General features: G+C 41.7%; 3 protein-coding genes across 5 annotated transcripts; 1 reads left to right on the top strand and 2 right to left on the bottom strand.

Annotated features, from left to right (window-relative positions):
- The first annotated feature begins 14,446 nt into the window (after nt 1-14,446).
- Nucleotides 14,447-60,271, top strand: LOC110528472 (syntaxin-18). Its single transcript, XM_021610563.3, has 11 exons — nt 14,447-15,063; nt 45,066-45,133; nt 50,785-50,900; nt 51,011-51,088; nt 51,198-51,264; nt 51,854-51,963; nt 52,229-52,326; nt 54,298-54,356; nt 54,454-54,523; nt 54,619-54,699; nt 54,982-60,271. The coding sequence occupies exons 1-11, from the start codon at nt 14,911-14,913 to the stop codon at nt 55,075-55,077; spliced, it is 996 nt and encodes a 331-aa protein (XP_021466238.1). The 5' UTR covers nt 14,447-14,910; the 3' UTR covers nt 55,078-60,271.
- Nucleotides 59,188-63,557, bottom strand: LOC110528471 (neuronal vesicle trafficking-associated protein 1). 2 transcript variants are annotated; one of them, XM_036984052.2, is made up of 6 exons: nt 63,319-63,521; nt 62,811-62,970; nt 62,372-62,488; nt 61,078-61,188; nt 60,558-60,770; nt 59,188-60,414 (listed from the first exon to the last, which is right to left on the bottom strand). In XM_036984052.2, exons 2-5 carry the CDS (start codon nt 62,937-62,939, stop codon nt 60,579-60,581), a joined length of 549 nt encoding a protein of 182 aa, XP_036839947.2. In that variant the 5' UTR covers nt 62,940-62,970; nt 63,319-63,521; the 3' UTR covers nt 59,188-60,414; nt 60,558-60,578. The 2 variants fall into 2 exon arrangements, with proteins under 2 accessions (XP_036839947.2, XP_021466237.2); XM_021610562.3 differs by having other exon boundaries at nt 59,188-60,770; nt 63,319-63,557.
- Nucleotides 63,558-64,355: 798 nt separating this feature from the next.
- On the bottom strand, nt 64,356-70,318 carry zbtb49 (zinc finger and BTB domain containing 49). 2 transcript variants are annotated; one of them, XM_021610560.3, is made up of 8 exons: nt 69,973-70,318; nt 69,297-69,500; nt 67,902-69,043; nt 67,723-67,769; nt 67,545-67,618; nt 67,071-67,153; nt 65,761-65,922; nt 64,356-65,494 (listed from the first exon to the last, which is right to left on the bottom strand). In XM_021610560.3, exons 2-8 carry the CDS (start codon nt 69,446-69,448, stop codon nt 64,740-64,742), a joined length of 2,415 nt encoding a protein of 804 aa, XP_021466235.3. In that variant the 5' UTR covers nt 69,449-69,500; nt 69,973-70,318; the 3' UTR covers nt 64,356-64,739. The 2 variants fall into 2 exon arrangements, with proteins under 2 accessions (XP_021466235.3, XP_090097964.1); XM_090241838.1 differs by lacking the exon at nt 69,973-70,318 and adding an exon at nt 66,149-66,241 and having other exon boundaries at nt 69,297-69,496.
- Nucleotides 70,319-72,089: the final 1,771 nt, after the last annotated feature.

The raw sequence follows: 72,089 nt of genomic DNA, 5'->3' as shown, positions 1-72,089 counted from the left end.
TCATATCATACATGCATTCAGTAAGTATTTTGGGTTCCCTGTTGCGATCTACTTGAATACCATTAAAATCACATTTGTTCTCTCATCTCACTGTAAATAGATTTGGAATCCAAGTGGGAAAAGTACATTGGCTAACATTGGCAGAGGAGGCTGGTGGAAGGAGCTGTATGAGAACGGGCTCATTGTAATGGCTGGAATGGAATAAATTGAACGGTATCAAACACATCAAACATATGGAAACCACATGTTTGACTATATTCCATTCCAGCCATTACAATGAGCCTGTTCTCCTACAGCTTCTCCCACCAACCTCCTCTGATTTCATGCCTATATGGTAGTTAATGAAGTCATTAGAAACAAACATTTCCAGTGGCCCTTTATTACATAATACACAAAAATTATGTCACAATAAGTTATACAAACATTTCCAGTGGGCCTTTATTACCTAGCACACAAAATATTGTCACAATAAGTTAAACAAACATTTCCAGTGGGCCTTTATTATCTAGCACAAAAAATATTGTCACAATAAATTATACAATCATTTAAACTGTTTGTTGCTTGATTGTTCAGTAAATTGTAAGCAGTTAGGCCCTCCAAGCCAAGTCACATTGTACATATTAGGAACATGGTGTGTCCGTTTGTTTGAATCTCAGAAGCGAGTCATCAACCAAAATGTAAGTGTTATGATTTGAAATTCATGAATGTTTGGACTATTACCCTTCACGGGCTAAATCGAGGGGCTCTCAAGTTGGAGCTTTTTGTTGACTTTGCTAACATGCTTTGAGTCACTTTCAGCATCTACTGTTCAAACAATTCAAATTATCTAGGCCTAGGATGCACACGAAGAATTGGACACCAATGAGTATATCTTATCTAAATCTTGAGGCAGACGTGGCTTTGTCTCACTAGCACTCTACTTTGTGATTACTAATGTGTCGTTATTGACATTGAAACAAGGCGCTACCAGACAGGGGAAGCAAATGCTGCCATTCACCCTCTAAAGTCGTTAAGGAGGTAGATTCAAAATGTGTGTAGGGACACAGTACTGTCTATTAAAAATGTCAAGCTGTTATCAAATGTGATCCGATTCAGGAAACTAGGCATATGTCACAAGTCATGACTTCACAGGAGAGCTATCTGAATGTAAATAACATTAACTGGCTGGCTCGCTAACTAACGTAATGTCATGCATTGGGATTCATTGTTTACCTAGCTAGCTATCTAGCTACATTTCTTACCAAAAGACTATCGTCTTAGTGTGCCAGAGCGCATAATAACTGATGCATTTTTGAATGCTCAACATCCTGCTAAATATGTCCGGTGTCGGTAAACATCGGCAACAAAGTGTAATTTAATTGTTACCAGCAGCACAGTTACAGTCACCAATGCTCTGGATAACATGAAAAAAACCTAACCAGCTCTGCTAGGGCAAGTAAAATGGTCAGAGTGGGGTGTTCTCTCATTACGTGTCTGGAAGCAGCTTGCCAATGTTAGCCAGTTAGCTTGGGTGCTTGACTGTAGTTGTGAGGTCTGAGCTTTCGGAACAACCCTACTTATTGGCCAGATCGTCCAGTGTGCGCTCTGAACACGAAACCACAGATAGATCGATAGGGCGCGTAATGTTCAGTGAGCTGTTCACTCTCTCTCTCTTAGATGTCTGGAAGTAGCTAGCAAGTTAATACAGAACGCTCGGATCAACCCTTAAAGAGATGGGTGGGGCTAAGGCTTAAGAGGGTGTGAACTATGCTGAATGGTTGTACACAAAGAAGGGTTCTCCAATAGTAGTACCAAAACATTGAAAGATGGTTTTCTCAAAAGTGAGGTTACAAGTTGATCAACTTTCAAATTCAAATTTTGTCTCGTAAGACCGAATCCAGGTGGTGAGTCACAAATGACCAGGAGCTCCTGCTCTTGTACTGCACTCTAATTTGAGAACAAGGCTAACTAAATTATATCAGCATATTGATTGCAGTACTCGCGGGGATAATACACTCAATCACTGCTACTCTAACTTCTGTGATGCATACAAAGCCCTCCCCCGTCCTCCCTTCGGCAAATCCGACCACGACACCATCTTGCTCCTATAGTCTTATAGGCAGAAACTCAAACAGGATGTACCAGTGACTAGAACCATTCAACGCTGGTCTGACCATTCGGATTCCACGCTTCAAGAGTGTTTTGATCAAGCGGTTTTCCGGTCAGCCTCAGAGAACAACATTGATATATACGCTGACTCGGTGAGTGAGTTTATAAGGAAGTGCATTGGAGATGTTGCACCCCCTACTCTAACCAGAAACCATGGATGGATGGCGGCATTCACACAAAACTGAAAGTGCTTTCCAACGCATTTAACCATGGAAAGAGGCCTGGGAATATGGCTGAATATAAACAGTGTAGTTATTCCCTCCACAAGGCAATCAAACAGGCAAAATGCCTGTACAGGGTCAAAGTGGAGGCACAATTCAACGGCTCAGAAATGAGACGTGTGTGGCAGGGTCTACATGAAATCAAGGACTACAAAAAGAAAACCAAGCACGTCTCGAACACTGACGTCACGCTTCCAGACAAACTAAACACCTTCTTTGCCGATTTGAGGATAATACAGTGTTGCGTTGCGGCCCGCTAACAAGGACTGCGCCCCACCTCTACTTCTCCGTAGCCGACATGAGTAAAACATTTTAACGTGTTAACCCTAGCAAGGCTGCTGGCCCAGACGGCATCCCTAGCTGTGTCCTCAGACCATGTGCAGACCAGCTGGCTGGTGTGTTTACGGATATATTAAATCTCTCCCTATACCAGTCTGCTGTCCCCACATGCTTCAAGATGGCCACCATTGTTCCTGTACCCAAGAAGGCAAAGATAACTGAACTAAATTACTACCGCCCCATAGCACTCACTTCTGTCATCATGAAGTGCTTTGAGAGACTAGTCAAGGATCATATCACCTCCACCTTACCGGCCACCATAAACACACTTTAGTTTGCATACCGCCCCAACAGGTCCACAGACGATGCAATCGCCATCACACTGCACACTGCCCTATCCCATCTGGACAAAAGGAATACCTATGTAAGAATGCTGTTCATTGACTACAGCTCAGCAAGTGGAGAAGGTGGAAAGTTTTAAGTTTCTCGGTGTACACATTTCAGACAAACTGAAATGGTCCACCAACACAGACAGTGTGGTGAAGAAGGCACAACAGCACCTCTTCAACCTCAGGAGGCAGAATAAATTTGGCTTGTCACACAAAACTCTGACAAACTTTTACAGATGCACAATCGAGAGCATCCTGTCAGACTGTATCACAGCCTGGTACGGCAACTGCACCGCCCTCAACCGCAAGTCTTTCCAGAGGGTGGTGCAGTCTGCACAACACATCACCAGGGGCAAACATGACACCTACAGCACCCAATGTCACAGGAAGGCCAAAAAGATAATCAAGGACAACAACCACCCGAGCCACTGCCTGTTCACACCGCTACCATCCAGAAGGTGAGGTCAGTACAGGTGCATCAAACCTGGGACCGAGAGACTGACAAACAGCTTCTATCTCAAGGCCATCAGACTGCTAAAAGCAATCATTAACTCAGTGAGGCTGCTGCCTACATTGAGACCCAATCACTGGCCACTTTAAGAAATGGATCACTAATCACTTTAAACAATGCCACTTTAAATAATGCCTCTTCAATCATTTTTACATATTACATAACTCATATCATATGTATATACTATGTATATACTATTTTTTTATACCATCTTTTGCACCTTGCCTTTATATGTACATATTCTCATTCACCCCTCTAGATTTCTGTGTATTAGGTAGTTGTTGAGGAATTGTTAGATTACTTGTTAGATATTACTGCACTGTCGGAACTAGAAGCACAAGCATTTCGCTACACTTGCATTAACATCTGCTAACCATGTGTATGTGACCAATAAAATTGGATTTCATTTCATTTCATTTCATAACTCTGGAATACTGAAACTGCCAAACTGGTTGCTAGTACAAACATTTAAAGTTGACAACGAAACAGTGTTTGGTAAAGCTATCAGGACTATAACATTTTTAAACAAATCAAAATGTTCAGAGTTCGAGCTTTTACTCAACGGTCCCACCTAATGGGTCCGCTGACGGCTTCTTTGGCATTAGGCGATTCCTGATTGGTACATGGGTTTACCTGGGCAGCCAATTGCATCATGCCGTTGGAGGTGAACTTAAAAAAACATGAACTATAGGTGCATTATGGCATCGTTTTTACTGTTCTTTGTGGTTGTCAGCTATAATGAGCGGACAGGAACGGGAAGAGTTGAGTGAAAGAGGTAATGACAGGGCCCGAGGCGGCTCTAACACGACTAAAACTGTGTGACAACGCTACAGGAATGTTGCTGCAATTAATGAACCTCCCGGCCTTCTTGCTGTCTGGTGCCAAGGCACATGTGGAACCTCTAAAAGGCTGTGTTTCTGAGGGAGCAGATTATCCCCTGGAACCAGACAGTCACACCAGGATATCAGGATGCAGCTCTCTGTTTTACTGAAGTTAAAGGGCCTTTCAGGACTCCGTATCCTCTCAAAGCACAGTATTCTCACATGCATGCACACACACGCGCACACATTCAATCAAGCACGTGAACGCACGCACACACACAAAAACACTCAGAAACACACTGTCAAAAATATTGTGCAACTTCCACTTAAAAAAATTGAAGCAACTATTTTCATCAGCTTTTTTGGTATTTCCAACTACAGTGCCTTGCGAAAATATTCGGCCCCCTTGAACTTTGCGAGCTTTTGCCACATTTCAGGCTTCAAACATAAAGATATAAACTGTATTTTTTTGTGAAGAATCAACAACAAGTGGGACACAATCATGAAGTGGAACGACATTTATTGGATATTTCAAACTTTTTTAACAAATCAAAAACTGAAAAATTGGGTGTGCAAAATGATTCAGCCCCTTTACTTTCAGTGCAGCAAACTCTCTCTTTTAGACATACAGTGCATTCGGAAAGTATTCAGACCAGTTGACTTTTTCCCAAAAAAATTACGTTACAGCCTTACTCTAAAAATATATTTTTCTACTCACAATACCCCATAATGACAAAGCAAAAACAGATTTTTAGAAATGTTTGCAAATTTGTCATAAATAAAAAACTGAAATATGACATTTATTCAGACCCTTTACTCAGTACTTTGTTGAACCACCTTTGGCAGCGATTACAGCCTCGCGTCTTCTTGGGTATGACGCTACAAGCTTGGCACACCTGTATTTGAGGAGTTTCTCACATTCCTCTCTGCAGATCCTCTCAAGCTCTGTCAGGTTGGATAGGGAGCGTTGCTGCACAGCTATTTTCAGGTCTCTCCATGGATATTTGATCGGGTTCAAGTTTGGCTCTGTCTGGGCCACTCAAGGACATTCAGAGACTTATCCTGAAGCCACACCTATGTTGTCTTGGTTGTGTGCTTAGGGTCATTGTCCTGTTGGAAGTTGAACCTTCGCCCCAGTCGGAGCTCCTGAGTGCTCTGGAGCAGGTTTTCATCAAGGATCTCAAGGATGATCAATGAAAACAGGATGCACCTGAGATCAATTTCAAGTCTCATAGCAAAGGTTCTGAATACCTATGTAAATAAGGTATTTATGTTTTTTTTTTTTTTATACATTTTCTAAAATTGTCTAAAAGCCTGTTTGTCTAAAAGCCTGTTTTTGCTTTGTCGTTATGGGGTATTGTGTGCAGATTGCTGAGGATTGTTTTCAATATTTAATACATTTTAGCGTAAGACTGTGACGTAACAAAATGTGGGAAAAGTCATGGGGCCTGAAAACGTTCCGAAGGCAAGTATTGTTCTACACAGCATCAAATCTTTTTTTTTTCTTTTGGCAGTTTATGGACTTCATATGACATGGTACTGAAAGTCAAACCCACTAAAATCCTGTAGATGACCATGAGATTTTTGAATTTATACTAAAATGCTAGAAGGTGCAATTGATAGAATAATTGTATATTTTCACCAAATCTGCAGTTAATAGCCTTTATGTTGAATGTAATAGCATGATGTCTTTTTGTCTTGCTCATCAGCCTACTTTACATTGCTATATACATGGTAAAGCAGAGATTGTATGTTGTTATGATGAGAATGGATTTGCCTGCAAATAAGTCAAATACTTAACAGTGGTACAGGAGGCTATAGAAACCTGACATAAAACATACAGTAACTGTCACATCTATCATGCCAATTTCAAGCAGCTTTGAACTAGGCCTAAATGTTTGTCTATATATTCCAACATGGTTATTTCTCCTCTGGGCAATCTTTACACAAACTGAATTTTTCAAGGCAGCTTAAGTTAACAGCAACTACCATAACTCTTCAAGAATGCATGATTTTCCTCTATTTGGAATACCATATTTGGATACCCCTCAAATGAACATATGGACATCAAACCACCAGTCACAGTCTTGTGTCCATATAGCCTCAGTTCATGAAAGGAGCCTCTCTTTTGACAGGCAATGCTTGCGGAGGTGGAAAAACGGCTGACATGGAAGCAGCTGAGTGCTGAAGCTGCAGAAGACACAGTCACAGCGCTATGTAAATGTCTGGCGCAACACTAACAAAGGAAATGAGCAAACCGCTCAGCAAATAACAGTGTTTTATTCAACATTTTGGGCCCCTCCCTCCACTTACATCTGGGTGCCAACCCAAGTGAAAAATATTATGTACAAATTACTACATTTGTCTAGACAGGACATTATTTTAGTTTTACTTACCTTGGCAATGTTGTAGTGTAATTTTTATAAATATGTATATTGGTTAATGTCAAACATTTACAGCATCCAAATGTGCACTTAAGCATAAATTACACAGCCTACTTCAACCCCAGCAATTAAATTACTTTTTGAACAATGCAGAACTATTCACATGCTGAAGAAGGCTCAGGATCCCACATTCTACAGCGCACTTAGGTAAGACTCCTAAAGAAGCACTCCTACTAAATATTTGTATAACTAAACCAAGATAGACCACAGTCTGTCGTTTCCAATGGGAGCAAACTAATCATAGTGGGCAGAACAAGCAAGGAGGTGGGCAGAGCCAAACACGAGCTTGTGATGTATTTGCATATTTCCCCTAGGGGAACCCTGATTTCACATGTGTACACATCAGGTACAGGCTGGGCCTCTGTTGCCCAGTAGTAAATGTCCCAGTCGTTGCTAGGCTCATTGATCAGTCTGTCATACTGTCTTAACTGGTGCTCGGTCATTGTATTAAGATAGGTGCGGGTGTGCAATAACCAGGGTTGGGGAGTAATGGATTACATGTAATCTGTTACATGTAAAGGATTACAAAAACGGTCAATGTAATCAGTTACATTACCAGAAAAATATTGTAATCAGATTACCGATACTTTTGAAAAACTGGATGATTACTTCGAGGATTTCTATTAAATTCAGAAAGGAAGGACACTTCTCTGTTTTCTCAATGACATTCAAATCAGCATTGAAAAAAGGCGCAAATTTACATTTGTTCCACCTGAGAGAGTCTGACCACAAGTCAGGTACCACTACGATGACACGCCAAATGTCTTTGATGGATTGCGGGAAAAGAGCAGGAATAGGCTTTTGTAGGGTACAGTACAGTCTTCCAATGGTGCAACTGCTGTCGGCATCCAAAGATTATCCAACTTGAGTATAGGCTTGGAGGTAAGGATGACAGTAGTGGTGTAGTCTACAGTGATATCACTTATTATTGACATCTACAAAGCGCATTGATGTGAATCACACTCCTGCTCTGTGCTCTCTCATTTAGCTATTTGCGCCTTACGGATTGTGGTTGTTGGCTGTTCACAAATCTAAATGTGTATTTGAACCCAATAATGGTTGAATTCAAGAAGTTTAAACTGACTATCAATCATTGTTTTTGAAACCAGTGGACAGCCAGTGAAAAATGCGCTCTTGCAACAGCTGCATATTGCGGATCGAAGCCTATGGAATAAAAGTGGGGCTTTTATTTCTCAATCTAATTCATGCTGATAACAAAAATATATCCATAGGCCTAATGGACACATGCTCAATCTTGCACAATTTTGATAGACTGTAGTTGCTACATCAATTTTTGGACTTGTAAATGATATATATATATGTATATCCATTGATACTTGAAGAATATAATTTATAAATGCCTCATGAGCTCACAATCCATGAGAACCCAAAATATAAGCTTGTTTTTCTCCAATGTTTGTAAACATTGTAAATGTAAACAAACACTGTTTAGCCTCATAACATGGTTAAAACAATACTTTTTAATATAATGGATGGTCAGTCCTTGCATCCATAGCTCTGTCTATTAATCTGAGAGTGGTTACATTTCTCCAGGCCCATCCCTCAGATATTTACCAAAACAGAGGCGGGGCAATAATTTTGTTATTGTTTCATTTGCCCTTTTAACAGCTGCATATTATCAAGATATGAAAGTATGACCAACAAAAGGTAAACAGTAGGCCTATAGCGAATGCAGCATATGGCATTCATTTTTCACATCTAAATAGCACTTTTCAGTAGTGCTCAAAGCATGCCATTCCATGAGCGCAGAATTTATTTTGCAACTTGAAACAATGAGCCAAATCAGTCCTCCATGACAACAAAATGAAAATCATAAACAACAGAGTAGGGCATTTTTGTCTTCTTCTAGTGGATTTGGCTAGTTCAGCAACACCTATTGCAGACAGGTGTATAAAATTGAGCACACAGCCATGCAAATTAACATAAACAAACATTTGCAGTAGAATGGCCTTATTCAAAAGCTCAGTGAATTTCAGTGTGGCATCGTCATAGGATGGAACCTTTCCAACACTTCAGTTTGTCAAATTTCTGCCCTGCCAGAGCTGCCCCTGTCAACTGTAAGTGCTGTTATTGTGAAATGGAAAATTCTAGGAGAAACAACGGCTCAGCCGCAAAATCGTAGGCCACCCAAGCTCACAGAACAGGACAGCAGAGTGCTGAAGTGCGTAGCAAGTAAAAATTGTCTGTCCTCAGTGGCAACACTCACTGCTGAGTTCCAAACTACCTCTGGAAGCAACATCAGCACAATTGTTTGTCTGGAGCTTAATGAAATGGGCTTCCGTGGCTGAACAGCCGCAAACAAGCCTAAGATCACCATGCACAATGCAATGCCAAGCGTCAGCTGGAATGGTGTAAAGCTCGCTGCCATGAGACTCTGAAGCATTGGAAACGCGTTCTCTGGAGTGATGGATCAGGCTTCTCCATCTGTCAGTCTGACAGACTAGTCTGGGTTTGCCGGATGCCAGGAGAACGCTACCTGCCTCAATGCATAGTGCAAGGTGAAAGGTTTGGTGGAGGAGGATTAATGGTCTGGGGCTGTTTTTAATGGTTTGGGCTAGGCCTTTTCCAGTGAATGGAAATCTTATCACTACAGCATAGAATGACATTCAAGACGATTCTGTACTTCCAACATTGTGGCAAAGCCCTGACCTCAACGCCAGTTGTGCCTTCTTCACCACTCTGTCTGTGTGGGTGGATCATTTCAGTTTGTCCGTTATGTGTATGCCGAGGAACTTAAAACTTTACATCTTCTCCACTGTCCTGTCGATGTGGATGGGAGGGTGCTCCCTCTGCTGTTTCCTGATGTTCACGATCATCTCCTTTGTTTTGTTGACGCTGAGTGAGAGGTTATTTTCCTGAAACCACACTCCAAGGGCCCTCACATCCTCCTTGTTGGTAATCAGGCCTACCACTGTAGTGTCGTCTGCAAACTTGATGATTGAGTTGGAAGCGTGCAGGGCCACACAGTCATTGGGTATCAGGAAGTATAGTAGAGGGCTGAGAACGAACCCTTGTGGGGCCCCAGTGTTGAGGATCAGTGGGGTGGAGATGTTGTTTCCTACCTTCACCACCTGGGGGCGGCCTGTCAGAAAGTCCAGGACCGAGTTGCATCGTCAGTGGACCTATTGGTGCGGTAAGCAAATTGGAGTGGGTCTAGGGTATCAGATAGGGTGAAGGTGATATGCTCTTTGACCAGTCTCTCAAAGCACTTCATGATGACAGAAGTGAGTGCAATGGGGCAATAGTCATTTAGTTCAGCTTTCTTGGGAACAGGAACAATGGTGGCCATCTTGAAGCATGTGGGGACAACAGACTGGGATAGGGATTGGTTGAATATGTCCGTAAACACACCAGCCAGCTGGTCTGCGCATGTTCTGAGGACGCGGCTAGGGATGCCATCTGGGCCGGCTGCCTTGTGAGGGTTAACACGTTGAAATGCTTTACTCATGTTGGCCACGGAGAAGGAGAGTCCACAGGCTTTGGTAGCGGGCCGTGTCAGTGGCACTAATTTTCCTCAAAGCGAGCAAAGAAGTTGTTTACTTTGTCTGGCAGCAAGACGTTGATGTCCGCGATGGAGCTGGTTTTCTTTTTGTAATCCATGATTGACTGTAGACCCTGCCACATACGTCTCGTGTTTGAGCTGTTGAATTGTGACTCTGCTTTGTCACTATACTAACACTTTGCTTGTTTGATTGCCTTGGGGAGGGAATAGCTGCACTGTTTGTATTCGGTCATGTTTCCGGTCGCCTTGCCATGATTAAAAACGATGGAACGCGATTTCAGTTTTGCGAATCAATCCATGGTTTCTGGTTAGGGAAGGTTTTAATAGTCACAGAGGGTACAACATCTACGATGCACTCACCGAGTATACATCAATGTTGTTGTCTGAGGCTATTCAGAACATATCCCAGTCCACGTGATCGAAGCGATCTTGAGGCGTGGAATCAGACCAGCGTTGTATTGACCTGAGCACGGTCGTTTTCTGTTTTTGTTTCTGTCTATTGGCTTGGAGCAACAAAATGGAGTCATGGTCAGCAGACTTGCTGAAGGCAGGGCAGGGTTAGGGCTTTGTATGCATCGCAGAAGTTTGAGTAGCAATGATCCAGAATGCTACCAGCTCGTGTTGCTCATTCAATATGCTGATAGAATTTATGAAGTATTGTTCTTAGATTAGCTTTGTTAAAATCCCCAGCTACAATAAATGCAGCCTCGGGATGTATGGTTTCCAATTTACATAGAGTCCAGTGTAGTTCTTTCAGGGCTGACGAGGGATCTGCTTGGGGGGGAGATATATACGGCTGTGACTATAATCAAAGAGAATTATATTGGAAAGATAATGCGGTCGGCATTTGATTGTAAGGAATTCTAGGTCGGGTGAACAAAAGGACTTGAGTTCATGTATGTTGTTGTGATTACACCATGAGTCGTTAATCATAAGGCATACACCACCACCCTTCTTCTTACCAGAGAGATGTTTGTTTCTGTGGCGCGATGCGTGAAGAAACCAGATGGCTGTACCGACTTTGACAACATATCCCGAGTGAGCCATGTTTCCGTGAAACAGAGAATGTTACAATCTCTTATATCTCTCTGGAAGGAAACTCGTGCCCTAATTTCGTCCACCTTGTTATCTAGAAATTGGACATTGACGAGTCAGCGGGGGATGGTGTGCTCGGCCTTCTGAGTCTGACCTGTAGGCCGCTCCGTCTCCTTAGTGTACTTTCTCAGTATTTATCTTAACCTCATGTACTATCTTTCAATAAAAATGCCTTTACATAGCTAAATGAACCATAAACCAGTACAGCCACCTCAATACTGAGCCAGCTAATGGTAGCCGTTTAGCCAATAGCAACCCTAACCTTGACAAGCTAGCATTAGCGTATACAGCTTTTTAAAACTCTGTAATATATAACACTTGGGTAGGGAGATGTCCGTGCCTAGACCATATAAAGGGAATAGAAAAACCCCAATAGATCAATAAATTGAAATCAAAATATTATTTTGCGCCATTTGTTCTTGTTATTCTATGGACTCGCTATGCTTAGCCACAAACCCAGTCATCTCTTATGTCAAGATTGCTAGCTAACAGTATCCACTAGATCCATTTACACATTTAAACTTTACAATTTCAACATAAAAGGTAAGTATCACTCAGATAACCATTTCAACTCTAACATTTTCTATAGATAATGAGCTAAAACACAACTGTTTAAGAGAAGAAAGAAAAAAGAGACAGGAGCAGAAACGGTAGAGTTGTCACAAGTGTCATCGAGGGGAGATGCAAACCACTGTGCTCCCCCGCCCCCTGCAGGTGGCAACAGGCATCAACAATTCCCAATAGAAATCCTTGGATGACTAAACCCAAAATAATAATGGATTGCAACCATTGTTGACTACAAGAATATCATGTTTTATAAATACAATGTGATTCCATAAAATTAAATGGAAAGTATCATCTATAGTGGATAGATACGACAAAGTAGATGTAAGGTTGCCTAATACTGAATGCAATTAGAAGATAATGAATCATGTGAGATTTATGTATTTTTAAAAAATATATGCCATGTAAAAATAAAAATAAACAATTCTGGAACACAAATAAACAAATGTTTTGAGTACATTTTTCATAATGAAAATGCATATCCATATGATAATTGTATGTATGGGGGAGGGTGTGAGATTTATATATGTTATTAAAATATATGATCATGTGTTTGAAAATATATGTCACTTTTATATATTGGTTTTAAATACATGATCATATATTTAAATTTATAAACTGGGTTGTTGGTGCCCTGAATGCTGATTGGCTGAATGCCATGGTATATTTCAGCAATAAGGCACGATGAGGGTAGGGTTGCTATTAGCTAAACGGCTACCATTAGCTAGCTCAGTATTGAGGTGGCTGTACTGGTTTATTTTTTATAATATATGGCCAATATACCACGGCTAATGGCTGATCTTACGTACAACAGCCGTGATATACCACGGCTGTCAGTCAATCAGCATTCAAGCCTCAACCCACCCAGTTAATAACAGACCATATACCACGGGTATGACAAAACATGTATTTTTACTGCTCTAATTACGTTGGTAATCAGTTTATAATTGCATTAAGGGGAGTTTGTGGTATACAGCCAATGTACCATAAGAACAGCCCTTAGCCATGGTATATTGCCGATATATCACACATTGCTTAAATACTATATATGCCACTTTTTTTTATTTATATATAGGGCCATATATTATAACAGCTCAGTTTATAACAGACCGCATGCCACGTGTATGACAAAGCATGTATTTTTACTGCTCTAATTACGTTGGTAACCAGTTTATAATAGCAATAAGGCACCTCGGGGGTTTGTGGTATATAGCCAATATAGCATAAAAACAGCCCTTAGCCGTGGTATATTGGCTATACATCACACCCCCTCTGGCCTTATTGCTTAAATATATGTCACTTTTTTTTAAATATATAAGGCCATATATTACTTTTCCATATGGGATAATACTGTGAAATTGTTTAAATTACGATAATTAACTTTTAGTTTAAGATCTGTTTGAAAAGACTGCCTAAAATGTCAGTCTGTTTAGGTGGGGATGGAGTTTTGGCCTGCTTTGTGACATCACCAGGTGGTAAATGAGTTAATAGACCGATAAGAAAGAGTTTTAAACCTCTCTGCCAATTGATTGATTGATTTTATTTGTCAGTTAAAGAAAATACATATATATACATACAGTACAAAGAATATAACAGCTAGTTTTCGTATTTCCTCTCCCTACTCAGACCACTCCCAGACAGTCCTAGCTAAGTTTTTGCATGAGAAATTGCTCTTGCTAAGAAGCTTCTTTTTTTTATTTACTATTTTGATTGAAAATAATTATAGTAAGGTACTTAATTGTTACTCAGAAACGATTTAATATTGAGATAAAAACGGATGCATTGGGCCTTTAATAAAAAAAAATCTGTCCAACATATTAAGGCCACCACAGGTGGCTGCTGGAACCTTAATTGGGGAGGACGGGCTCATAGTGTCTCGAATGGAATCAATGGAATGGTATCGAACACATCAAACTCTCTCCATTCCAGCCATTATTATGAATTATCGTCCCCTCGGCAGCCTCCTGTGCAGGAAGGCCACACTTGTATTGGCCTAATAGTCAGCAACTACCTGCACATCGCAAATATGATATTGAAACGGACCATTGATCCTATATATGGATGCTTTGTTTCTCGTGTTCTTTTTCTCATGTTTATTTATTGTGTGTTTTTGTTCCACCTTATGTTATTTTTTAGTGATACATTGATATTGTTTACTGCATTGTTTGGTTTGGAGCTTGCAAGAAAAGCATTTCACTGTATTTATTCATGTCACATTAAAACTTGATACATTAACTATTCCTTGAAAGGATACATCTCTGCCTCCCACTGAACACATTTATAATATCTGAACCTACTGGAGTAAAACTAGCTAAGTCCATTCATTCTATTATTTTCTTATTTTGATCCCTAAATAGTATTTCACTGGAATACTGCTAACTTTAGTACCATGATCTCATACTTGTCTCAAACACGCCCATGTGTCGCAAAAATATGACGTCAATATTGCTTACATGTCTGAGGGAGTTCTATTACGCGGGTTCAACCGGGCAATGTTCCTTACCATCATCGGGTGAAAGCGGTGAGGTAATCTTAGCAGTTCGGTAATGTTGTTGACAAGGCAGCATGGTGCATCGTCCAGAAACATATAACATCTCTTTTCCATAAAACACATGTTTGAATTGTCAAACTATTTTTCTTTGGGAAGATAAAACGTTTTTTTCAAAAGCAGTCACTTTTGCATGTGAAAACACAGAATCCTGCTCATTACATAATTTTGTTTTGAGCCGATTTCGCTATCGGACAGAGCAGGGCACCCCAACGGTACCTGGCTCAAGCCCGGGAGGCAGGCCGTTTCCTTATCGAATGGGATCAACTTTCAGCCAGTGAAAATCAAACCAACACGGGCGCCCGCTTGAAATTAATCGAACCTCCTCTCTGTGTTGACAGTGGACCTCCTCGGTGTTACTAACATAATGGCTGTTGATATAACTTTACTGTTCAAAGCCAGTGTAAAAACGGTCAAAACCCGAAATAAAGCTATGGGAGTAGTGTTTGATTTGCCTAAAGATGAAATATTCAAGAAGAGCAGACCGAATAACGGATTTTCTCTCAAGGCGAAAGAAGTGGTGAGTGTCCATTCACTGGCAACACTGCACTGGCTAATGTTAGACTTGCTAACCAGTTCATTTAGCTAGCTAAGATATTTGTTGTTGTAATTTATTTCCATAACATTTGTAGCTATAGACGGGGGAAATAAAATGTAGGTAAATCAATAGAGTTCGGTTGCCGTTACAGGTAACGTTAGCTAACTTGTCGACTAACTAACGTTAGCTAAAGGTTTCTTAACTAGCTTAGTCATGAACATTTCCTAGCTAACCAACGTAGATGGCTATCTAATTTAGGCCTAAAGTTAGGTCTATGATGTGCTCTTAGTCATGAACGTTTCCTAGCTAACCAACGTAGATGGCTATCTAATTTAGGCCTAAAGTTAGGTCTATGATGTGCTCGCTGCTTATATTATTTGACCTCTAACTTGCTAAGTTACCAAACAAATACAACGTTGCTCAAACGTTCAGTACTTTGCATGTAACTAATTAGCTACCTGGCAACATTTGACAGGTTAGTGGTGTCTTCCAGAAAGATAAACAAGACGAGCTGTGGTTTAACGTGACCACGCCCCCGAGTAGGGTACAGCATTAGTGCACTCCTGCTACTCCCATGTAATTAGCCTTACTTTGGCGGTATCCTGAGTAAACTACTGACACATTATTTTTTTATTTTCAACAAACGTTTTCAGAAGCCTCATTTGTCTTTATTAACATACTTGGCTGTCACAACAACTAATAATTAGCATGACACTTATTCTGCCACTCTCTGGGGAGGTTCCCATTGCTTGGAAGGCAGCCATTGTGTGTCCTTTATTTAAAGGGGGAGGTCAGGCTGATCCTAACTGTTATAGGCCAATTTCTATTTTGCCCTGATTATCAAAAGTGTTGGAAAAACTTGTCAATAATCAACTGACTGACCTCCTTGATGTCTATAGTATTCTCTCAGGTATGCAATCTGGTTTCCGCTCAGGTTATGGATGTGTCACTGCAACCTTAATAGTCCAAAATGATGTCACCATTGTCCTTGATTCTAAGCAATGTTGTGATGCTATTTTTCACTTTGTCAAAGCTATTGATGCGGTAGATCCTTCCATACTTGTGGACCTTCAAAACAAAGGTCATGTGGTTTGGTAAGAAGAATGCCCCTCTCCCCACCGGTGTGATTACTACAGCTGAGGGTTTAGAGCTTGAGGTAGGCACCTCATACAAGTAGTTAGGAGCATGGCTAGATGGTCCGCTGTCCTTCTCTCAGCACATATCAAAGCTGCAGGAAAAGGTTAAATCTAGACTTGGTTTCCTCTATCGTAGTCACTCTTTCACCCAAGCTGCCAAACTAACCCTGATTCAGATGACCATCCTACCCATGCTTGATTACGGAGATGTCATTTATAGATCGGCAGCTAAGGATGCTCTCGAGCGGCTAGATGTCCTTCACCATTTGACCTTCAGAGACCACATCACTGCTCAGTATACTCCTCTGTAAATCTCTGTATACACCTCGGAAGACCCACTGGTTGTTGATTATTTATAAAACCGTCTTAGGCCTCACTCCCCCCTATCTGAGATATCTACTGCAGCCCTCATCCTCCACATACAACACAATTGTTTTGCCAGTCACATTCTGTTAAAAATGCTGTGCGGTAGCAGAGAGAACAGTCTGACTTGGGTGACTGGAGTCTGTCAATTTTTAGGACCTACCTCTGACACCGCCTGGTATAGAGGTCCTGGATGGCAGGAAACTTTGCCCCAGTGATGTATTGGGCCGTACACACTACCAACTGTAGTGCCTTTCGATCGGAGGCCGAGGAGTTGCAATACAAAGCATTGATGAAACCAGTCAGGATGGTGCAGCTGTAGGATGAGGACCCATGCCAAAACTTTTGTCTCCTGAGGTGGAATAGGCTTTGTCATGCCCTCTTCACAACTGTCTTGGTGTGTTTGGACCATGATTGTTTGTTGGTGATGTGGACACCAAGGAACCTGAAGCTCTCAACCTGCTCCACTACAGCCCCATCGAATAGAAGGGGGTTATACTCGGTCTTCCTTTTCCTGTAGTCCACAGTCCTCTCCTTTGTCTTGATCATGTTGAGGGAAAGGTTCTTATCCTGGCACCACACGGCCAGGTCTCTGACCTTGTCCCTATAGGCTGTCTCATCGTTGTCCGTGATCAGGCCTACCACTGTTGTGTCATCGGCAAACTTAATCATGGTGTTGGAGTTGTGCCTGCCCATGCATTCATGAGTGAACAGGGAGTACATAAGGGGACTGAGCGCGCAGCCCTGGGGCGGTACCCGTGTTGAGGATCCGGATGGCGGATGTGTTGTTACCTACCCTTACCACCTGGGGGTGGCCCGTCAGGAAGTCCAGTTTACAGTTGCAGAGGGAGGTGTTTATTCCCAGGGTCCTTAGCTTAGTGATGAGCTTTGGGGGCACTATGGTGTTGAATGCTGAGCTGTAGTCAATGAATAGCATTCTCACATAGGTGTTCCTTTTTCCAGGTGGGAAAGGGCAATGTGGAGTGCAATAGAGATTGCATCATCTGTGGATTTGTTGGGGCGGTATGCAAATTGGAGTGGGTCTAGGGTTTCTGGGTATAATGGTGTTGATGTGAGCCATGATCAGCCTTTCAAAGCACTCCATGGCTACAGACGTGAGTGTTACGGGTCGGTAGTCATTTAGGCAGGTTACCTTTGTGTTCTTGGGCACAGGGACTATGGTGGTTTGCTTGAAACATGTAGGTATTACAGACTCGGCCAGGGACAAGTTGAAGTTGTCAGTGAAGACAGTTGGTCAGCACATGCTCGGAGTACACATCCTGGTAATCTGTCTGGCCCTGTGACCTTGTGAATGTTGACCTGTTTAAAGGTCTTACATCGGCTACGGATAGCGTGAGGACAGTCATCTGGAACAGCTGATGCTCTCATGCTTGTTTCAGTGTTGCTTGCCTCGAGGTGAACATAGAAGTATTAGAAGTATTTTAGCTCGTCTGGTAGGCTTGTGTCACTAGGCAGCTTGCTGCTGTGCTTCCCTTTGTAGTCTGTAATAGTTTGCCAGCCCTGCCACATCCGACAAGCGTCGGAGCTGGTGTAGTACGATTCATTTTTAGTCCTGTATTGATGCTTTGCCTGTGATGGTTTGTCGGAGGGCACAGCGAGATTTCTTATAAGCTTCCGGGTTAGAGTCCCACTCCTTGAAAGCTGCAGCTCTACGCTTTAGCTCAGTGTGGATGTTGCCAGTAATCCAGTGGCTTCTGGTTGGGATATGTACATACAGTCACTGTGGGGATGACGTCATCTATGTACTTATTGATGAAGCCAGTGACTGATGTGGTGTTCTCCTCAATGCGATCGAAAGAATCCCTGAACATATTCCAGTCTGTGCTAGCAAAACAGTTCTGTAGCTTAGCATCTGCGTCATCTGACCACTTCCTTATTGACCGTGTCACTGGTGCTTCCTGCTTTAGTTTTTGCTTGTAAGCAGGAATCAGGAGGATAGAATTATGGTCAGATTTGCCAAATGGAGGACGAGGGAGTACTTTGTACGCGTCTCTGTGTGTGGAGTAAAGGTGGTCTAGAGTTTTTTTTTTTTTCTTTTCTTTTTCTCACTGGTTGCACATTTAACATGCTGGCATTCAAGTCCCCAGCCACTAGGAGCGCCGCCTCTGGATGAGTGTTGGTTGCTTATGGCCGTATACAGAGTGCGGTCTAAGTGCCAGCATCAGTTTGTGGTGGAAAATAGACAGCTACAGAGGATATGCATGAAAACTCTCTTGGTAGATAGTGTGGTCTACAGCTTATCATGAGATATTCTACCTCAAGCAAGCAAAACCTAGGCACCCCGACCTATGTCCCCGATGTCTGTCTCTTTCTCCTGCGAATGATGGGGATGAGGGCCTTGTCGGGTGTCTGAAATAAATCCTTTGCGTCTGACTTGTTGAATAAATATTATTCTTCCAGTACGAGGTGAGTAATTGCTTTCCTGATATCTAGAAGCTCTTTTCGGTCATAAGAGACGGTAGCTGAAACATTATGTACGAAAAAACACGCACAATAGTACAATTGGTTAGGGGACCATAAAACGGCAGCCATCTCCTCCGGCGCCATTGTCTCCCCCGGGTCGCTCCTCTTTCAGTTCGCTGCAGCTAGCAGCGAACTGAAAAGACTGGACCGGTTTATCTCCATCTCTTTATTCAAAGACTCAATCGTGGACACTCTTCCTGACAGTTGTGGCTGCTTTGTGTGATGTATTGTTGTCTCTAACTTCTTGCACTTAGTTGTGCTGCTACCATGTTGTCATGTTGTCTTGCTACCATGCTGTGTTTTCATGTGTTGCTGCCATGCTATGTTATTGTCTTAGGTCTCTGTTTATGTAGTGTTATGATGTGTGTTTTGTCCTATATTTTTATTGTATTTTTAATCCCAGCCCCTGTCCCCGCAGGAAGCCTTTTGCATTCTGGTAGGCCGTCATTGTAAATATGAATTTGTTCTTAGCTGACTTGCTAGTTAACATTATATTTTTTTACGTTATTTATCTGACATGCTAACACTGACAGTAAATATAGTAAATCTGTCGTATTATACATACGTCACTGTTTGTTTACCCCTAGCTTTTTTGCCGGGAAGCTGACTTTAGCTGGCTGACTAGCGAAATAAATTTGTATTGATCTATTTCGCTAATCTTTTTTTCTTCTTTTTTTTTTCTTTTCTCCGCTAGTCTTAGATTTGTCACGTAACTACTTCCAGTCTTTGCCTGCCCTTGAACGGTCTAGGTATTTAGAAAAGTTGATTCTTCCAACAGTGTAGCCATATCTAACAAGTAATATCTAACAATTACACAAAAAAATACTTAATACACACAAATCTAATTAAGGAATGGAATAAGAATATATAAATATATGGGTGAGCAATGTCAGAGCGGCATAGGCTAAGATGCAATAGATAGTATAGAATACAGTATATGACATGAGTAATGCAAGATATGTAAACATTATTAAAGTGACTAGTGTTGCATTTATTAAAGTGCCCAATGGTTACAGGTCTGTATTTAGGCAGCAGCCTCTCTGTGCTAGTGATTGCTGTTTAACAGTCTGATGGCCTTGAAATAGAATCTGTTTTTCAGTCTCTCTGTCCCAGCTTTGATGCACCTGCACTGATCTCGCCTTCTGGATGGTAGCGGGGTGAACAGGCAGTGGCTTGGGTGGTTGTTGTCCTTGATTATCTTTTTGGCCTTCCTGTGACATCAGGTGCTGTAGGTGTCCTGGAGGGAAGGTAGTTTGCTCCCGGTGATGCGTTGTGTAGACCGCACCACCCTCTGGAGAGCCCTGCGGTTGTGGGCGGTTCAGTTGCCGTACCAGGCGGTGATACTCTCAATTGTGCATCTGTAAAGGTTTGTGAGGGTTTTAGGTGACAAGACAAATTTCTTCAGCCTCCAGCGGTTGAAGAGGCGCTGTTGGGCCTTCTTCACCACACTGTCTGTGTGGGTGGACCATTTCAATTTGTCAGTGATATGTACGCCGAGGAACTTAACTTTCCACCTTCTCCACTTCTGTCCTGTCGATTTGGATGGGGGGGTGCTCCCTCTGCTGTTTCCTGAAGTCCACGATCATCTCCTTTGTTTTGTTGAGTGAGAGGTTATTTGCCTGACACCACCTGGGGCCGACCTGTCAGTTAGTCCAGGAACCAATTGAATGGGATGGGTTGATGCCCAGGGCCTCAAGCTTGATGATGAGCTTGGAGGGTACTATGGTGGTGAATGCTGAGCTATAGTCAATGAACAGCATTCTTACATAGGTATTCCTCTTGTCTAGATGGGATAGGGCAGTTTGATGGCGATTGCATTGTCTGTGGACCTATTGGGGTGGTAAGCAAATTGAAGTGGGTCTAGGGTGACCGGTAAGGTGGAGGTGATATGATCCTTGACTAGTCTCTCAAAGCACTTCACGATGCCTGGTCATAACGTTGGTAAGTTGTGGTCGCACTTATATCCAATAGTTCTTCCCGGCTGTATGTAATAGCAGTTGAGATTTTCTGGGCTAATAATGTAAGAAATAATACATACAAAAACGAAATACTGCATAGTTTCCTAAGGACTCGAAGTGAGGCGACCATCTCTGTCGGCGCCATCTTAGAACTTCACTGGACTTTATGGAAATGGAAACCATATATCCTGAGACTGCATTTATTCTAGCTGGGGATTTTAACAAAGCAAATTTGAGGAAAAGGCTACCTACATTCTATCAGCAAATCGACTGTAGCACACTGGAAAAACACTGGACTATTGTTACTCTAACTTCCGTGACGCATACAAGGACCTCCCCTGCGCCCCCTTCGGCAAATCTGACCATGACTTAATTTTGCTCCTCCCTAGCTATAGGCAACAACTCAAGCAGGATGTACCCATGCTCAGGACTATTCATCTCTGATCTGACCAATCAGAATCCACGCTATAAGATTATTTGATCACGTGGACTGGGATATGATATATCGATGTGTATAGGAAATGTTGTACCCACTGTGACTATTAAAACCTAACCTAACCAGAAACCGTGGATAGATGGCAGCATTCGCAAAAACTGAAAGCGTGTACCACCGCATTTAACCATGGCAAGGCGACTGGGAACATGGCAGAATACAAACAGAGTAGTCATTTCTCTCTGCAAGGCAATCAAACAACCAAAATGTCAGTATAGAGACAAAGTGGAGTCGCAATTTAACAGCTCAGACACGAGATGTATGTTGCAGGGTCTACAGTCAATCACGGACTACAAAAAGAAAACCAGCAACACGGACATCGACGTCTTCCTTCCAGACAAACTAAACACCTTCTTTGCCCGCTTTGAGGATAATACAGTGCCACCGAAACGGCCTGCTAACAAGGACTGTGGGCTCTCCTTCTCTGTGATAGACGTGAATAGGGCATTTAAATGTGTTAACCCTCGCAAGGCTGCCGGCCCAGACGGCATCCCTAGCCGCGCTGTTAGAGCATGCACACACCAGCTGGCTGGTGTGTTCACGGACATATTCAATCTCTCCAATATCCCAGTCTGCTGTCCCCACATGCTTCAAGAAGGCCAGCATTGTTCCTGTACCCAATAATGCAATTGTAATTGACTATCGCCCCGTAGCACTCACTACTGTCATCATGAAGTGCTTTGAGAGACTAGTCAAGGATCATATTACCTCCACCTTACCTGTAACCCTAGACCCACTTCAATTTGCTTACCGCCCCAATAGGTCCACAGACGATGCAATCACCATCACTCTGCCCTATCCCATCTGGACAAGTAGAATGCCAATGTAAGAATGCCGTTCAAATATATTTTTCAAATGTATTTATAAAGCCCTTTTTACATCAGCTGATGTCACAAAGTGCTGTACAGAAACCCAGCCTAAAACCCCAAACAGCAAGTAATGCAGGTGTAGAAGCACGGTGGCTAGGAAAAACTCCCTTGAAACGCCGGAACCTAGGAAAAAACCTAGAGAGGAACTAGGCTATGAGGGGTGGCCAATCCTCTTCTGGCTGTGCCGGGTGGAGATTATAACCAAACATGGCCAAGATGTTCCAATGTTCGTAGATGAACAGCAGGGTCAGATAATAATAATCACAGTGGTTGTAAAGGGTGCAACAGGTCAGCACCTCAGGAGTAAATGTCGAACCTGAGGGGGGCGCCAACCCCCCCGGACAACAAGATCACGTCAGTGACGCAACCAACTCAAGTGACGCACCCCTCCTAGGGGCGGCATGGAAGAGCACCAGTAAGCCAGTGATTCAGCCCCTGTAATAGGGTTTGAGGCAGAGAATCGCAGTGGAGAGGAACCGGCCAGGCAGAGACAGCAAGGGCGTTTCTTCTCTCCAGTGCATTCCGTTCACCTTCACATTCCTGGGCCAGACTACACTCAATCCTAGGACCTACTGACGAGATGAGTCTTCAATAAAGACTTAGAAGTCGAAACCGGGTCTGCGTCTCTCACATGGATTGGCAGACCATTCCATAAAAATTGAGCTCTATAGGAGAAATCCCTGCCTCCAGCTGTTTGCTTAGAAATTCTAGGGACAGTAAGGAGGCCTGCGTCTTGGGACCGTAGCGTAGGTGTGTACGGCAGGACCAAATCGAAAAGATGGGTAGGAGCAAACCCATGTAATGCTTTGTAGGTTAGCTGTAAAACCTTAATCAGCTCTAGCCTTAACAGGAAACCAGTGTAGAGAGGCTAGCACTGGAGTAATATTATAACATTTTGGGGTTCTAGTTAAGATTCTAGCAGCTGTGTTTAGCACTAACTGATGTTTATTTAGTGCTTTATCTGGGTAGCTGGAAAGTAGAGCATTTCAGTTGTCTAACCTAGAAGTGACAAAAGCATTGGTAAATTTTTCTGCATCATTTTTGGAGAGAAAGTTTCTGATTCTTGCAATGTTACGTAGATTGAAAAAAGCTGTCCTTGAAACAGTCTTGATATGTTTGTCAAAAGAGAGATCAGGGTCCAGAGTAACGCCAAGATCCTTCAGTTTTTTTATTTGAGACGACTGTCTCAAGATTAATTGTCAGATTCAACAGAAGATCACTTTTGTTTCTTGGGACCTAGAGCTAGCATCTCTATATTGTCTGAGTTTAAAAGTAGAACATTTGCCGCCATACACTTCCTTATGTCTGAAACAGGCTTCCAGGGAGGGCAATTTTGGGGCTTCACCATGTTTCATCGAAATGTACAGCTGTGTGTCGTACACGTAGCAGTGAAAGTTAACATTATGTTTCCAAATGACATCAGCAAGAGGTAAAATACATGTTGAAAACAAAAGTTGTCCTAAAGCGGAGCCTTGAGGAATACCGAAATTTACAGTTGATTTGTCAAAGGACAAACCATCTACAAAGACAAACGGATATCGTTCCGATAGATGAGATCTAAACCAGGCCAGAACTTGTCCAATTTGGGTTTCCAATCTCTCCAAAAGAATGTGGTGATCGATGGTATCAAAAGCAGCTCTAAGATCTAGGAGCACTAGGACAGATGCAGATCCTCGATCTGACGCCATTAAAAGGTACTTTACCACCTTCACAAGTGCAGTCTCAGTGCTATGATGGGGTCTAAAACCAGACTGAAGCGTTTTGTATACATTGTTTGTCTTCAGGAAGGCAGTGAGTTGCTGCGCAACAGCTTTTTCTAAAGTGTTTGAGAGGAATGGGAGATATTTAAAAAAAAAAAAAATCTGGGTCAAGGTTTGGCTTTTTCAAGAGAGGCTTTATTACTGCCACCTTTAGTTAGTTTCGTACACATTTGGGTGGATAGGGAGACGTTTATTACGTTCAACATAGGAGGGCCAAGCACAGGAAGCAGGTCTTTCAGTAATTCAGTTGGAATTGGGTCCAGTAGGCAGCTTGAAGGTTTAGAGGCCATTACTATTTTCATCAATGTGTCGAGATATAGATATAGAAACTTTAGTTTCTCCCTAGGTACTGGCATTGTTGTGCAGAGTCAGGACAACTGAGCTTTGGGAAATACGCAGATTTAAAGAGGAGTCCGTAATTTGCTTTCTAATGATCATGATCTTTTTGTCAAAGAAGTTAATGAATTTATCACTGCTGAAGTGAAAGCCATCCTCTCTTGGGGAATGCTGCTTTTTAGTTAGCTTTGCTCGATTACATTGGAAAAATAGGATGATTGAGCAGCAGTCAGGGCTCTTACTACCGTGCAGTATTGGTCTTTCCAAGCTAGTCGGAAGACTTCCAGTTTGGTGTAGCGCCATTTCCGTTCCAGTTTTCTGGAAGCTTGCTTTATTCCTCAGGTATTTTCTGTGTACCAGGGAGCTAGTTTCTTATGACAAATGTTTTTTATATTTAGGGGTGCATCTAGGGTATTACACAAGGTTAAATTGAGTTCCTCAGACAGGTGGTTAACTGATTTTTGTTCTCTGACGTACTTGGGTAGGTGGAGGGGGTCTGGAAGGGCATCTAGGAATCTTTGGGTTGTCTGAGAATTTATAGCACGGATTTTGATGATCCTTGTTTAGGGTCTGAGCAGATTATTTGTTGCGATTGCAAATGTAATAGTCCGATAGTCCAGCATTATGAGGAAAAACATTAAGATCCACAACATCCATTCCACGGGACAAAACTAGGTCCAGAGTATGACTGTGGCAGTGAGTAGGGGACATGTTGGACAAAACCCACAGAGTCAACGATGGCTTCGAGAGGTTTTTGGAGTGGGTCTGTGGACCCAGGAGGTAGCTATAAAAAGTGATTGAGTAGGCTGCATAGATTTTATGACTAGAAGCTTAGAATATGAAAATGCTGTCTTTAAAAAGATATATATATTTAAATTTGCTATTGTAAATGATAACACCTCTGCCTTTGCGGGATGCGCGGGGGCTATGGTCACTAGTGTAACCAGGAGGAGAGGCCTCATTTAACTCAGTGAATTCATCAGCCTTAAGCAATGTTTCAGTCATGCCAATCACATGAATATTATGATCAGTGATTAGTTAATTGACTACAACTGCCTTGGAATTGGGGGATCTAACATTAAGTAGCCCTATTTTGAGATGTCACAATCTCTTTCAATTATAACAGAAATGGAGGAGGTCTTTATTCCAGTGAGATTGCTAAGGCAAACACTGCCATGTTTAGTTTTGCCCAACCTAAATGGAGGCAAAGACACTGTCTCAGTGGGGATAGCTGAGCTGACTACACTGACTGTGCTAGTGGCAGACTCCACTAAGCTGACAGGCTGGCTATCTCATTGTGGAGCTAGGGTAGTTAGAGCCCGTCTATGTTCGTAGATGAGATGAGCACCCCTCCATCTAATTTGTAATTAAAGCCAGTTTGTTATTTAGAATTATTATGTTAGTTTAAAGAGGGAGAGAAACCAAAAACCTACAGTCATCTCATGGATCTCCCAGTCGAGGCCGGCACAGGTTTTGAACCAGCATCTGTAGCAACACATCTTGCACTGCGATGCAGTATCTTAGACCGCTGCGCCACTAAGACACTGTACAACGTGACCGGTTGGGAGTAGGCTACAGTACTACTGAGACACAGTTGCGCCTTGTGACCCAAAAGCATAATCAGTGCTCTAACTCCCCCCTGCGCTGGTCTGGAGCAATGAAGTAGTGACGCAGGGTACCATACTAAACCACAAATCACCTCTGTTCCGCACCATAATCGCAAAACCTTGAGTAACCACTGTATGCCTCTACACACCCATTCTCTCTCGCCCTCCTATACATATTCATATTCACCCTCTTTTACTCTCCCATTCATATGCAGACACATACCCTCTTGCCCACACACACCCATCCATAGAACAGTTATTGACTTACATGCTATATTTAAGCAATAAGGCACGAGGGGATGTGGTATATGGTATATATATTGGCCATATACCACAAACCCCCGAGGTGTCTTACTGCTATTATAAACTGGTTATCAACGTAATTAGAGCAGTAAAAAATCCATGTTTTGTCATACCCGTGGTATATGGTCTGATATACCACGACTGTCAGCCAATCAGCATTCAGGGCTCTAACCACCCAGTTTATAATTCCTCTTTTTAATATTGTATTTTCAGTGTCCCTGTATCTCATTGGCATTGGCTAATTATAACATTACTTCCTAGAGAAGAACAGTTACTTGGAGACAATAGTCTAAATTCTATTAGGGGGAGGGAATATTGTCTCAACTTAGCTTGCTTGTAAGTTGATCTATCAATTTTAAAAGCTTAATTTTTGTTTTGTTTTTTTGTTTAAAATTTTACCCCCTTCTCCCCAATTTCGTGGTATCCAATTGTTAGTAGCTACTATCTTGTCTCATCGCTACAACTCCCATACGGGCTCGGGAGAGACGAAGGTTGAAAGTCATGCGTCCTCCGATACACAACCCAACCCACACAGCACTCATCCAACCTGGAAATTGAAAAAATTGGTAGCTGTAAGAGGTTAACACAGCGCACATCCAACCCGGAAGCCAGCCGCACCAATGTGTCGGAGGAAGCACTGTGTACCTGGCAACCTTGGTTAGCATGCACTGCGCCCGGCCTGCCACAGGAGTCGCTGGTGCGCGATGAGACAAGGATATCCCTACCTGCCAAACCCTCCCTAACCCGGACGACGCTATGCCAATTGTGTGTCGCCCCACGGACCTCCCGGTCGCGGCCGGTTACGACAGAGCCTGGGCGCGAACCCAGAGTCTCTGGTGGCACAGCTGGCGCTGCAGTACGGCGCCCTTTAACCACTGCGCCACCCGGGTGGCCCTTAAAAGCTTAATTTAAACTATGTTGTCTGGCTTCTACATATAAACACAGTTTTGACGGTACAAAACGGAGTTACCATCTCCCATGCGTCATATCGGTACGTGCGTGTGCCTTCCCCTGGATTTCTTTCAGCTTTTTTTCAGGCCTAGATCGCAAACACATCATTGGTGTTGAAATAGAGAGAATAAGTGTGCCGCATGCAGCATGACCACTGTGACATGGAGAGGTCAGTTCCCCGACATGAGTGTCATGGATACAAGTCCCATCAAAGGCCCCTTGAAGAACTCCTCTGGATTTCCCAGGGGCTTCAGCTCTTGATCCGTTCCTGATGTTCCCACTCATCATCGGCAGGAGAAACGAGCCCAGTCACACAGCTCCACACAACTATACTTTGTTATGCTTTGCTCACCCCTGTTGCAATGATATTGGAAATGGTGGTGTAATAAAAGCAGGGATGCTGATTTGAGGGAACTCAAACTGAGTATGCCTGTCCATATTCTCCCCACCCCGGGCCCACACCCTCCTGCTGTCTCCCCTACTGCTACTGATATCATCTGAAATGATCTCGGTGAACCAACGTTTGGAGAAATTAAAATTGTGACTTTGGAATGTCCTGACTACATACAGTTATGTTGTGGTTTTCATCCACCCCCACCCTCTCATCGTCCTCTCTGTACAACTTCAGATACAGGGTACATTTTTTGTATGTGCGAGCCCTCTCTTCGCATGTTTGATTCCATAAACATGCTGCAATAACATTTTTCTTTCTGCTTTCTAACAATTTCTTGAGGAAAGCCGATCCTCCCAAGAGCCAGTGATTAAAGGTGGAAGATCAAAAAAGAGAAAATATTAAATTAGGTCCCCAGTAATAATGTTGATGGCCGGTTCCTAATGCTGAACAGATGTGGCCGCCCTCCCAACACATGTACTGCCTTCTCAGTTTTCAGTGACACTTCACTAAACAGATAGCAAAAAAAGTTCAAAAGTAAACAAATATAAAGTAATGTGTATAGATTGCTTTTTTCATTAAAAACTTTACCCTTTGTGGAAAGTGAACTTCTTTTTGAAGAAGGCGAAGCGAAAGGCTCTATGGACTAGGAAGAGGGTTAGTGTGTGCAGGGTGCGGTGGTTGGGGGGGGGGGAAATCTTTTACCTTGTTGTGGGCACTGTGATCTCAGTTTCACCGCTCTCCTCCTGGTCTTCACAGCAGGCTGGCCTTCTCCTGTTTAAATGGAGGTCACCCCAAAATTGTTAAATTGTGTGTAGAAAAATAGCCTTTGGCTACTCACCGTGCCTTCAGCAGTGCTGTTCCAAAACAGTTTTCTTTGAATCTCCAAAAAGTGTGGCGAACAGCCAGTGCTTAGAAGTATGCATTATTGCTAAACTTGAGCGAGGCAGGGGGTGACCTCATATGGTGAATTTGAAATGGAAATGATAATCTGTTAAATTCTCAAAACATTGAGTTACATTTGGAAAACTCTGGTCTATTTTAGCTTAGTGTTTTGTGTTTGCAGTGAGCTGTGAACGTCTCTCCTATTGGAGAACCTCGGGCTCTTGAACAGAATAACTTTGGATTCTGTCAGAAAGTTTAAGTGCTTCTACAGCACCGTAAATGTGATGCTCTGGTGGAATTTAGCTGCTCTGAAATTAGAATACCATAGCCTAGGCTATATTTATTGGCCCTTTTACATGAGAATCCTACTTTGAGCAGTAAATACATCTCTTCACCCCATTTCTTCCAGTTGACACAGACCAAGTTTTCACAAGTCACCCCACAATAATTGCCATGAACCTGCATCGGCTGTCATGATGATCAATGAACCTGCATCGGCTGTCATGATGATCAATGAACCTGCATCGGCTGTCATGATGATCAATGAACCTGCATCGGCTGTCATGATGATCAATGAACCTGCATCGGCTGTCATTATGATCAATGAACCTGCATCGGCTGTCATTATGATCAATGAACCTGCATCGGCTGTCATTATGATCAATGAACCTGCATCGGCTGTCATGATGATCAATGAACCTGCATCGGCTGTCATTATGATCGATGAACCTGCATCGGCTGTCATGATGATCGATGAACCTGCATCGGCTGTCATGATGATCAATGAACCTGCATCGGCTGTCATTATGATCAATGAATCTGCATCAGCTGTCAATTGTTTTGTAGTCTCACTAGTCTTCTTCTGTCTGTCCCCCAAACTATCTCTCTTTCGTTTTCTCTTTCTTTCTCTATCTCTTTCACAAACACATGCAGTGATTAGAACGTTGGGCCAGTAACCGAAAGGTTGCTAGATCGAATCCCAAAGCTGACAAGTTAAAAATCTGTTGTTCTGCCCCTGAACAAGGCAGTTAACCCACTGTTCCTAGGCCGTCATTGTAAATAAGAATTGGTTCTTAACTGACTTGCCTAGTTAAATAAAGGTTAAATGGGATTTTTTATTTTTTAACTGCGAATCATTCTCTCACCACAAGGTTGTGATTTGAGGGGATTTACCTGAGCTGAATGTCCTGCTAAACAATGTCTTTACCATTTGGGTTCATCTCCACTCTCTTTTCGCATTGAAGCCAGGCAAATTCCCAAAGATGTTTCAAAAAAGGGATTTCCCCTGTTTGCAAAAATGAAAATAACAAAGTGTAAAATATGGAGACAAATGCACAAACACTGTCTGTAGACTAGTGTCAAACTTAAGGGCAGCAAGACAGAATCCAGATACTCTGCAAACTAAACAGTTTAATTCTAACAAAAGTACTGTACTGCTTCAGAGAGACAGGCTTTAAAGGCAAAATTCTGATTGATATGAAGACTCTTTCCTTGACAAATAGGCATAGGCCACATAAGACTGTTATCTAAAGGATAATTGATTACTCAAACATGATCATTTCCGCTATCATTTTGCATATCTGTATTAAAATCGGCAGACACATTTCCTTAATAATCACAAACTGTCAAACATCCACTCATGCTCAGGGAAAACAGAACAAACCTCGAGGAAAAGTGACATTTCTTAAAACAACTGTAAAAGGTTTCAAGACTTAAATGCCTGTCTCTTTCACAAAGACATAATAACCATTAAATCCTGTGAACAATTGTATTTTTTAAATAGGATAGCCTTAAATACAGATGGTGACCAGTTAACATTGTTTGGGCAGCCTACTGTACATTGGTACACGCTAAGTCTGTTCTACTGTTTACCAAAAATGTGCATAATATACACAGGCATAAGAAGAGAAGAATGTGTTCCTTCATCTAAGTGTTTTGTTAATGAATCCCTTAAGTGCAACGACACCAAACATAAGGGTTGCTCAAATACCCAACAAACACCACATTCCAGTCATGTTTTCCATCTAACTTCAAAATAAAAGGCTGACTAAAAATAATTGGAGGGGTAGAGGATGATCTGGCGGGAAGTCTGTGGTCTCAATTTCTTTCTTTCTCAGTAAATCTTCAACATGAAATTACTGTTTGCATATATGGGAGTCAGGACAGACAGACAGAGAGGTAGCTGCCTTGAATAGGATAAAACTGAGGCTTTTTTCATCAAGTGAACACATTACTTGTTTTTGCCCCCAAGTTATGTAGGTTTGTTCAAAGAAAAAGTCCCAGCTAAACAAGATGCTGTTTTAGAAATAAATAAATTATATATATATAAAATACAATTGGGGAGTATATCAACTTTAATATTGCAGATATATTGTAGCTTCCATCAATATAGTTGTCTGCATCATTTTCAATCCCCTGTGTGTGTGTGTGTGTGTGTGTTTATATATGTGTGTGTGTGTGTTTATATATGTGTGTGTGTGTGTGTGTTTATATATATATGTGTGTGTGTGTGTGTGTGTGTGTGTGTGTGTTTATATATATATATGTGTGTGTGTGTTTATATATATATGTGTGTGTGTGTTTATATATATGTGTGTGTGTTTATATATATATATGTGTGTGTGTGTGTGTGTGTGTGTTTGTGTATATACATACATGCATACAATATAAATATACACACTATACAGTACAAGTCAAAAGTTTGGACACCTACTCATTCAAGGGTTTTTATTTTTACTATTTTCTACATTGTAGAATAATAATAAAGACAAACTATGAAATAACACATGGAATTATGTAAACTCAGCAAAGAAAGAAATGTCCTCTCACTGTCATCTGCGTTTATTTTCAGCAAACTTAACGTGTAAATATTTGTATGAACATAAGATTCAACAACTGAGACATGAAGACATAAACTGAACAAGTTCCACAGACATGTGACTAACAGAAATGGAATAATGTGTTCCTGAACAAAGGGGGGTAAAAATCTAAAGTAACAGTCACTATCTGGTGTGGCCACCATCTGCATTAAGTACTGCAGTGCCTCTCCTCATGGACTGCACCAGATTTGACAGTTGTTGCTGTGATATGTTATCCCACTCTTCCACCAAGGCACCTGCAAGTTCCCAGACATTTCTGGGGGGAATGGCCCTAGCCCTCACCCTCCGATCCAGCAGGTTCCAGACATACTCAATGGGATTGAGATTCGGGCTCTTCGCTGGCCGTGGCAGAACACTGACATTCCTGTCTTGCAGGAAATCACGCACAGAACGAGCAGTATGGCTAGTGGCATGGTCTGCAGGATGAGCGTGCAAGAAGGGTACCACATGATGGAAGAGGATGTCTTCCCTGTAAGGCACAGAGTTGAGATTGCCTGCAATGACAACAAGATAAGTTTGATGATGCTGTGACACACCGTCCCAACCATGACTGACCCTCCACCTCCAAATCGATCCCGCTCCAGAGTACAGGCCTCGGTGTAACGCTCATTCCTTCAAAGATAAACACGAATCCGACCGTAATCCCTTGTGAGACAAAACCTTGTGAAGACTTACAGGAAACGTTTGACCTCTGTCTTTGCCATCAAAGGGTATATAACAAAGTATTGAGATAAACTTTTGTTATTGACCAAATACTTATTTTCCACCATAATTTGCAAATAAATTCATTAAAAATCCTACAATGTGATTTTAAGAATTTTTTTCCCTCATTTTGTCTGTCATAGTTGAAGTGTACCTATGATGAAAATGACAGGCCTCTCTCATCTTTTTAAGTGGGAGAACTTGCACAATTGGTGGCTGACTAAATAATTTTTTGCCCCACTGTATATCCATGCTTGGACTGGCAGAATTATAACTACCCAGAAAAAATGACATAATGTTGAATACCATATATTTGATGTGTCACGGGTACAACTCAAAATTTCTTGAAGTTTTTTTTTACAAAAACTTCCAGACTTAAACTGAAAATAATTCAAAAATCTATGAAAATATTTCACTTCATCATTTGAGATTTGTTTTTGTCTGAGTCAACAAAACAAACGTATTGTATTTTAATATAAAATACTGGTGTTACACTGTATGACAATATTTTGTTACCCTGAATGACTCATATCAATATGGCCCATAAATATTGATTAAATGTGATTCCTTCAGCAATAACAATAATTTTGGCACTGCTCAACTTGGTGCAGCCAGTTAAACTGGTGCCTCGCAAGAGCATCCAGTTTCTCGTTGAAGTTTTTAGCCAGATCGAGCCACGTGCCCATCTTTTATTTCTCACAAAATTGGTAAATTAATTTTCTCCATTGTTTGATTTATTCCTTTGCCACTGTTGCCATGAAAATCGGTGCATTCTCTTCAGGTAGGGCCAGCTCTACTTCATCATAGCAACACTTTGCACAAACACGGTACATGCATTGCTTGTTCTTGAGATCACAATGGAATACAGTAACATGGAAACGCTTGAGGTTTTCATCAACCCGCTTTGGCCCAACCAGTCAACTAGAAGTTTCACATTCTCGTGATTGAGACACGCTCAGGTGTTGCGCTCATGTGCCTTTGTCTCTGTAATGTAAAATGGCCACAGTCGTAAAAACTGTCCTGTATGACAGCGAGTGTCCCATCCACCTCTGAATTGTACTCTGCGTAGAGTTCTTTTAGAGATTTAATGAGTATGCGCCTCTGAACCTCCTTGTTTTGCGTGACAGTGTCTTTCTTCCCTGAGAGAAGGTGACTATTTTCATCTCTACTGAGAAATATAATGACCTATGTTTTCCTCACTAAAGACATTTTCTTTTTCCCCCGTGGCCTGATTTTTCACTTAGATTGCATTTGAATTTATTTGACCTTTGCATGCCTTTCGGAATTTGTCACTTTTTTGTTGTGATTGTTTTAGTTGCATTTCCAGTTGGAGAATTTTCTTCTTTAGTTCTCCTTTTTCCTTTTGCAGCCACTTGCAATGCTTTGATACCTTTTAAAAAAACTTTTTCTGGAATGGAGGAAGCAAGTGGTTGCTCCAGTGTTTGAGATTGAGTCTCAAGGGATTGCTCCTTGGAGTCAAGGATTCAGATGGTTGCTCCAGCTCTGGAGGCGCAGGTTCATGTTGTACTTGTAGAAGTTGTTCAGGGGGCTGCTCAAGAGTTTCCTTCAGTGGATACTGGAGTTAAATTCATCACCACATTTATTTGTTAGATTTTTTTTTCACAGCTCCTCTGATTTAATCTCCATTTTTTTCCCCCTATTTTTTTTCAGCATCAGATTGTGTCATTGTATGGATTGGTGGATGATCAGGAGTGACATCATTCTTCCTTCTCTGATGGCAAATTATGACACTGGCACAGAATAGGATTCGCATCCATTAAATGTTTAGTAGTCTATTAATAGTAGGCTATACAATGATAACAGTTAATCAACGTTTAACATTTAACTCCCTCTCCCTTTCTCTCTCAAACATGTTTTGTTTCTATTTCATTGCTAATGTTAATTATGATCACTTTACTATAATTTGAGCCTGCTTTACATTGCAATTAGTTGCATTATTACATGGTTATTACATGATTGTTAATGTTGTAATTTATGCATTGTTAAACTAACTGGTACATTTCTATTCAATGCAGGTACACAAATGCAATTTCAAGATACCTACATAAATTGCCCATCAAACTACTTCAATTCAAACTTATACAGTTTCGATTTTTTTATAAAGTGCCCCAATTGTGAAGCAGCTATTAACTAATATAATTCATAATCCATTTTAATCCAATATTTGTGTGTTTGATATTATATGAACTAATATAATATATCAATTATACCTTAACTGCAGTGCAATAAAACATTAACTACAGTGTAATAGTGCAACTTAATGTTAAGCGTTATCCACCCAGCTTTATATCCTATTATTTTGCTGACAGTAGCATAAAACCATGAAAACAATACCTTGCTTTATTTCTGGCTAGTCTTTCCTCCCTAGCAACTGGATCTGTGTTGATCTTTTGCCTGTGCCGTGCAGCCACTTCTTATTAGACAACGACATCTACAGTATAAAGATAATGTGCCTTGTAATACCTTAAAATGCCATAAGATAGTTTTAAAATGATGATATTGAGTATTCATACAACAAGTAAATTTGAATTGCATGATTAAATGTTGTAAACTAGTGAGAACATGGGATAACAAATCTACTGTCATTCAGCATAACGGGTGACATTGTGGTATAACATTAAACTTTTTTTTGTGCTGAAGGCACAATCAGCTGAAGGCTGATTATCATGCGATATGCTTTAAAATTGATTTGTACCTTTGTTATACTGAATGACCTTGATGAAGTGAAAATGTCCGGACAAAAGTTATTCAAGTTTAAATATTTTTTCGATACAGTATGTTGCCCATTATTCTATATATTGTTGCAAACACTAACACAGTTATGCCATGGGTGTTCATTTATATTTTTAGGATGAATTTCTACATTTTAAAAACAATTATTTGTTATTAGAATTTTTACCCGGACAGTTACACTGAAGGACATTTTGACACTTTTAGAGCTTAATAACCGTAATTTAATAGTTTGATTCACAGATATTTCTGGGTCAAAAGGGGTGTAAGAGTTGAGTGATTTAATATTATATTTATTTTTCTATGTTAAATGAATGGTCTTTGGACACCAAATTTACACATCTCGTCTTTGACCCTTATATAAATTATAAGCAATATAGACAGCATACATGGTTAATATTTGCCATTTACCTCTGCTAGATCACATTTATCAATAAAAGCGCTATTCATTTTTTTTAAATTAAATTATTTTGTAAACAATCTAAGACGTGGGTGGTATAAATCTTGTATCTTGAACAAATATAAATTAAACACGTTTTTCATCGCTATAGATGTTTTTTGCTTTGAACTGAACAAATTGGAAGGACACATTTTACATACAGTACTTTATGGAAATAATAAATGAGCCCCATTGTAAACAAATGGGGGCTGGTCTACACACCACATGAGGGACAGAGTTTTACTCTGTGTGTGTTGCAAATGTATTTCTTGCACTTGATGCATGTGTACTGTGTCTTCCTGTCCTTCTTGGTTCCACCCACATGGCAGCACTTCTTCTTGTTGCTACCGGTTGCAATCTAGAATGATGAAAACTAGTGATCCACCGATATTACATTTTTGGCCGATACCGATATCTGATATTTTCCATGCCAAAAAACTGTACTAGACTCCTTTTAAGCAGTCTAGTACAGTTAAATAGTTAACAGACACACACATAGACGCAGCGGTCAAAGGCACTGCATCTCAGTGCAAGAGGCGTCACTAAAGTCCCTGGTTCGAATCCTCAGGCTGTATCACATCCGGCCGTGATTGGGAGTCTCATAGCACGGTGCACAATTGGCCCAGCGTCGTCCGGGTTTGCCCTGTCATTGTAAATAAGAATATGTTCATAACTGACTTGCCTAGTTAAATAAAGGTTACACACAACACACTGACCAAAAAAGTTATTTTGTTGCCATTTCCGTATGTCCATTTACGTATGGCATTTACGTATTTACTTGCTGTGCTTTTGGTCTTTGCGTGTCAAAAAAGATAAACGTCAAATAAGCGTGTTGACCTATCAGGACCTGAATATGACTGCACATAATAATTTAACACGTTCATACATTTTTTACGTACACACAATAGGCTGACTGGGGAGGTGATTTCACACAGTCACAGTCCTGCGCTAAGAGCTACAATGCTAATATTTGCATAAACTCTACACAGTCGTGTTTTGTGGGTGTCACCGAGTAGACTGATACCCCATTTCATTGCTTCACATTCCAACATTGTTTAACATTTATCTAGTCTAAATATGGCATGATTCAACCAATTGTAACCTTCTGCATCACTTTTAAAGAGGTACTTTTATTTTGAAGGTAACCCACAAATTCCACTATTGTGCCTAATCCTTATTGTGGCTAGCTTCACAACACATAACCCGGTCCGGTCGAGCCTCACTAGCCAGATAAAGCTAGCAGGCTGCTTAAAACGTTAGCTTTGGGCAACAAGGTTAAGTTGCTGGCTAGCTATTTATTTTCATGAACTGAAGTTCAATTTCAATAGGCGAACAACAAGTGGCTACCTAGCTAATACTTACTCACAAGATTCCTAAATCATTGCTAAGAATAATGAACATGACTGCAGTTTCTACTGGTCATTGTTTTCCGGCTGGTTGTATTGGTGCTAGCTAGGTACCAAGCTAAAGCTAGCTACCCCAGACATTGCGGGCGACAGTGCTACTGATAGTAGTGGTGGCGCTTGGCTTGCACGTGCAAATTCAGAACACACAATATTCTATAATAGAACTGTGTTATTTGACGTGTCAAATTAAAATATTTAACGGGTCAAATAGTGTTATTTGATGTGTATCTTTTTTGACACGCAAAGACCCAAACAGAGGTCCATAGTATGTCGTGAAGCTAATAGCAGTGACGCTATTACTGTGTAACTCCAGTAGGGCAACGTCTGAAAAATAGTCGGCGAAAGCCAACATCACCCATGACAGAGAACGGTTGATTGTCAAGGGCAATGAATTCCATTATCTTAGCTTTAATGGATTTCGCCTTTTGAGTTGTCTCGCTGAAATGTTCTTACTCTTTCAAATGACTACGTGACCTGTTGACTGCTCGATCCATACAGCAGACATTGTGGGCTAGGTTAGGAATGCTGTGTTGCGCAAAATTTTACGTGGCGCCATTACGTCATGTACCTACGTTTATATATGCACGTCAGCTTTGACATCGGTATTGCACATCGGCGTTAAGCTAGACATCGGGCCGATACTGATAACGGCATTTTTAGCTAATATCGTCCGATTCCGATATGTTCATCAATATATCGTGCATCCCTAATGAAAACACTTAGTTCAGGAATTTTACTAACATCTCACTCACTCACATATAGTTACAGCAGGCCAAGGTAGAAGAGTCATACAAACACATGCAACAACATCACTCACACTTACTTCCGGAATTGGAGTTGTTGGTACTGTGGGTCTGGCGAATGCGGAACCAGCATCCTCCTCCTGAATTCTCTTCACGATGGCTGCAGAAGCTGGGGTTCTTGGGATATGTTGCCTCTTCTGGATTTGAGGTCTTACCAATGCCTTGCCCAGCTCTTCGACAAAGAGCGGTCTCCTCTGGAGCTTCCCTCTGTTCCAATCTGGGTTCAACACCATCCAGATGTCAAACGTTGTATCCCGAGCTTGTGAAGAATATCACAAGTGGCCAGCTAAGCATTCTTCTTTTGCAGCTGTAGCCAGTCACCAGCTTGTCTAAATATCCACCCCTCCTTTTGTGGCATTGCAATCCATTATGATTTCTGGTTTTTGATGTTCCCGGCCACAGATTTTCACATCCCTATGCAGCATACTCATGAGTACCCCATTTTTGCCTTTTTTTGGCACGTTGGACAAGGGACGTGTCGGCCGTGAACACAAACGTAGAGGAATTGATAGTCCTGTTCTGTGTATTCAACAGCTGAGGTGGGAGCTCTGGCTTGTTTTTTTGTACTGTTCCTACCATCGTCAGCTTCCTCTTGAGGAGCTCCTGTCCCAGCTTATGCCCCAGCTTATGCAATGTATAAAAGTTATCGTATGTGATGATGTAGCCACGGAGTCCCTGTATCACATCCAGGGCAACCCACATTCCTTTGTTCTTCTCAGGGGCTCCTCCATCTGGTTTCCCCCTATACACTTGCAAGTTCCATGCATATGATGAAGCTGCATCACAGGCACCCCAGATCTTGGTTTCGTATTTTGTGAGCATGTACTGACTGCCTGAAGGGGCAGCGACCCCTAAATGGTATAAGCTGTTCATCAACCGTAACGTTGGGCCCAGGGTTTTAAGACCGGGGAAGGCGGTCCACCCACTTGTCCCACACTGACCTGATTGCAGTTAGCTTGTCTCTCTGCCGCCGAGCTCGTCTGGTGTCTTGGTTATCAAAGCCTGGAAATAATGTGAAAGTTTTCCATAGACATTGTTGCACGGAAAAGTTCTCTGCCAGTTTCTGCATCCCACAGGGATTTTGTGGATTCCCCATTGGAGCTGAAAAGAACAACAAGGATAAGATCCCCAAACCTATTCCCCCTCAGGAGACTGAAAAGATTTGGCATTGGTCCTCAGATCCTCAAAAGGTTCTACAGCTGCACCATTGAGATCATCCTGACTGGCTGCATCACTGCCTGGTATGGCAACTGCTCAGCCTCCAACCGCAAGGCACTACAGAGGGTAGTGCGAACGGCCCAGTACATCACTGGGGCAAAGCTTCCTGCCATCCGAGACCCCTATACCAGGCGGTGTCAGAGGAAGGCCCTAAAAATTGTCAAATACTCCAGACACCCTAGTCATAGACGTGCTATCGCACGGCAAGCAGCACCAAGTCTAGGTCCAAGAGGCTTCTAAACAGCTTCTACCCCCAAGCCATAAGACTCCTGAACATCTATTCAAATAGTTACCCAGAGTATTTGCATTGCCCCCCCCCTCTCCCCCCCTTACACTTCTGCTACTCTCTGTTGTTCTCATCCATGCATCGTCACTTTTTAATAACTCTACCTACATGTACAGTTGAAGTCAGAAGTTTACATACACCTTAGCCAAATACATTTAAACTCAGTTTTTCACCATTTCTGACATTTAATCCTAGGAAAAATGCCCTGTCTTAGGTCAGTTAGGATCACCACTTTATTTTAAGAATGTGAAATGTCAGAATAATAGTAGAGATTTATTTCAGCTTTCATTTCTTTCATCACATTCCCAGTGGGTCAGAAGTTTACATGCACTTGGTAGCATTGCCTTTTAAATTGTTTAACTTGGGTCAAACGTTTCGGATAGCCTTCCACAAGCTTTTCACAATAAGTTGGGTGAATTTTGGCCCATTCCTCCTGACAGAGCTGTTGTAACTGAGTCAGGTTTGAAGGCCTCCTTGCTCACACACGCCTTTTCTGTTCTGCCCACACATTTTCTATGGGATTGAGGTCAGGGCTTTGTGATGGCCACTCCAGTACCTTGACTTAGTTGCCATTTTGCCACAACTTTGGAAGTATGCTTGGGGTCATTGTCCATTTGGAAGACCCATTTGTGACCAAGCTTTAAATTAATGTCTTGAGATGTTGCTTCAATATATCACATAGGTTTCCATCCTCATGATGCCATCTATTTTGTGAAGTGCACCAGTCCCTCCTGCAGCAAAGCAACACGACAACATGATGCTGCCACCCCCGTGCTTCACAGTTGGGATGGTGTTCTTCGGCTTGCAAGCCTCCCCCTTTCTACTCCAAACATAAAGATGGTCATTATGGCCAAACAGTTCTACTTTTTTTTCATCAGACCAGAGAAAAATTTTCCAAAAAGTATGATATTTTTCCCCATGTGCAGTTGCAAACCGTAGTCTGGATTTTTTTATGGCGGTTTTGAGGCAGTGGCTTCGTCCTTGCTGAGCGGCCTTTCAGGTTATTTCGATTATAGAACTCGTTTTACTGTGGATATAGATACTTTTGTACCTGCTTCCTCCAGCATCTTCACAAGGTCCTTTGCTGTTGTCCTGGGAATGATTTGCACGTTTCACACAATAGTACGTTCATCTCTAGGAGACAGAACGCGTCTCCTTCCTGAGCGGTATGACGGCTGCGTGGTCCAATGGTGTATTGTTTGTACAGATGAACGTGGTACCTTTAGTGTTCGGAAATTTCTCCCAAGGATGAACCAGACTTGTGGAGTTCTACAATCTTTTTCCTGAGGTCTTGGCTGATTTCTTTTGATTTTCCCATGATGTCAAGCAAAGAGGCACTGAGTTTGAAGGTAGGCCTTGAAATATATCCACAGGTACACCTCCAATTGACCCAAATTATGACAATTAGCCTATCACAAGCTTCTAAAGCCATGACATCATTTTCTAGAATTTTCCAAGCTGTTGAAAGGCACAGTCAACTTAGTGTATGTAATCTTCTGACCCACTGGAATTATGATACAGTGAATTATAAATGAAATTATCTGCCTGTAAACAATTGTTGGAAAAATGACTTGTGTCATGCACAAAGTAGATGTCCTTACTGACTTGCCAAAACTATAGTTTGTTGACAAGAAATGTGTTAAGTGGTTGAAAAACAAGTTTTAATGACTCCAACCTAAGTGTACGTAAACTTCCAACTTTAACTGTACATTTTACCTCAACTAACTGGAGCCCCCGCACATTGACTCTGTACCGGTACCCCGCAGTATATAGTCTCGCTATTGTTATTTTACTGCTGCTCTTTAATTACTTGTTCCTTTTATTTCTTATTCTTATCTGTATTTTTTACAAACTTTTAAACTGCACCTCTGAACCTAAATGTATACACAAAAAGATGTATCATCCCCCCCCCCCCCCCTTCTAAACCAGCAGCATCTTCTCTCTGTTCTCTCCTGAGAGCTAGTGGGGCTCTTACACTAGGGACCTACTGCCACATGCTGGTGAGGTGTTGCAAAGCAGAGACATGTTGGCTTGTATGGAATTTAAGAATATGATGTTTGTCATTTTGATTTTGATTTGAAGTAGATTTCAAGTAGCACACCAGTGGTCTAGTGACCCTGGATTGTAGGTCTACTATGTGTGTATTGTTTAAAAAAAATGCTAGGTATTATTATTGCGCTGTTGGAGCTGGAAACACAAGCATTTCGCTGCACTTGCGGGATTTGCAAATCTGTGTACGCGACCAATAAACCTTGACTAGAATTGTATTTTATTTACAATAATTAGCATGTTATGGGATTATAGCTGTGAGGAAAAATAGTGAAAATGCCTGGGAGAATTGGAAAAACAACAAACACTCAGGCCTTTGACGGTTGGAGATGCCCAGACACAGTAGACAACACACGCCTTTCAACCATGGGAATGTTTCGCTTCACTCAACCCTTTTACAAGCACAGATACTCTAAATAACAAATAACATTTGATCCCTTAAACCTGCTTGATTCTAATTACTCTGAAGCAATGTCACACCTTAAGACTAAACTGTCTAAACTGCTTGGAGTAACCCTGGATTGTAAACTGCCATGGTCAAAACATATTGCTCCAACAGTAGCTAAGATGGGGAGACGTCTGTCCATAATAAAGCGCTGCTCTGCCTTAACACTATCAACGAGGCAGGTTCTACAGGCCTTGGTTTTGTCGCACCTGTACTATTGTTCAGTAGTGTGGTCAGGGGCCACAAAGAGGGACTTTGGAAATTGCAGTTGGCTTAGAACAGGGCAGCACGGCTGGCCCTTGGAGAGCTAACATTATGGCTCAAAGTGGAAGTGGAAGAGCGATTGACTTCATCATTATTTGTTTTTATAAGAGGTGTTGACAAGCTGAAGGTACACCCATGCATACCCCACAAGACATGGCACCAGAGCTCTCTTCACAGTCTCCAAGTCCAGAACAGACTATGGGAAGTGCAGAGTACTACAAAGAGCCATGACTACATGGAACTCTATTCCACATCAGCTAACTGATGCAAGCAGTAGAATCAGATTTAAAAAGCAGGTAAAAATACACCTTATGGAACAGTGAGGACTGTGAAGTAACACAGGCACATGAATACACACACATGATAACATATGCACTATACACACATGTACAGTTATGGCCAAAAGTTGAGAATGACACAAATATTAATTTTCACAAAGTCTGCTGTCTCAGTTTATATGATGTTAATTTGCATATACTCCAGAATGTTATGAAGAGTGATCAGATGAATTGCAATTAATTGCAAAGTCCCTCTTTGCCATGCAAATGAACTGAATCCCCCAAAAACATGTCCACTGCATTTCAACCCTGCCACAAAAGGACCAGCTGACATCATGTCAGTGATTCTCTCATTAGCACAGGTGTGAGTGTTGACGTGGACAAGGCTGGAGATCACTCTGACATGCTGATTGAGTTCGAATAACAGACTGGAAGCTTCAAAAGAAGGGTGGTGCTTGGAATCATTGTTCTTCCTCTGTCAACCATGGTTATCTGCAAGGAAACATGTGCCATCATCATTGCTTTGCACAAAAAGGGCTTCACAGGCAAGGATATTGCTGCCAGTAAGATTGCACCTAAATCAACCATTTATCGGATCATCAAGAACTTCAAGGAGACCGGTTCAATTGTTGTGAAAAAGGCTTCAGGGCTTCCAAGAAAGTCCAGCAAGCGCCAGGACCGTCTCCTAAAGTTGATTCAGCTGCAGGATCAGGGCACCACCAGTACAGAGCTTGCTCAGGAATGGCAGCAGGCAGGTGTGAGTGCAGCAGGCAGGTGTGAGTGCATCTGCATGCACAGTGAGGCGAAGACTTTTGGAGGATGGCCTGGTGTCAAGAATGGCAGCAAAGAAGCCACTTCTCTCCAGGAAAAATATCAGGGACAGACTGATATTCTGCAAAAGGTACAGGGATTGGACTGCTGAGGACTGGGATAAAGTCATTTTCTCTGGTGAATCCCCAATCCGATTGTTTGGGGCATCCGGAAAAAATCTTGTCCACAGAAGACAAGGTAAGCGCTACCATCAGTCCTGTGTCATGCCAACAGTACAGCATCCTGAGACCATTCGCGTGTGGGGTTGCTTCTCAGCCAAGGGAGTGGGCTCATTCACAATTTTGCGTAGGAACACAGCCATGAATAAAGAATGGTACCCACACTTCCTCCGAGAGCAACTTCTCACAACCATCCAGGAACAGTTTGGCGATGAACAACGCCTCTCCCAGCATGGTGGAGCACCTTGCCATAAGGCAGAAGTGATAACTAAGTGGCTCGGGGAACAAAACATCGATATTTTGGTCCATGGCCAGGAAACTCCCCAGACCTTAATCCCATTGAGAACTTGTTGTCAATCCACAAGAGGCGGGTGGACAAACATAACCCCACAAATATGACAAACTCCAAGCATTGATTATGCAAGAATGGGCTGCCATCAGTGTGGCCCAGAAGTTAATTGACAGCATGCCAGGGTGGATTGCAGAGGTCTTGAAAAAGAAAGGTCAACACTGCAAATATTGACTCTGCATCAACTTCATGTAATTGTCAATAAAAACCTTTGACATTTATGAAATGCTTGTAATTATACTTCAATATTCCGTAACATCTGACAAAAATATCTAAAGACACTGAAGCAGCAAACTTTGTGGAAATGTAATATTTGTGTCATTCTCAAAACTTTTGGCCACGACTGTACACATGGATTTTGCATTGTAGATATGTGGTAGTGGAGTATGGGCCTGAGGGCACACACTTAGTGTGTTCTGAATTCTTTAATGAATGTATTGTAATGTTTTTAAAATTGTATAACTGCCTTAATTTTGCCAGACCCCAGGAAGAGCAGCTGCTGCCTTGGCAGGAACTAATGGGGAGCCATAATAAATAGAAATACAAGACGTCTAGGCCTATTTGTTTTCTGGGAGAGGAGATGGGTTTCAAGCAAATTGTAGCTCTGTATGAAAATAAAAAAAACATTCTCAGAAAACCCTGTTAACACAGTGATTTGGTCACTAGAAGAAAAAGATTGGACCGAAGACAGTGGGCTTTGGCTTTACCAAAACAATCCAGCTCACCATGGGCTTCTGTCACAGTCAAAGTCATTGTGTCATTTTCAATACTTCGCTTGTCTGGATTATTTTCTGTTTTTTCTTTTCTTTTCTCAAACAGAGCCTGCTGTGTGTGGACTCACACACACGTCTGTCCTTATCGCGCTCCAATCTGTAGATGGGGAACAATTAGGTATTTTTCGATGTTGCCTGAATTACAGGATTAAATATTGGATTCCACCGAGTTTCCTCTGGTTTTCCTGCGCACACCTTTTGCTCTGACATTTTATCTGTGATAAATAGTTGACAGATTATACATTTTAGGCATATTTTAATGTTTTCTGTCAGGGCAGCTATATAGAAGCGTATAATTTTATTTACTGGTACTATTTAACAAGGAAATTGCCAGTTTGAATTTGGTATGTCCTGCCGTTAACTAATAGTAATTGGTAAACATTCCGAATGGATAGAGAGACACATGGACAAGGTTTGCCTGTCAGTCAATGAAAGCAAAGTTGTTGTTTTAGGCCTAACTTGAGACGTGTGAGCAAGGCCTGAAATGAACTCTTTGGTCCACCAGTGAAGGAATGAAATCCACCAACCTCTGACTTCTTACCAGCATTTGGTTGTGCGAGACATAGTGTGCGAGACATCGTTGAGAGAGAGGCCTACTTCTCAAGATACTGCATCGTTATGTCATAAGCCCTTTAGATGTTTACACTGGTTTGGTAAAAATTAAAAATAAAGGGGTTCCAGGTACATCTTACCAATGAAAGTCCACAATGATGGCCAAAATCATGAAGAGGAACTGTGATGTAGTCAACAAATGGAGAAGGAGACATGAAGAAATTTATAAATGTTCATGTTATGTATTTTCTATTCATATTGACAGATCTCTAACATCACCAAGCTGAAAGACTTTCTACTGCAGCACAGGAAGGACTATGTGAATGCTGGAAGGTAAGCCTCCTATCAGGTTACCGAACCATGTCTTGTTTACTGTCTGTTTTCTATCCATTTCAACTGTATGACTTTCATGTGGCTAATCCATTTTCACGTTTGACCCCAAAAATGCCCCCACCAAGGTTTCAGCTCGGCCTTCGTGTGGATTGTGATATATTTAACCGTTGACAAAGTAATTGATGTTTCGGAAGTTTACATATACTTAGGTTGGAGTCATTAAAAGTCGTTTTTCAACCACTCCACAAATTTCTTGTTAACAAACTATAGTTTTGGCAAGTCGGTTAGGACATCTACTTTGTGCATGACACAAGTAATTTTTCCTAAGGCTAATTGACATAATTTGAGCCAATTGGAGGTGTACCTGTGGATGTAATTCTTTTTGCGAAAAGTGCAAATAAATCCCAAAACAACAGCAAAGGACCTTGTGAAGCTGCTGGAGGAAACAGGTACAATATTATCTATATCCACAGTAAAATGAGTCCTATCAGCAAGGAAGAAGCCACTGCTCCAAAACCGCCATAAAAAAGCCAGACTAAGGTTTGTGACAAAGATTGTAGTTTTTGGAGAAATGTCCTCTGGTCTGTTGAAACAAAAATATAACTGTTTGGCCATAATGACCATCGTTATGTTTGGAGGAAAAAGGGGGAGGCTTGCAAGCCGAAGAACACCATCTCAACTGTGAAGCACGGGGGTGGCAGCATCATGTTGTGGCGGTGCTTTGTTGCAGGAGGGACTGGTGCACTTCACAAAATAGATGACATCATGAGGAGGGAAAATTGTGGATATATTAAAGCAACATCTCAGGACATCAGTCAGGAAGTTAAAGCTTGGTCGCAAATGGGTCTTCCAAATCAACATTGACCCCAAACATACTTCCAAAGTTGTGGCAAAATGGCCAAAACATACTTCCAAAGTTGTGGCAAAATGGCTTAAGGACAACAAAGTCAAGGTATTGGAGTGGCCATCACAAAACTCAATCCTATTGGAAATTTGTGGGCAGAACTGAAAAAGCACGTACGAACAAGGAGGCCTACAAACCTGACTCAGTTACAACAGCTCTGTCAGGAGGAATGGGCCAAAATTCACCCAACTTATTGTGGGAAGCTTGTGGAAGGCTACCCAGAAAGTTTGACCCAAGTTAAACAATGTAAAGGCAATGCTACCATATACTAATTGAGTGTATGTAAACTTCTGACCCACTGGGAATGTGATGAAAGAAATAAAAGCTGAAATAATAATTATCTCTGCTATTATTCTGACATTTCACATTCTTAAAATAAAGTGGTGATCCTAAGACAGTGCATTTTTACAATGATTAAATGTCAGGAATTGTGAAAAACTGAGTTTAAATGTATTTGGCTAAGGTGTATGTAAACGTCCAACTTCAACTGTACATATGCAATGTCAGAGCGGCATGGACTAAGATACAGTAGAATAGTATAAAATACAGTATACATATATGAGATGAGTAATGCAAGCTATGTAAACATTATCAAAGTGACCAGTGTTCCATTTCTTAAAGTGGCCAGTAATTTCTAGTCTATGGCTATAGGAGCAGCCTCTAATGTGCTAGTGATGGCTGTTTAACAGTCTGATGGTCTTGATAGAAGCTGTTTTTCAGTCTCTTGGTCCCAGCTTTGATGCACGTGTACTGACCTCACCTTCTAGATGATAGCGGGATGAACAGGCAGTGGTTCGGGTGGTTGATGTCCTTGATGATCTTTTTGGCCTTCCTGTGACATTGAGTGCTGGCTTGGCATAAGCTTATGTGTGGCTGCTTAGCCATTTCATGAAGCTCCCAAAGAACATTAATTGTGCTGATGTTGCTTCCAGGGACCATTTGGAACTCTGTAGTGAGTGTTGCAACCGAGAACAGACACTTCAGCGCTCGGCGGTCCCGTTTGGTGAGCTTGGGTTGCCTACCACTTTGTGGCTGAGCCGTTGTTGCTCTTAGACGTTTCCACTTCACAATAACAGCACTTACAGTTGACTGGGGCAGTTCTAGCAGGGCAGAAATGTGACAAAACTGACTTGTTGGAAAGGTGGCATCCTATGATGGTGCCATGTTGAAAGTCGCTGAGCTCTTCAGTAAGGTAATTCTACTGCCAATGTTTTTGCCTATGGAGATTGCATGGCGGTGTGCTCGATTTTATACAGCTGTCAGCAACGGGTGGGGCTGAAATAGCTGAATCCAGTAATTCGAAGGGGTATCCACATACGTACTTATTATATACTGCTAAAAAAAAATAAAGGGAACACTTAAACAACACAATGTAACTCCAAGTCAATCACACTTCTGTGAAATCAAACTGTCCACTTAGGAAGCAACACTGATTGACAATAAATTTCACATGCTGTTGTGCAAATGGAATAGACAACAGGTGGAAATTATAGGCAATTAGGAAGACACCCCCAATAAAGGAGTGGTTCTGCAGGTGATAACCACAGACCACTTCTCAGTTCCTATTCTTCCTGGCTGATGTTTTGTTAATTTTTGAATGCTGGCGGTGCTTTCACTCTAGTGGTAGAATGAGACGGAGTCTACAACCCACACAAGTGGCTCAGGTAGTGCAGCTCATCCAGGATGGCACATCAATGCGAGCTGTGGCAAGAAGGTTTGCTGTGTCTGTCAGCGTAGTGTCCAGAGCATGGAGGCGCTACTAGGAGACAGGCCAGTACATCAGGAGACGTGGAAGAGGCCGTAGGAGGGCAACAACCCAGCAGCCTTTGTGCAAGGAGGAGCAGGAGGAGCACTGCCAGAGCCCTGCAAAATGACCTCCAGCAGGCCACAAATGTGCATGTGTCTGCTCAAACGGTCAGAAACAGACTCCATGAGGGTGGTATGAGGCCCGACGTCCACAGGTGGGGGTTGTGCTTACAGCCCAACACTGTGCAGGACGTTTGGCATTTGCCAGAGAACACCAAGATTGGCAAATTCGCCACTGGCGCCCTGTGCTCTTCACAGATTAAAGCAGGTTCACACTGAGCACATGTGACAGACGTCTGAAGTCTGGAGACGCAGGCAGCAGAACGTTCTCCACGGCAACATCCTCCAGCATGACCAGTTTGGAGGTGGGTCAGTCATGGTGTGGGGTGGCAATTCTTTGGGGGGCCGCACAGTTCTCCATGTGCTCGCCAGAGGTAGCCTGACTGCCATTAAGTACCGAGATGAGATCCTCAGACCCCTTGTGAGACCATATGCTGGTGCGGTTGGCCCTGGGTTCCTCCTAATGCAAGACAATGCTAGACCTCATGTGGCTGGAGTGTGTCAGCAGTTCCTGCAAGAGGAAGGCATTGATGCTATGGACTGGCCCGACCTGAATCCAATTGAGCACATCTGGGACATCATGTCTCGCTCCATCCACCAATGCTACGTTGCACCACAGACTGTCCAGGAGTTGGCGGATCCTTTAGTCCAGGTCTGGGAGGAGATCCCTCAGGAGACCATCCGCCACCTCATCAGGAGCATGCCCAGGCGTTGTAGGGAGGTCATACAGGCATGTGGAGGCCACACACACTACTGAGCCTCATTTTGACTTGTTTTAAGGACATTACATCAAAGTTGGATCAGTCTGTAGTGTGGTTTTCCACTTTAATTTTGAGTGTGACTCCAAATCCAGACCTCCATGGGTTGATATTTGATTTCCATTGATTATTTTTGTGTGATTTTGTTGTCAGCACATTCAACTATGTAAAGAAAAAAGTATTTAATAAGAATATTTCATTCATTCAGATCTAGGATGTGTTATTTTAGTGTTCCCTTTATTTTTTTGAGCAGTGTATATTACAATGTTCACTCACTGTTGTCCATAAAGAAAACAGCACAAAAATAAACACATCTATACACTGAGTCAATGAAATTGAGCATTGGCTACATAACTGCAAGTATAATGCGAAAGTCCAAAAAACATGCCTCCGTACAAAAGCTTTAAATCACAGCAAATGTTCTTTCACCCTTGTCAGCCTGTTAAGGAAGAGTCATAGAATAGCTACTTCAGAGTAACCAGTAAGTAATTACCACTAGTAACAACATAAGCTCAAGAAACTAGCCATGATTGTCGGCCATGTTTACCAAGTTATATGCAGCTTCATGTCTGTGTCCTCTGTAGCTAAGCCCACATTTACCAGTAACTTTAACTACATCAATCACATGTTCCATGACATGCCTCCTCTTTCTGACCTGTGTAACTCTTATCCCATGTGTAACTCTGTTGTTTTTGTCACACTGCTTTGCTTTATCTTGGCCAGGTCGCAGTTGTAAATGAAAACTTGTTCTCAACTGGTCTACCTGGTTAAATAACAAAATATGATTGTAGTAACTTGTAATGCTGGTACTAATGGCGCTAATGATCTTTGTCATTGCCTGTGCTGTGTCACACAGGCTACTGTGTTACATTCATGGATGTATTCTGGTTATCTTACTGTAGCCTGTTTCGCTGTACAGTGTATGTATGCTTTCCCTAGCCTATGTGGCATGAGTTATGACTGAATGCTGGCATGTCTATAGTCTAGGTTTACTTTTTTTTTTTTTACTCGTTGAAACATATTGCCTTCAAAGTCATATTATTTGTATTTAAAAAATATTTTTTTAAATCACCTTTATTTAACCAGGTAGGCCAAGCTTCCTGACATCCAGGACCTATATACTAAGCCCAAAAAATTGTCAAATACTCGTCACCCAAGTCATAGACTGTTTTCTCTGCCTACACACGGCAAGCGGAACCGGAGCTCCAAGACTAGGACCAAAAGGCTCCTTAACAGCTTCTACCCCAAAGCCATAAGACTGCTGAACAAGAATATCAAATGGACACCCGGACTATTCATAGCCTCGTTATTATGTCATTTTCTTGTTACTTTTTAATATTATTTTTTACTTTAGTTTATTTAGTATATATTTTCTTAATTCTTTCTTGAACTGCTTTGTTGGTTAAAGGCTTGTAAGTTCTACACCTGTTGTATTCGGTGCATGTGATAAATACAATTTTATTTAATTTGATCCCTCATTTACTCAAGTGTCTCCTTTTATTTTGGTAGTTACCTGTATGTAGCTATAGAGCAGCGGAATAAAATGTAGTATGGGCCTACGCCTAAATTCAGTATGAGCCAGCAATTTAGATCCATTAGCCAAATTGTTAATATGATTTCTTTATACCTGTGTTCAATGGAGAATATTAAATACAAATGTTATGAATGAAACATATTATTAATTTAAATGGGAAGAAGTACATGCTATGACATTATCTTCCCATAGACTTGTATAATATGTACGTATATTGCTTCTTTATTAAACACGGCAAAGGTCTGGGCGCCCTTTTCATGTTTCTTCGACAGAAAATGAAGATAACTGTACACGTGTCTGTCATCGTGTGTGTGTGTGTGTGTGTGTGTCAGTCAGCAGAGTAACTGATTTAATTTAACTGCACAGAATCAGCAGATCTGGTTTATAGCAGATCTGGGATCAATACTATCTAGCTCTTGATACCATCTCAACGACCATCTATCCTGACACTTTTAATATTGGTTTTGTTTAATTACTTGCATTTATGATATGTTGTATGCTCACGGATTGTATTGACTTCTATATGAATGTAATAAAAAAACTGGAATTTGAAATACGTTTTTTATTTTATTGCTTTGTGTGTTTACAGTCTCATCTCATCAGATCTAACCCGGATGACAGACAATGAGCGAGACCAGATCGACCAGGACGCCCAGATCTTCATGAGAACCTGCTCTGAAGCCATCAAGCAGCTCCGCTCTGAAGGTTGGATATGTGTGTGTGTGTGTGTGTGTGTGTGTGTGTGTGTGTGTGTGTGTGCTTAAATACACAATATTAATAACACTTTTTTTCTCATTTTTTTGTCGCCCTTCCAGCTGAGAAACGGGTCATATCGACCCAGATTAAAGAGCACAGGGGGGCGGTCCTCGACCTAATCGAGATGTATTTGAAAGGTGGGCTCGTTAGTGATGCCGGTATATATTTGATGTCTGTGCGTATTGTAAGTACTGTACTTTGTAGTAATGTTGACAATATATGATTTGTGTCGATCATTGTTTGCAGGAGTATGCAAGCTTTATTCCGAGCAGAGGGCTATACGAGTGAAGAGAGTGGTAGACAAGAAGAGACTGTGAGTATTCGAGTAGCTATTATTCTCGATGGAAGGATGAAACAAAAAATACCTTGAATTATTCATTTATTGTTAGAATTCTTGATTTTAGGGACGCTTGGGCTGAATTCTGACAATAAATGTCTATTATTAGTCTGTATTTTTACATGTAATTTATTTGTGCATTATTCTTCATTCATTTACAATATTATGGCAGTAATCTATCTCCATAAAACTTGTTGTGACCTTGCCTTAAAGGGATAGTTTGAGATTTTATCTACTTCCCCGGAGTCAGATGAACTCGTCGATACCATTTTTATATCCCTGCGTTCAGTTTGAAGGAAGTTGCCAACTGGCGTTAGTACAATCATGGGAAGTCTATGTTCCTGCAGACTTACACTCATTGCGCTAATGCTAGTTAGCATTGGCTCACAAAACTACCTCTAACTTCATTCATACTGGATGCAGAGACATACAAAATGGTATCCACGAGTACATCTGAATGATGAATTAAAAGGCTTCAATGCCAAACACACAAACTATCCCTTTAGTGTTTTTCTTGACATTTAAGAAGACTGAGCTTGCCTTTGGCGTTTTGATATTATTCTAGGTCCCGACTAGAGCCAGAGCACCACCACAGTAGGACGGTGGTGGAGAAGAGCCCACAGGTGGAACAGCACAGCGAGGAGAAAACATCCAAGGAGGAGAGCAGCAGCGGTGGTGAGTACATAGACCAAGAGGTGATCCCATTGAGTGGAAAGAAAATCTATTTTGAGAACAGCTGACTATTTTTGTTCACCTTTATTTAACCAGGTAGGCTAGTTGAGAACAAGTTCTCATTTACAACTGCGACCTGGCCAAGATAAAGCATAGCAGTGCGACACAAACAACAACACAGAGTTACACATGGAATAAACAAACATACAATAGAAAAAGTCTATTTACAGTGATGTGAAGTGTACATCTCCTTGTTTTCTCCCTGAAGAGCGGAGCGTGATGGAGGTCCCGGAGAACACTGTGAGCCTGTGGGAGGAGGGCCAGGGTCGTGTGGATGACGAGCTCTCACCTGAGGAGATGCAGATGGTATGGAACAGAAATGTTGTGTATGCTAACATGTGCTTGCTCTCTCTTTCCTCAATGCACTTTTCTATTATTGTCTCTAGGTTGTTGTCTGATCTCATGTAATTCAAGTCACTTTTACCCCTGCCTACGTGTACAGTGCATTCAGAAAGTATTCAGACCCCTTGACTTTTTCCAAATGTTATGTTACAACCTTATTCTAAAATGTATTAAATTATGTTGTTCCTCATCAATCTACACACAATACCTCATAATGACAAAGCGAAAACAGTTTACATTTTTTGGGGGGCTAATTACTTTAAAATAAAAACAGAAATACCTTATTTACGTAAGTATTCAGACCCTTTGCTATGAGACTCGAAATTGAGCTCTGGTGCATCCTGTTTCTATTGATAATTCTTGAGATGTTTCTACAACTTGATTGTAGTCCACCTGTGGTAAATTCAAGTGATAGGACATGCTTTGGAAAGGCACACACCTATCTATTTAAGGTCCCTTAGTGCATGTCATACAAAAAAAACAAGCCATGAGGTCGAAGAAATTGTCCGTAGAGCTCCGAGACAGGATTGTGTGGAGGCACAGATCTGGGGAAGGGTACTAAAACATTTATGCAGCATTGAAGGTCCCCAAGAACACAGTGGCCTCCGTCAATCTTAAATAGAAGAAGTTTGGAACCATCAAGACTCTTCATAGAGCTGGCCAAACTGAGCAATCGGGGGAGAAGGGCCATGTTCAGGAAGGAGATCAAGAACCCGATGGTCACTTTGACAGAGCTCCAGAGTTCTTATGTTGAGATGGGAGAACCTTTCAGAAGGACAACCATCTCTGCAGCACTCCACCAATCAGGCCTGTATGGTAGAGTGGCCAGACTGAAGACACTCCTAAGTAAAAGTCTCATGACAGCCCACTTGGAGTTTGCCAAAAGGAACCTAAATGACTCTCAGACCATGAGAAACAAGATTCTCTGGTCTGATGAAACCAAGATTGAACTCTGGCCTGAATGCCAAGCGTCACATCCGGAGGAAACCTGGCACCATCCATATGGTGGTGGCAGCATCATGCTGTGGGGATGTTTTTCAGTGGCAGGGACTGGAAGACTAGTCAGGATCGAGGAAAAGAATAACGGAGCAAAGGCCAGAGAAATCCTTGATGAAAACCTGCTCCAGAGCGCTCAGGACCTCAGACTTGGGCGACGGTTCACCTTCCAACCCTAAGCACACATCCAAAACAACACAGGAGTGGCTTTGGCACAAGTCTCAATGTCCTTGAGTGGCCCAGCCAGAGTCTGGTCTTTAACCCAATCAAACATCTCTGGAGAGACCTGAAAATAGCTGTGCAGTGAAGCTCCCCATCCAACCTGACAGATCTTTAGAGGATCTGCAGATAAGAATGGGAGAAACTCCCCAAATACAGGTGTGCTAAGCTTGTAGAGTTATACCCAAGAAGCCTCAAGGCTGTAATCGCTGCCAAAGCTCCTTCAACAATGTACTGAGTAAAGGGTCTGAATACTTATGAAAATGTGATATTTAAGTTTTTTTAGTTTGAATACATTTGCAAACATTTCTAAAAACCTGTTTTTGCTTTGTCATTATACGGTATTGTGTGTAGATTGAGGGAGAAAAACATGTTTTAATACATTTTAGAATAAGGCTTTAACGTAACAAAATGTGGAAAAAGTCAAGGGGTCCGAATGCACTATCTACCAACTGCATATTGATATTGATACTGGTACTGACCTTGTGTACATTCTCATGTGTTTTACTTCCCGTGTTTGTATTTGTAGATATCTGACCTAGTATAGATTCCGTGCTCTTTAAAATCCTATTCTGATTTTCTATTTTCGTATTTTGATATTAGACATTGCATTGTTGAGGAAGAGCTTGTAAGTAAGCATTTAGCTGTACTGTTTACACATGTTGTATCCTTTGCAAATGAAAAATAAATGTTTATTTGATTGGGTTTCACTCTGTCTAGTTTGAACAGGAGAACCAGAGGCTGGTGAGTGAGATGAGCAACCTAGTAGATGAAGTCAGGTTAGTGTTTAATCAGCCCTTCAGACCATTCTTACCACTACATTCCTAAATATGACTGAGGTGACGCAAAGATTAATCTCCTCCCAATGTTTTTCAGGCAAATCGAAGGCAAGGTTGTCGAAATCTCACGTCTCCAGGAGATTTTTGCGGAGAAGGTGCTAATGCAAGTGAGCGACTTCCTTATTCCCCCTGGTCCAATGCCCATCCCACTTAATAAAGTGTTATTGATGTGTTATTATTTCCTGTTTTGTGTTCTTCACAGGAAACTGAGATAGACAGTATCCATCAGCTAGTCGTGGGAGCCACTGAAAACGTCAAAGAGGGAAACGAGGACATCCGAGAGGTAATGGAAGGTTATGCTAAACAACCCCAGTAGTTTACCCTGCTCTTTATACTGTACAGTATATTATTGTGTGTAGATATTATATATTATATATAACATATTTTGAAATATTTATCTAAATATATGTTTTTATTATGAGGGTGTCCATGTTTCCTTTGGTGGATGTAACTTTTAGAAAAACAAATGTACCAAATATTTGTGACTGACTCTTGAGGTGCTTAGCACAGCCATTGATGTCTTTTAACTCTGTGGTTTCATCATATGCTTGCCTTGCGTTTCCAGGCCATCCAAAACAATGCTGGATTCCGTGTCTGGATTCTCTTCTTCCTTGTCATGTGCTCCTTCTCTCTGCTCTTCCTGGATTGGTATGACAGCTAACCCCTTGAACCTGGCAGAACCAGGAAGTAAGTGACTTCCATCAGCAGGGAGTGACATCAGCCTGGGCTTAAGTGGTTATCACATTGAGGTATATGGTTGGATGGACGAAATGTTGGGTTTAGGACCAGCTTGTCCTACTCCGAAGAGAACTGACCCCAGACATGTGCTTTGAGGACGACTTCACTACTGTCAACGGTACTCGATCCACAAGAGGACCGTGTAAACGCATGTTTACAAATGCAGTAAAGCACACAGTTGGCTGAATGCAAAGTGCTGTCGTCCACCTGTACTGTGTGCATATATGGGCAATCAGTATCACATACTGACCACAATGCTTGTTATTGCATCAACAGCAACTGTCCTCTGCTGTCTTTCTCAAAGGAAGTAAGTGGTTTTTGAGCTATTCATTATTCTTTGTTTGTATTGAGGTCTTGACCATACACATTGTAGACTTACGCTTTGTTGAGATGAAGAAAATTATTTTTGAAAACCTTATGGTCTTTCATACAGTGCCTTGCGAAAGTATTCGGCCCCCTTGAACTTTGCGACCTTTTGCCACATTTCAGGCTTCAAACATAAAGATATAAAACTGTATTTTTTTGTGAAGAATCAACAACAAGTGGGACACAATCATGAAGTGGAACGACATTTATTGGATATTTCAAAAAAATTTAACAAATCAAAAACTGAAAAATTGGGCGTGCAAAATTATTCAGCCACCTTTTGCTGCGATTACAGCTGTAAGTCGCTTGGGGTATGTCTCTATCAGTTTTGCACATCGAGAGACTGACATTTTTTCCCATTCCTCCTTGCAAAACAGCTCGAGCTCAGTGAGGTTGGATGGAGAGCATTTGTGAACAGCAGTTTTCAGTTCTTTCCACAGATTCTCGATTGGATTCAGGTCTGGACTTTGACTTGGCCATTCTAACACCTGGATATGTTTATTTTTGAACCATTCCATTGTAGATGTTGCTTTATGTTTTGGATCATTGTCTTGTTGGAAGACAAATCTCCGTCCCAGTCTCAGGTCTTTTGCAGACTCCATCAGGTTTTCTTCCAGAATGGTCCTGTATTTGGCTCCATCCATCTTCCCATCAATTTTAACCATCTTCCCTGTCCCTGCTGAAGAAAAGCAGGCCCAAACCAGGATGCTGCCACCACCATGTTTGACAGTGGGGATGGTGTTCAGCTGTGTTGCTTTTACGCCAAACATAACGTTTTGCATTGTTGACAAAAAGTTCAATTTTGGTTTCATCTGACCAGAGCACCTTCTTCCACATGTTTGGTGTGTCTCCCAGGTGGCTTGTGGCAAACTTTAAACGACACTTTTTATGGATATCTTTAAGAAATGGCTTTCTTCTTGCCACTCTTCCATAAAGGCCAGATTTGTGCAATATACGACTGATTGTTGTCCTATGGACAGAGTCTCCCACCTCAGCTGTAGATCTCTGCAGTTCATCCAGAGTGATCATGGGCCTCTTGGCTGCATCTCTGATCAGTCTTCTCCTTATATGAGCTGAAAGTTTAGAGGGACGGCCATGTCTTGGTAGATTTGCAGTGGTCTGATACTCCTTCCATTTCAATATTATCGCTTGCACAGTGCTCCTTGGGATGTTTAAAGCTTGGGAAATCTTTTTGTATCCAAATCCGGCTTTAAACTTCTTCACAACAGTATCTCGGACCTGCCTGGTGTGTTCCTTGTTCTTCATGATGCTCTCTGCGCATTTAACGGACCTCTGAGACTATCACAGTGCAGGTGCATTTATACGGAGACTTGATTACACACAGGTGGATTGTATTTATCATCATTAGTCATTTAGGTCAACATTGGATCATTCAGAGATCCTCACTGAACTTCTGGAGAGAGTTTGCTGCACTGAAAGTAAAGGGGCTGAATAATTTTGCACGCCCAATTTTTCAGTTTTTGATTTGTTAAAAAAGTTTGAAATATCCAATAAATGTCGTTCCACTTCATGATTGTGTCCCACTTGTTGTTGATTCTTCACAAAAAGTTTATCTTTATGTTTGAAGCCTGAAATGTGGCAAAAGGTCGCAAAGTTCAAGGGGGCCGAATACTTTCGCAAGGCACTGTAACTGCCAAAATAAAGGAAATGCCAACATAGTGTCATAAATAGGGCATTGGACCACCATGAGCCAGAACAGCTTCAATGCACCTTGGCATAGATTCTACAAGTGTCTGGAACTCTATTGGATGGATGAGACACCAGCAGCGGTGCGTGGGTAAAATCACTGGGGAAGCCAACCCCCCCCCCCCCCCCCCCCTCCAAAAAAAGCCATATTACAACCTACTCTGTCTGCTGCTAATTCAACAAAGAAAACAATAACTGCCTCCTCTGTTCCAGCACCATTTCAACTTCAACATCCTCAAATCACCTCTGCTTAGTGTAATACAGTGACATCTAAAAGATACCAAAAACAATTTAGTCCAATCAACAGAAGTTAAATATGATGTCCTTCATTCTTATTTCTGTTTGCGTTTGCGCAAGTAGAAAAACATGTTGACTCGCCCTACTTGTAGTGAAACGCCAATACCATCCCCCTCTCTTTCATGTTGACGAAATGGTCTATCACTCTGTCATACAGTACACACGTATTTTTTGTTGTCCTAGGCAACCTGGCTAAAATATTTGCTCGCTAGACAAACTTCCCTTCATGGGCAACGTTAGCTAGTTAACATTAGCCTTCTACATCTAGCTACATATTGGACTTCCATCCTCTCAGGCCAGGGGCACAACAATGTATGAATTAATGGTTGGCTCAGAATTGCTGTTATAATCATTGGCCAGTACGGAGAATTAGGTAAAACCACAAGTCCAAATCCTTATCTCCACTCATGTCTAATTTAGGAAAGGGATCATTTTAGCTAGCTAGTTATCTAGCCACCGGTGGACAACAACACAAGATGCAACAATTCAAGTTGCTTCTGTTAATGACGTATGTCTTCAAAGCGATTTGATAGGAGAGATGCCAAATCCAAGCTGGCTTCCCTTGACACTTTTTTCCCCCCGCCAGGAACATTCACAGTTGAGCTCGCTCAGTTTAGCTTAACACTGATTGGCAATTTCGTTATGCTTTTTTTTTGTCAAGGGAGGCCAAATGCTTGCTGGCTTCCCTTGCATTCAATGCTACGGGTGGCAACAATGTCATACTCGTTTGGACCAGACAGTATCAGATAGATGGCCTACACGTAGAGACAGAGGGGCACTGTTTTGCTCGCTCTGATGTTCTCCTGTGAGATACAGTCATCAGCTTCTTGCAAATTGAAGGAAAATTATGAAACAGAGACAAAATAAATATTTGAGGGGTCTATTTTTGTGGGAAGCCTGGCTTCCCTTGGCATCCACAAATACACACCACTGTGCAAAACCATTCATCCACAAGAAATTCCATTATTTGGTATTTTGTTGATGGTGGTGGGAAAGGCTGTCAAGCGCCACTCCAGAATCTCCCATAAGTGTTCCAAGGGGTTGCGATCTGGTGACTGAGATGGCCATGGCAGATGATCGTTACATCATCAAACCATTCAGTGACCACTTGTGCCCTGTGGATGGTCATTGTGATCCTATGGGGGCATAGCCATGGTAGCCAAAATAATGGCATGCCCAGCATTTTCATACATGACCTGAAGCATGATAATTGCTTAATTAACTAGGGAACCACACCTGTGTGGAAGCACCTGCTTTCGATACACTTTGTATCCCTCATTTACTCAAGTGTTTCCATTATTTTGGCAGTTACCTGTATATTATACAAATTGTACTATAGCTATTCTCCAGTCTAGTGTATGACAAACCAACAGTATCCACAGATGAACCTCAATCCAGAAAATGGCCTTTGGAACAATGAGCTTTAGAGATTTCATTCTCAGATTTATGCTTCTGAAAATCTGTTCATTTGGATGATCCTATATCCCAGCAAAAGGATTATATCACTCCAATATCTCACTTTGATCAAGGCCCTGGGGAAATTACATGATTTCCTTTATCTTAAGGGAATTGAACACTACTGATACAAGATTAAGCATTATTACACCATCCCCGTCAATACATGAATGAACTTCATCGTGTTGAGATATGGATTACTCAAAACGTTTTTGAAATGTGCATTTTAATAGATATTTGTTTACATTGGTTTCCAGCTCAAAGCCTATTACTCATTTGTCCCAACAAAAAAAACAGCATCAAATGTACTTCTGTTTACGTCATTGTATAAAAAAATCTGTGAGAACAGAAGGCATTACTCTTAAATGACATGTTGAAAAGAAAAGCCATGTATTAATCACATTTTTCAGAGGTTTCATTTTTAGAGTTCTTGAGTTCTACTACACATCACTTTATGACTTGACTGCGTTCTATGGTGACTGACAGCTACAGAATCCTATTCATATAGCATTACACGTTTACATTCAATAGCAACGAGAAGAAAACAGGATATGCTATTCAGTGACAATAAGCATTCCCATGCTTTATGAAGGCATTGACATAGTGCCTGATCAAATATAGTGTCAGTCCCAATAAAGAAGAGCTCTAAGTGCTGCATGTGGAGACGGATAAACTACAGAGGGTTCAATTATGCAGGATAAATATAAAGAACATCATACCTGTGTCGAATTCAGGCCTCTTGAAATGGAAAACAAAAATGAGCATTTCTTATTGGACTAGTTTAGGTAGTACCGCCCTTTTTTCCTATTGGACAAGAGTCAGAATTAAAAAAGTCCTCTACACAAATAGTCAATTAAAGTAATTTAAAATGAATCTTAAAGTGAGTCACACACACCCATTCATCCACAAATGGGAGAGGCAAAACAGTCGGAGTAAAAAGTTATACATTTCTGTATCTCAAGGGTTAAATGGCACATGCTCTGACAGTAATTTAAATGTTTTGTAGTAATGAAGACAAAGTATGGTTGTGTGAAATGCAGAAGCCTGACAAAATGAACCGTGCATGTGTTTAAACCAGCGCCGCAGACACTAGAATGGTTGTCAGTTTATATTTGGGGTACTGAAGTGAGATTTTATTCCCCATTATGTTTATGTACAAAGATGTTTTGTCAACAAGTGTCTGTCTGTGTATGTATTCAAACAAACCAGATACCCATCCAACAACAGTTCCTGTCTGTGCTTACACAAATGCATTTGTCAATTTCACTGATTAAAACACATTATGCCTGATACATTGCAGTTATATCATATCAGTTAAAACTGGCGTAGCTCAAGAACAACCATTTTAGCTAAAGAACGTTTTTCCAGATTTCGGGTTTGCTTGAACGGCACCGTGTATACTATTTTTCACACGGCTGGATGGTGATCCTAGGGTCTGTTCAGAAGGGTGCAACGTTACAAAACACTCAGATTAGAAATACATTTTGTAGAACAGATGTGATTATCGCTCATGTTGAATTGGGCATCAGGTGAGCTCTATTTATTGTAGTTCTATTTGTAACATTCTTAACGTTTCACCTCTGAATACAGCCCAGTGCGTTAGGCCAGCTTCTGGTGGGTCTCTGTCTCTTGCTGGGTGACCTTCTCCTCAGACATGACGGTCATCCACGGGGACACGGACCGGGTGATGGTCTGCTTGGCCATGTTGTAGTGGTTGATGATGGTGAAGAGACGCCCGCGCCCGCCAGGGGGGTAGTAACCGTACATCCCCATCGGCATGCACCGACCTTGCTGCAAGACAGGGAAAGAGCGGGAGAGAGATTTAACAGAGGAACAAAGGGAATAACTATAGAAATGTGAAGAGAAGCAAGACTTGGAGTCTAGGAAGTGCCTGTGAAAACCTGTCATTTCCAAAATTACCAAACATCAAGTTGCCAATAACAGAGAGAGAGAACTTGCTGTGGTAAATCAATTATTTTATCTCGCAGATGCAATTGTATGCTGCCATTGATATGATTAGTGGATTTCTTAAAGATGTCGGTCTTCATTGGTACTTGAATACTTAAGAGGAAAAAAAGAGGCATGCTTAGTTGCTTACCACATACATGAAGCCATCTGGACAGGGCTGCTCATACTGGTAGACTTTATAGACCACCAGAAACACCACGCAAACCAGAAACGCCAAAGTACAAATCACCAGCAGAGTGACCTGGGAAGATGAGACACAAACATCACCTCTGGGTTACTGAAGGTGCCTAGCCCCTCGATTCTACTCTGTGGCGCTTTATGGATACAGGGCCAGAAGGCTAGGTGGAGTTATTACCATATTTCTTATTGCACCTATTCTATTGTTCAGATCTACAAGAGCTCATCAAGACGTGGCTGAGGGTTTGATTAGGGAATATGAATTGGATATTAAACTGAACAGAGTGAGAAACATGACGTCTTTAAAAGAGTCTGCACAAGAACATTGCACTGACATCGCTAGGGTGTTACGCAATGACTACTGGCGCTTTGAGGAACTGAGGAGGCGGGGAGTGGGAGAGAGGTGTTGGAGAAATCACTCAGTGATGAGGCCTGGGCCATATTCATTAAAAGTCTCGGTAGCAGTGCTGATTTAGGATCATTATAATCAAGGCAAAACTGGTCCTAGATCAGCTCTCCTACTCTCAGACACTTTATGAATATAGACCCTGATCTTGTCTTGGTCGGGGGACAAAACATAGTGAATTTTATTTGACAGAGGTTTAATAAAAGTTATTCTGATTTCCAGGATATAGATGTCATATTTCTCAGTTAGAAACATCTTGCAAAAATAATTTAAAAAAAAATGTAAATGAGGGGATGCTATGCAAAACCAGTCTTGGTGCCAGAGAAGAACCCATGTAATGAATGTCCCTTTCATCTACAGTGCATGTCTTACAAGTGATAACATTACGCCTTATTAAGCTGGGAAACACCACGAAGAGCACTATAGATATACAAATCAAGTGCTATGGGACGTCATGGGATGCATTTGCTCCATTGGTGTTGATGGCCGACACTTTGATAGCTTGCAAATCAGAGCAGATATGGCTTTTTAAGATGATGATCTGTAGCAATTGAACAATTTGCTTCTCAAAGACCTCTGGTTGTGTTTAGACAGACAGCCCAATTCGGATTTTTGCTACAAAATTTGTATTTTGACGAATCACATCAGATCTTTTCACATCAGCTCTTTTACAGAGCTGATCTGATTGGTCAAAAGACCAATTAGTGAAAGACGATACGAATTTGCCTGAGTGTACTGAGTGTGACAAAACCATTAAAAGGCCATTGCCATGGCAGCAGTTTTAATAATCACGAGGTTGAGGTGATAGGGTGAAGAAGAAGAAGAATGTAACATGTCTTACTTTGAGTCGTTCAGATACCCCTTCGATTATGCTTATTGAGAATTCTGCTATTTTTGGGGACCGCAGCCTGCTCTTCTTGTTCCCCCCATCATAGTCTGTTTTGGTCTTTACCACCACCTGAAACACAAGGAAAAATACCAAGATGTGTAAACAATGAGCTCATAGGCCTGCATGAAGGTGTTTATTCAAGTGCAATAAATTGTGGGCTATTTCCTTCATGTGTGTAATGGAGAATAGGTTTACATATGTTTATTTGAGGCTATTGACCAAACAGTGATTATATTATCTCTAGACACGTTTATTTCCATTTGGGTCCTTATTTGACCACATTCATATTATTTCAGACTATAAAGAAAACGGACCCCATGACAATATTTGACAATGGGTAGCGTAGATCTATTGTATCAATAGGCATTCAAGTCCCTTGAATAAATCTTACCTTGTCGAGTGCAGGGAACTGCAGTTGACTGGCATCTAAGGGTGTTATAAGGGGAATGGTGTCGAATCCATCTTCTGAGACGGCTTTGGCGTTGTTTTTGTCACTGAAATTATTCCCCAATTTAACCATTTTCCCAGACGAAAGGCTGTAAATGTATAACCTGCTCGGAGAGATACAAATCGTTCAGTGATTGTCTGAGAAATACATGTATGCGTCGTCAAAATTGAATGGCATGTGATTGTTTTCATTTTATTTTAACGTAGCGAATCACCCGAGATTAAGCAAAATCAGACCTACATATCACATTGCAATTGATAAAATATACTGTATGCAAGGTGGATTATTTTCGTTAATTTATTTTCGTTAATTTCATTCAAAAATACACGAAGGAGCGCTCGAAAATAACACATCCATTGTATCCTATGAATGTTACGGCTGCAATAAGCACAATTTTAATGATACGAACGATAAACCTGTATATGCTATTGACTAATACATCAGCACTTACCGGTTAACGTTTTTACTTGAAGTCCGTATTTATTTTGTTGTCCTATTTTATTGCTTTAACTGAGAACGCCGGTGTAGGTGTGACGCAGACGATTTACGACAAACTGGGTGCACAATATGGCCAAGCTCTCGTTGATGCTCCTCAAAGGCGTCCCTTCGAGCTATGGATGCTGCTGTTGGCAGCGTAAGTGATGTAACAACATTACATCCCCTACATAGGCAACACAAGACATTAACTCTTGAGAGCAGGTTCAGGGCAAGAAAATTGTTACATTAACAAAACAAATGTTGTGTTATTTGTGCACCCCTTCTTACCAACTTAGATTGCCGTTTTTCCCTATTGTGACTTTTTTTTAGGGCTAATCTATTACACAATACTTAGAATTATACAAAAATTACTCCTGTTATGGAAATAAGCAACTTTATCATAATGTGTAGGTGGCCGTGTTTAGTTACAATTAGCTATAGTTCTTCAGCCCAAAAGTGAATAGTTTGAGAAATGTATGTCCTTATTGTGTCATAAAACTGGCGCACCAAAAACAGTACTGCGATCAACGCAAAGTGGAGGACTGATCTCAAATTTCAGCTCCATAGCCGCTGAACAGCGCCGTGCCCAGCTCACATGAACCTGTTTTAGGGCAGTGGCTGCGGGAAGGCCTTCTGATAGACATTTTGCTATGCTTTGCTATCGTTCCCATTCCACTTTATTGTGAATTTAATAGTAAATATTACATTATAATAGCAATATTTCTGACTTGATGATATATTGTCTGTGCCTATTCTCAATCCATAGACTTTAGCTGTGATCATTCTCATGACTTCACGTTCATGCCTAATGTTATCTTCATGGGGGTCAGAGACCTCAGACTGCAGACTAAATCCCTGTTCTGAAGAGAACATTTAGCCAGTGGCTTGGATCAACTAAAAGGAGACACTTATTGAAGCCATAATGAACCAGAAATACATTTCCTCTATGTTGTGTGGCTGACAGAGCAGGCTTACACAATACACCATTGTAACATTACTGCATGAAAATACAATATATTTTAAACCAAAAAACTATATTTTTTGGCATATTTTATTTCAAAACAGTGCATACTTATCCAGAAAGAATATACGTTTTTTGCCATCTTAACAATATCCTATAAAAGGAAAAACCTGAGTGTTATATTCTACTCATTGAAGTTAGATAATATCATAGTGCTAAGCAGTCTTCCATCATAAGGAAACTCTATGGCTAATTCTGAATAGACGAGTGACCTCCTTTCCTCATCTCCTTCCCTTCATCTACAATGATGTGAAAGCACTGAACAGACAAATTATCATCATGTGGTTTTGCCCTACAACAGTGTCTTCAAATCAGTGCTGACAAAAGGAGACAAGGAAAGGAAGCCACATTAGACGCACTACTTGCTCCAGCTTTCACTGCTCCAGGTCATTGTCATTCTGCAGTGTTTTCATGGCCAGCCCCCATAGTGTTACACTGGAAAAGAAGGGTCCCTCACTTGCCCTGTAGGAGGTACCACTGGGACGGCTAGCCCCTGGGAGGGCCCCACAGTAACTGTCTGGGGCTGAGAGGTACGGCCGGGCCACCACCGAGGCCCCAGACCCCTGCTGTTGTATCTCCACACCCACCGGCCCATTCTCCACATAGGGGCCAAACACAAGGGCCTCTTGAGGTAGGTGAGCTTTGCCCAGTTTCAGGGAGTCTGCTAGAGGAGGGCACTTCTCCTGCTGCTGGGAGGGGGTGGAGGGGAGGAGGTGCTGGGGAACGATGGAGCGCAGCTCGGGGAAGGATGTTGAGGTAGAGGGGATGAGGTGGATGCTAGTCGACGGGGCTTCTGTATGTGCTGGTGGGGGCGAAGGCTTATCGAGTTCCATCACGGTATTGGAGGTTGGTGGTGGTTGCCTGGGCTCAGGTGCTTTACTGTGGCTGACAGGCTTGTGGAATGGGCCTCCTCCTCCTCCTCCGTCTATACTGCTACTGCCAGGCTGCTCTGGGTCCTCTACGTCAGGGCTGGAGTCGTCCGGCGTGGCCTTGCAGTGCATATTGCAGTGTCTCCTAAGGACAGCCGAGCGGGTGAAGCTCTTGCCGCAGGTGTTGCAGAGGTAGGGTCTCTCCCCCGTGTGCGTTCTCACGTGGCGACGCAGGTCGCCCGACCCAGCAAAGCTCTTCCCTGCAGTACGGTTTGATATGAGTCATCATGATATACCCAACCAACACAATCAACCATCCATTGACATTGTGCTCTCAACAACTGCCTTCATGCAGCAAAATATACTGTTGCCTGAATTTGGAAAACTATATTCATAGACCAAAAAAAAATTCTACCAAACTTTTCTTGTGGTCTTCATGTCTGTATCTATGAAATACAGTATCCATATTCGGACAGCCTCAGGGTCTGTCCCCTCAGAGGCGGTCCTAATACAGGTTGATACGCACCACAGGTCTGGCAGGTGTGCGGTTTGTCCCCAGAGTGTCTGATCTTGTGCTTCAGCAGTTTCCTGTGCATGTTGAAGGACTTGCCACACTGGTCACAGGTGAACTCTCTGTCTGTAGTGTGAGTCTTCTTGTGCTCCTTCAGGTTGCTGATGTTACTGAACCCTGAGTAAGGAAGGATACAACATGCATTCAAAGAGGACTTGGTAACACTTAATAATAATGGATAGATAGGAGATCGACATGAATCATCCTTAATAAATGCATGTTTATAAAACTAGTGATGTGCAGTTTGCAAACAATTAGTCTTTTTTGAACGACTCTTGTAACTGACTCGAGAGTCACGATTTGTTTTTCTGAGTGACTCATTCGTTTTAGTCGTTCATTTGACCTGCTAGTGCTGGTAGCACTGAGTCTTTCAGCAGGATTAATACACGCTCCTCCAGATCAGCGGCTCCAGAGACGTGCTCCGACCACCAACTGTCTGTCATATACGCATGCAGGAAAATACATCATGATCACAGAGAAGAAAAATACATGTTTAGAACTGATAATAGATTGCATGGTGCAAGAATTAATGCAATTAATTTATTATTGAATTTTATGATGGACGCAGCTTTGAAGAACCAAAACATACACAGCCCCTGGTCAACAAATTCGAACTTGAGAAAAAAAATGTGTTCGGGAGGTGCGGTTTGCAAGCGACATTGTGCTTGAGCCTCACGACAGTCAAGCAATGCATTCCGCCAAGAGACGTTCACAATCTAGTCCGGTTGTTGCCACAACTAGACCTCATTTCAAATAGATCAATAAATAATCTTATTTGTATGCCTAGCAATCAATTGTTTAAAGCACACATTTATAAGTCTCAGTCACAAATTACGCTAAGCCCGCTATGGTGAACGACATGTGAATGAGACGGGCTTGAAGACTCATGACTCTTGAGTTTTCAGTTCATCTTCCGCCAGTAGGGGGTCCAGCGTGCTCTGGCCATTGACTCAAATGAACCAAATGGGTCTAAAGATTTGTTCTTTTGACTGAACGAGTCAAAGATTAGTAAAATGAGCCAAACTTTCCATCACTATTATAAACACGTTTAATTGTTGTTTCTTTACATTTTTAAATGCTTATATATAGCAGGGCTTGTAATGTTATGAGAATGTTAGAATTATTCATTGAGGTTTGATTTCTCAAACATTATATACTGCCCACCTTAAAACGCACATAGGAATACTGTAACATCTAAGAATCCATGTTTATATTGTGCCAGGAATCCATACTGGGACAAGTAATTTGTTGGTTGTAGCACTCACCGCGTCCACATATGTCACACAGGTGTGGCCGCTCTCCCGTGTGGATCACAATGTGACGCTGAACATCTCCCGAGGCAGCAAAGCTGGGAAATGCCACAGTGACGGAAGGAGAAGTAGTCAGCATAACACAAATACACCACATTAGATGGCTGAGTCCATGTTATGACTCACATCCATTGTTATCTAGACGGCTGTGGCACATGCACATTCATGATGTTATGTTACTGCTTATGAAGATGTAATGTATTGTTTGTAAATGTGTTCTGTATATGTAGTGCTATCCACAGTGCTATCTAGAGCAAGGGTCTACAAATGCTAGGCTAGATCAAAAGCCTGCCCACCAAGTAATTGACCAGGACCAGAGATGGAGACAACTGATTTAGAACTGTCCATTCAAGCAGTATGGTGACAGATCACCCAATATGGAAAACTTTTCTAAATTGTAAAAAAATATATAAAAAAATAAGTGTATACCTTTTCCCACAGAGTTCACAAATGTAAGGCTTTTCTCCAGAATGGCGTCGTAAATGGGTCTGCAAATTACCTGCCTGTCAAAAAAAACAGTGTTCATGTAAACCTCCTTATTTTCCTAGTGGACACACTAAATTACTTTCATAAATTGATTGAACAAAGGATAACTGTGCACCTTTACCTGTGAAAAGTTTTTCCTGCAAACATTACACTGGAATGGTTTCTCCCCTGTGAGAAAAAAAAAACAAAAACAATTTTTCACCTTACAAAATTCAGCATACGACTTTTTTGAGCATTTTTCCCACACATTTTAAGGCTCCAAAATTCAGTAATGACACAATAGTGAAATTAACAAACTACCAGTGTGTGAGCGCTTGTGAAGTTCCAGGTTGCTTGGGTGTTTAAAGGTCTTCCCGCACATCTCACAGCAGTACTGCACCTTATGCCCAGTTGGTTCTGTTGGATCACTGATGGTTGGTGGGTCCGGTTCCTCCTCTTGGTCAACAGGAGGTGGACTTGGAAGTTGAGAATCCATTGCGGTCTCCAACACCACTTCCCTGTCTCTGGCCAGGCAGTCTATGGGAGGTAGGCAGTCTACGGGAGCTTCAGGTGTCTCACTCTGGACCACTACCTCCTCTTGGTGAGTCTCCTTTGGGCAGTGGTTGACTGGTTCGCTGCTCTGCTCCAGGCACATCTCTTCTAGAGCCTTCTGAGGGCGCAGGTAGTTGTATTTCTTCAGGTAGACTGCTTTCTTTGGCCGCATGGGCTTGTTGACAGGGGAGACTTTTCCTTCTGGGTTGGCTGTGGTTGACAAGTCTTCAGCAGGCAACGTTGAACCAAACTCCTTCTGACCTGGTATAGCCTGCGGACAGGGTGGGTTTGACTGAATCGCATTGCCTGAACATACAGGGGCATTCGCACATGGTTGTGTGACCCCAAATTGGAACTGCTGCTCTTCAACCAGCACCAGGGGACTTGGGCCTTGGTTTAATGCTGCATTGCTAGTCTCCGCAGCAGCACTCTGCTTGAAGTACTGCTTGCTGTAGAAGTTGCGTAGCTTGTAGCCGTGTACTAGCTGCTTCTCTGGGACTGGCTGGGTAATGGCTGTAGTCTCAGAGGTAGCGTTCCCACCATGAGACATTGGTGCCCCATTGCCAAAGGCAGACCTCTGGCCTACCGAAGAAGGGCAAGGAAGGTCCACGTCTTGGGCAAGGCCAGTCCCGAGGAGGTAGTCGTGTTCCGAGGTCAAGACACCAGACAATGAGAAAGAAGGGGGGGCCTCCACAGCAGGAGCGCTGGGTTTCAGGAAAGTGTTGCACATGCTCTGAACATTTGGGACATGTAAGCACTGGGCGATGTCCAACAGTGCTTGTACATTGTCCTGGTTGACATCTAGATGGGAAGTGTACATGTAGTCCAGTATCTGGCCTATACCTCCCACATCCTGAATGACCAGTTGAAAAACATCATTTTTTTGACTTGGCGAATTTTGGAACAAAGACCTGCTGGGACAAAAGTAAAAAGGTTATTTTACAATGTCGACACATTGCTAATTTATCCCTGGGGAGCTCTATCAGGCTATAATATGAGAACACAAAGCATGATGAATCTCCATTTCATGTCTGTTTTGTTCAATAGCAGCAGTAGTAGTAAGGGAAAAACAAAATCCTAAGAATCAAGGTATTCATCTAGTATGGCAATATTCTTGAATATATTCACTACATGACTTGTGGATGATTAATATTAATGACACACCTGAAATAGGAGCTAAATGCAGCAAGTACATTTTTGTGGGCTTTGAAGCATACTCCTTTGACTACTAGCATGCAGTCACAGAGGAGCCCCTGTATCCTCTGCTCCTGTAACTGCTGGAGAAGGTAAGCACTGTGACTGGACAACGTTTCCATGCTTTTAAGAGCAGTCTTCGGGTGATCCAGGGAAGTATGACCATCAAAACAACTAGAAAACATTCATAAAACAGAAGAACTGAGCTTATATGATTTACAAACAAGCAATGTACTGCCTCTCATTGAAATGGTACCATTTAAATTGTTGAAATGTATTACTATGGGATAGAATTCGAGGGTTATTTAGACAGCGGGAAAACATGACAGCAGTAGGCCTATTTATGAAACTACAACTCAATTATATGGGGATTGACTAACGTGTGACAAGTGCAGAATATTCAGGCAACATAATTCATTTAGGAAGATAACATTGTAAGGACAGCGCAAACACCTATTACTGTTTTGAGACCAACCACGAGAAAATGTTACCAATACGGGACTCTGTCCTTTGCCGATGTGCCACATCGAAAACAAGTTACATTAAGCGACCTGAAACTGTACTAATAGACATGGTCCTAATTACAACATATACTGATGTTATTCAGCCACGACATAACTATGTAATACTTCTTTCGCTGACTTACCTCTATAATTTATATTTCATTTGGATGATTGGTCCCTTTCAAACATGTTACATAACTTCCGGTATGACTTTCCACACTTAGCCAAAGAGAATATGCGTAATACCAACTCTTACGAGACAAGATTACCTCTACTTTATGTAGGAACGACCATTATACTATGTTCATCTCTGGGTACACACTTAAGTAGCATTTTTTTGAACGTCTTTAAGAATCATAAACTGGAACCCCTCAAACCATCTGCTGTATTTTCGGAATGTAAATAATGTAACACTTCCTGTCTAAAAAGAAGTCACGTGTGCGTTGACCGGTTATGCTGCGTTCGTTACGAAGTGGGAGGTGGGAATGTACCAGTTGTAAAGCCGTAAATACCAGTTGAATGCATTCCCGTGCTTTGAACTCAGTGAGAAATGCCGATTGTCTAATGACCAACAAGCTGCATAAGCCATGAACTAAAATTACAGCTATCACATTTGTAAACAAATTATATTGTTTAAAAAACAATTCCAACTCGGGAATTCTGGTCTCTTTCTGGATCTTTGTATTTCTGATCTGACGATCACCGACGTCATGATTTGATCTCGTATTTTTTAGAATTCGCAGTTGTCCTGAACGCACTATAAACATCACCTTTCCACTGGTTATGAACTCAGGGTACGCAAAAACTATCAGGAAGGCCGTGACCTCAACAATTTCTGTTAAAAATAGAAGTGTCTTAACTATTACAGACTACAACGGGACGTCCAGCCGCCCAGTGACATGAGCCTACCAGGCGAGCTCACCACTATTGTTTTATTATTGTAATTATTTATTTCACCTTTATTTTCACCAGGTAGGCCAATTGAGAACAATGTTTGAGGGTGTGAGTTGGAAGCAGAAGTTGCATATATAGCCTCGCTACTGTTATTTTACTGCTGCTCTTTAATTATTTGTAATATTTTGTATTTATTTTTGCACATATTTGACTTAGCACTTACTTTTCTTAAACGTTGGTTAAGGGCTTGCAAGTAAGCATTTCACTGCAAGTGTCACGATCGTTGGAATAAATGGACCAAGGTGCAGCGTACGTAGAGTTCCACATGTTTAATTTAAATTCAACTCACAAAAACAATATCGAGCAAACCGAACCGTGAAGTCATGAAGGCCACTACACACAAACAAGATCCCACAAAAACCCAGTGGGAAAAGGCTGTCTAAATATGATCCCCAATCAGAGACAACGATAGACAGCTGCCTCTGATTGGGAACCATACCAGGCCAAAATAGAAATAGAAAAACTAAAGCACCCACCCTAGTCACACCCCGACCAAACCAACATAGAGAACAAAAGGCTCTCTATGGTCAGGGCGTGACAGCAAGGTCTATCTATACCTGTTGTATTCGGCGCATGTTACATTTTTATTTTATTTTAGTCCCCCAATGAAGATGATAAAAATAACACTAATGGTCGAAACTCTTACTCTTACTTCGAATATTGTTTAACAATATATTTTTTTTTAAATAGCACAAATTATAATATGGCATTGACAATATTGTTAACAGCATCAACAGTAATGATTACAGCTCCCAAGTGGCGCAGCGGTCTAAGGCACTGCATCTCAGTGATAGATGTATCAGTACAGCCTGGTCCGATCCTGAGCTGTATCACAACCGACCGTGATTGGGAGTCTCATAGGGCGGCGCAGTTTGGCCGTCATTGTAAATAAGAATTTGTTCTTAACTGACTTGCCTAGTTAAATAAAGGTTAAATAAAATACATACAAATTGCTAGATAGTTATTATAGTAACAACAGTAATACAAATAACAAAACATGATTTATATTGCTATTATTCATAATAATAATAGTAATAACAATAATAATAATATCATTAGAATATTCAACTTTAGAAAGCACATTTGTATTACACTGCACACAACATTCTGTCATTCATATTGCACTGTACACAATTTCCTGTACATTGTGTCACAGTAAATGAGGACCCATTCTTCTCAGGAGCACCTCCAGTTTCCAAATCCACAGAGTTTACACCAGAGGAGGCAAGAATGGAGTCAAACACGTTGTGTCCATGTGTTTGATACCATGCTATTGATTCCATTCAAGCCATTGCAATGAACACGT

Source organism: Oncorhynchus mykiss, chromosome 7, assembly GCF_057628025.1.
Source record: "Oncorhynchus mykiss isolate SJ-2025 chromosome 7, ASM5762802v1, whole genome shotgun sequence".
NCBI lineage: Eukaryota > Metazoa > Chordata > Actinopteri > Salmoniformes > Salmonidae > Oncorhynchus > Oncorhynchus mykiss.
This window is presented reverse-complemented; position numbering and strand designations above follow the sequence as displayed.

Coding starts and splice junctions, on each gene's coding strand:
- LOC110528472 (XM_021610563.3), top strand. CDS start 14,911: ATGGCTGTTGATATAACTTTACTGTTCAAAGCCAGTGTAAAAACGGTC. Junction 54,524..54,618: donor CGGAGAAGGTGCTAATGCAA/GTGAGCGACTTC, acceptor TGTTCTTCACAG/GAAACTGAGATAGACAGTAT. Junction 54,700..54,981: donor GAAACGAGGACATCCGAGAG/GTAATGGAAGGT, acceptor TTGCGTTTCCAG/GCCATCCAAAACAATGCTGG.
- LOC110528471 (XM_021610562.3), bottom strand. CDS start 62,939: ATGGTTAAATTGGGGAATAATTTCAGTGACAAAAACAACGCCAAAGCC. Junction 61,189..62,371: donor GGGTATCTGAACGACTCAAA/GTAAGACATGTT, acceptor TCATCTTCCCAG/GTCACTCTGCTGGTGATTTG. Junction 60,771..61,077: donor CAGATGGCTTCATGTATGTG/GTAAGCAACTAA, acceptor CCTGTCTTGCAG/CAAGGTCGGTGCATGCCGAT.
- zbtb49 (XM_090241838.1), bottom strand. CDS start 69,448: ATGGAAACGTTGTCCAGTCACAGTGCTTACCTTCTCCAGCAGTTACAG. Junction 65,923..66,148: donor AGTGCTACCAGCACTAGCAG/GTCAAATGAACG, acceptor TTCCTTACTCAG/GGTTCAGTAACATCAGCAAC. Junction 65,495..65,760: donor GCACACCTGCCAGACCTGTG/GTGCGTATCAAC, acceptor ACCGTACTGCAG/GGAAGAGCTTTGCTGGGTCG.